The following is a 72,089-nucleotide window of genomic DNA, read 5'->3' as shown; positions in this document are numbered from 1 at the left end:
TTCGACATTAGCTGAATTTCCAACGGCGCCCTGCAGGTTGATGGCGCCGGTGGTGGACATTGTTAACCCGGGCCACGGCCGATCTGGTATGGAATTCTTTGGATGAATGCTCATATTTGTTTGGCAAACTTTTAAGCCGGATGCCCTTCCTGACACAACCCACTGCATTTTTCCGGGCTTGGGACCGGCCGACAGTTTGCACTGGCTTGTGAGCCCAATAGGGCTGCATTCCTTCTCCCTCTATGTATTCATCAGTTTTATTTTTCTTTGTTTGCATCATGCACAGTAGATGGTAACGCAGACGTGCATTTTTTTTTCACAGCAATTCCTCAGTTTCCTCAGAAAATGTCTGACATGCTTCAGTCAAAATACCCTAAGAATCGGGAATTACAGATAACTTTCATCGTCCTTTTTTTAACAGCTCTGTTGAAATGAATGGCTTTGGTACCAGCATGTTTTTGGGATGTGGGAGGAAACCGGAGTACCCGGAGAAAACAGACACAGGCACGGGGAGAACATGCAGTATTAATTAAATTGTGATGCGGCAATCTGGATAAAATCTGCGGGAATAGGCATTTTCCAAACATTTATTTCATTGTGCAATTTTACACTTGATGGGTACTCCATGGAGGCAAATATTTGCATAAACGGAATTATAAAACTCAGTTCTCCATAATATGGCCGCTTTAAAGTTTTCACTGTCCAATGTACTTTTTGGATGCAATAATTGTGGGAAAAGATCTTGCCGTGAAGTCGCACGGTTTGCTGATACCAAAACTTATTGACGACTCTAAATTGCCCGTACGCGCTACATGCCCTATAAATCAACTTCATGGAGAGAAATGTGAAAAGGCCAGTGAGTGTAAATGAATGTTTTCACTGAGGCATGATTAATGGCGGGGATAATCCACTATAAACCAAGATTTTTACAATTGTCTTGACATACTATATCAACAAACTGAGACCACCAGACCTTCATAGACCCTGACAGGGTACTTCTCAATAAACATTTCAGTCCTGTCTTTGTTATTTCATGGCGTCTTCAAAGTTACACTATTACTTCTTTATCTTTCTATATTGTGTTATTTTCTCTCTATACGCAGGCCAACGACAATGTTATGACCACTTGCACAATATAATGATTTCCAATACAAGGGCTGTATCAAATATTCCACCTTTATAAAAATAACAACTTAAATTTTGAGGGAGAGGTATTCATTTAACAATATTTATGGTTTTGGTTGTAGTTCGCACTTTTGAACTGTACAGCAGCATAATGAGAGGCGTGTCCAATATTTTGGCTCGCTCAATGTTAAGTTGGAGTCCAAAAGTCTGCGGTGATGAAACTACGGCTGAGGCGGAGATGGCAGCAAATATTGTTTGTTTACCGAATCCCTTGTTGCCAGTAAAGAACCAAATAATTGCAAGATGGTTTGCGTCGTGGGAACAAGTACAGAAGGAAGGCAATAAGAGCGTCTGTCAACAGATGCTCCCACCATTTAGTGGAAACCAGCCTTTGTTTGAGTTGTGTTCAAAAGTCGCTCTCCGTTACCAGTGTAAATTAATACTTTTTATTTGACACCCCCAAGAGTTGTTGGATGAGTAACATCTCGCTTACTATCCTTCGTTTATCCTGCTCATGGTAGCAGCAAAGCTAGAACGTATCCTGGCGCACAAAACGTCATCTAAAAACTGATCTACACTCTGGCCGGGTTGCCTGTCAATCACACAGTAAGTGGGAATTGATCCCACGCTGACTGCACATACAGTAAGTCAGCAGTATGTACCACGGCACTATCGATGACACACATACTGCTTCATTTACTCTGAATGCAAATTAATAACCATTTTATACCTATTGTGAAAGGTGTGGAGCGGTTTACTAAATCATTTTCATTGCCTCACTCTTTAGCTCAGTGATTCCCAATGACACATTAGTGTCCAATGAAAGATCATCAGTTGTGGTACGGGAATGATCAAATTTCATTTAATTGGTCCAAAAATGCATATTTATTACAAATAATGTATTTTTTCCCTTCTATTTATACCAGTGACAATTAAATCGTCTTCTTTCAGATGGCAGAAGGTACAATCAACCTGTGTATCCAGCTCCTGCCATTCGTACAGTAATAGCTTTGTGTTCAACTAAAAGGGCCCATATTTGACCCAAAGTAAATTAGTGACTAAATTGAGACGAGTGCATCATTATTTCAATATTGGACATTTTGTTTGGTGGTGTGCCATGACATGTTTCTCATGTAAAATATGTGTCTAGGCTCAATCAAGGTCAGGAAACAGTGCTTTAGCTCTCAGTCTCTTCACCCTTAACCAACCCCATAACCCGGTCAAACTAGCAGAGCACATTACAGGCTTTCTAAAAATAGCCCCATCACATAGTCATTTCCTTATTTTCTGGCTCTACTTCCCTTTCTAATCTGCCCATTTTTTTCATTTTCTATTCCTCCCTCTGGAGGAAAAATGTGAGTATATAGAAGACTTGTCAGCTCATTTATCAGATGGTAGCCCAGGTGGAGCTCTTTATGCTGCAGTATCAGGGATAAGTGGCTGAAACCAGGCCCCTGTTTGTCCGTCTCTGTCTTTTATTCTTTTCGAACACAGTTCCTTTTAGTCGTAAAAATACAACTCGGAGGACATAACGGTCTGAGCCGAGTAAGAATCCTTCATGTTGGAAGCTGAAGGGTGCAGACGGCATTGTGATGTGTATTAATGTTGAGCTCCAACTTCATAAAAGGCCTAGATCAAGGCTAACAAACCGGCAGCAATTTTGTGGAGAAGAAAATTTAGGGGGGCTGACGATCGGTTTTAGGGGGGCTAGGACAGTAACACTTTGCCATAAGCACATATTACCAAATATTTTTGGGTGGGCTTGACAAGTTTTAAAAAATAAAATACACCTCACGATGTCATAGCTTTCTAACGAGGTGAACGTGGTTTTGAAGGAATCCAACCAGCGGTGGATCTTTCACGCACGCGGAAAATAAAAAGTTTAAGACAACTACGAGCAAAGCCAGATTATCTTCACTCAGTCCTGCTCTACACAACAAAAGGAAACCTTAGCATCACTCTGGGTCGCATGGAGAAAAGCCATTCAACAATGCTTTGACCACAGATGTTTTCATAACTCTTCTCAATAAACTGAGGGCCGTTGATGTTATGCCGCTGGCAGTGGACGAACCTACGGACAACTGTGACACGGCTAAACTTTATGCGTTTTTTGACACTGACTTCATTCGATAGAACATCTTTGGCTTGTGACCAAACAACTGGGGAATTCCCCTGAAAAAGGCCATTGGGCCTCATTCACTAATGAATGCATATAAATGTTCTTACTCTGCGCACAAGTTGCGTGTATATGGAAAATGTTTTGTTGAAATACATAGGAATAAGTCCACAGCAAACAGGCATTTCATTCATGAAATTAGCATTGAAAGGAACAGAAAATATTTGAGCCATGACGATCGCAGTTACATGACAATCGATCAATTGACATCACATTGGGATCTGCAGAATCACAGAAAACTATATATACAAAATCAGATTATCGTAGGTATTAGAAATAACACTGAAGCTTTGGAAAAACTACCGAGCTGCTTGTTGAGTGACGACATCATACTGCACGGAGACAGCTGTGGCGGGTGACACAAACATACATGCAGATACGAACAAACACTTGAACGGAACGAGGGTAAAAGTGATGAAAAGTGTCCTTTTCATTGTTATTTAGGACATTAGTCAACTAGCAAATTCCTGGTTTGAGTTATCGTTAAAGTTATTGTTTTTATAAATGACTGTAGTTCCAATATGTTGCGCATTGTGGGTAACAGGTATTTGAATTTTTTTTCGAAATCTGATCCTGCATTATTTGTGTGTACGCATGGTCAGAGGAGGTTCTAAATTTGTTTGCAGGGTACGAACAAAAACAAGTATGAACAATCCTCAGATGTGTGCGTTCGCACGGTTAGTAAATGAGGCCCAATGCCTTATTGAAACATTGAACTCGATCTAAACCAAGTAAGCGAGGATAAGCAGAACGGAAAAGGAATGAATGAATGAATAAATATTGTAGTGTCGAGGAAGTTGATGCTGGAATCCCCAGCATGCTGAGTGGCTTTCTGTAAATAATTGATGAACTAATGGATTTTATTGTTGATGTTAGATGTGAATTATTCCCTAGTACTAGTAGTAGTAAACATTACGTGTGTTCATCCACCCCGTTTATTTTATAATTGTTCCCCAGCTGTTGGTTTATGACTTCAAGCACCGTGAGTTTCGTCTTGTGGTGAATGACCTTGCCTCGTTGTCGGTCACTTGTCCGGTCTAGTGGACGATGCGTGTCATTTCCCTTTGAAGTAAAGAATATCATCGTCAAAGCCACAGTGCCTCGAGGTCACCTGCACAACACATGCCATAGCTCAGATAAAACTCAACCTGCCACTGCGGCGAGTGGGAGAGGCATTGTTACTAGCCACTGCTGGAAATCAGTATTTGGCTAGTAGGCCGGTGTTAACGTAAAGCGCTCCCCACAATGTTAAAATATGTCTATTTGGATAGACGGATAACATACACGTCAGCCCATTCACAAGTAAACATAATGAAACGTCGTTCTCAGAGGGGTAAAATAGAGACAGTCAAGACTCTTCCAAATGCAAAAGAAAAATAATATGAAAGAAAGCAGAAGCCTACAGAGGCAGAAGAGGTTAATGATGTTAATCACCAAATGATGACTGACTCATTACAGGTATCATCAGAGTGCTTCTAATTATGTACAATAAACAGTGTTGAATTAATCAAAATGCACACACACCAGCCATCACACAAGCATATCCATATGTACCGTTCTCGACACACACAAAAGTACCAAACACCAAATTTGTCTCGTGTTTTGGAACTCAAGTTTATCATTCGACTCCACTACAGTTTTTTGCACAAAATCCCATTGAGAGCGTGTTAGACAACTGAAATAGAAAAGTGAAGGAATATGATCCTGGAATTAGCTTTGTGCAGTATCTTCATATCATTCTGATCCAGAAATTTTCAGGGCATACATTAATAGAAAACTCGGGAATGCAGTCACTGAAAAAAAGTCCAGTTTCTGTATATATAAATAATACAGTGGGGTCTTCACTTACGAGTGGGCCAAATTAGCTTTTTTTTTTTTTTTTGTCACTTGATCAAAAATTTGATTTACAAGTGAACTTCAGAAATGTCAGCGCTCAAAATAAGTGAAAAAAAAAGTTAGACAAAAGTTGAAGATGCATGTTCATCTACTTATGGAAAAGGACAAACTATAAAACACAAATACAAAATGCAAACACTCACAAGGAGCAGATGCTAAGACTGAACTAACAACCTTTAAATGACCAACCGGACTGTCTACAACTGCTGAAGTCACTCACTTGGCCATGTCCCTTAAAGGCACACATCAACACAGGTACTTCACAAAGCTATTTTATTCACATTCTCTTTTATTATGTTTTTGGGTGGCACGGCGAACGACTGGTTAGCACATCCATCTCACAGTTCTGAGGACCCGGGTTCAAATCAGGCATTTTCTGCGTGGACTTTGCATGTTCTCCCCGTGCCTGTGTGGGTTTTCTCCGGGTACTCCGGTTTCCTCCCACATCCCAAAAACACGCACGGTTGGTTCACTGCAGACTCTAAATTGTCCGTAGCTGTGAATGTGAGTGCGAATGGGTGTTTATTTATATGTGCCCTGTGACTGGATACATATATATATATATATATATGAAGAAAATGAATCAAGTTAAACATTTTTCTATAGAGAAATGATACAAAAGCGAATGACAAACAATATTTTATGGACAGATGGAACAAAATTTGAGCTTTTTAGCAATGCACACAGTTTGTTTACAAACGACACAATGAAGCCTTGAAGGAAAAGAACACCCTGGCAACAGTCAAGCATGGTGGAGGATCTATAATGCTGTGAGTCTGCTTTGCCACATCTGGTACTGGAGGCCTTGACTGTATCACAAGTATGAAATAAGAAAATTATCAAGAGATTTGAGAGGGAAATGTCTTTCCCAGTGTAAGAAAACTTTGTTTGAGGCAAAGATCATGGGGCCTCCACCAAGACAAAGACCCAAAGCACAACAAGGAAACAATTTACTATTTTAAAATTGCCAGCAATGAGCCTTGATCTCAATCCAATTGAAAATCTTTGGGGGGGAGCTGAAATCTGCCATTGTGGAAAAGAACCCTGTCAAGGTTCAAGAGGTTGAATAAATTGCCAAGGAAGAGTGGGAGAAGATAAAACCTGAGAAGTGCAAAAGGTTTATAGATGGATGCAAGAAACATTTGGAGGTTGCCATTGCTGCCAAAGGGTGTGCAACCAAATATTAAGGTTTTTTTTTTGTTGTTGTTTTTTTAAATTACAATCTCTAAATTGAAAAAAAACCTATTCTCTTTGTTATATTTCTTTGAAGCTCCGTTTAAAAGATCCCAATGATATACGTTTGGTACGTTTGGTCCATTTATTTCATTCAGTCTTTTTCCCTTTCATCACTTTAGTGGTTCAGAGCTGCATGATTTAGCGAACACTTTCATCTACTGGCTCAGACATGCAACAGCAAGAAAATAAAGGACAGGAAATACAAAAAAATCCATCCATCCATCCATTTTCTGAGCCGCTTCTCCTCACGAGGGTCGCATCCGTGCTGGAGCCTATCCCAGCTATCATCGGGCAGGAGGCGGGGTACACCCTGAACTGGTTGCCAGCCAATCGCAGGGCACATACAAACAAACAACCATTTGCACACACAGTCACAACTAGGGGCAATTTAGAGTTGTCAATTAACCTACCAAGCATGTTTTTGGGATGTGGGAGGAAACCGGAGTGCCTGGAGAAAACCCACGCAAGCACAGGGAGAACATGCAAACTCCACACAACACACACAACAAAATGCGTTTATATTGCATTTAAAAAAGTGTTTTTTAGTGTTACACTATAAACAATTTATTTATTCTTTCAAAGACCTAGAGACTAGCCAAAATGTGTTTAATATTCCTTTTTTCTCGGATGTAACACTAATATTGGTATTATGAGTTTAACTGAGCTGTTATAAAAGTCTGTCCTTTTCTGACGATAAACCAAACTCTTAAAAGCGTACAATGTATTGGATAGATAGATAAATGGGAAGATTTCTTATTTATTCTCTATTATCAAAACCATTCTCATTTCAGCAATAAAGTTGGGCATGGAAGAAAGTACTGCTGGACACCAGTTGCTTATTGCCATAGCCCATACTGCAGTTTTGTCATTAAGTAAGCTCATGATGAAAGGCAGCTTAACAAAATTGTGAACATATGTGGGAATTTGTTGATCAGAAACTAGAAAACACTGGTGTAAAAATTTACCACAGCTACCAAGTATAATAACGGAATAGCAGGATGATTGTGAAAACCAGACAGATTAGTACGAATCGGGAACCCTGACTCTGATCGAAATGTGAACCGAGAGCCCCGACTGGCAAAGTCAACAAATTTATCGCGTTCGTGACTTTGCAAATCGAGTGGTCGTGCTGACCCACAAGTGCTCACTGGTTGGACAAAGTTTGGCTAACGGTAGAAGGATGGACCACGAGGCAGACAAAGTTGAAACAATTACACAGGCTTTATTCTAACTGAAAGCGCACGCAAGCCTGACACACAATTTGCAAAAGTATGACAAACAAAAAACAGCTATGAAAAACGTTTGTCGCCAAAACCAAAACACTGAACTAATAATATAAACAAAGGACATGACGGAGCCACAGTGGAAGGAAGGAACAAAAACAAAATCTATCTGCACTAGATAGAATATGGGAACAAACAAACAAACAAAAAAACTGGTAGTATCTAATACTTAAACAGAATAACAAACTAAGTATAACTGGAAACACTTAATATCAGCAAATGGAAACAAAGTCACAGAAGTACTTAAACACGCACACACGTAGACTTAAGTACTCCTTGAACCGACGAGACTGAAACCTACTGGGACCAAGCAAAGTGACAAAAGGTACGGCAACAAGCATAACAGCAAATAATGCGATACTCCAGCACCTTCCTTCCACTGGAGCCGCACCGAAATACCAGCCAAGGGTGATTGCAGAAAGGTGCGGCTCGGGGACTCTGCCCGCCAATTAACCAGGCCAGACTGTGGGCAGAGAAAACATATTACCAGCAGGCCAAAACAAAGGAACGTGTCAGTCTTAACATGATTCAGTCTGTGTTTTATCCAGGGTGGAGGAGGGAAAAGGTCTAAAAGTTGGAAGAACTTCTAGAAACTTGAAGAGGCCTAAGGAGTTCACGCTTTATATTGTTGTGGCCAAAAGAAAGCTTATTAAAGAAGCATATTTTCATATAAAAGGAGCACAACCTTACATACAATATTATTTAGAGTTGATTACTTGATAATAACCTGTACTGTCTGCGATTGGCTGGCGACCAGTTCAGGGTGTACCTGATATACCTGATGTACCTGTAATAGTTTGTTCAACTATTGTTCAATCCTCCAGTGAGGATAAATGGTACAGAGAATGGATGGATGGGTGGATGGATGGATGGACCTGTAGTGCTAAACATTTGTGTAGTCTTAACAAACGCGGAACCTTTGTCAGTGCACTGTTTCCTGGTACATCGATGACACTGATGGACACGAAAGAGCTTGGTTAACCATATCTCTATGTGAGTAATGGCTAACACAATGGAGGAATTGGACTAAGGACTGTTGGGAGGCAAATTTAAGTTTAAAAAAAAAAAGTACCAGATGGAAGCCGGGATAAAAGCGTGGTTTTGTGCAGATTATGCAAAGAGGAGTTTGCGTACCATCGGAGCAACCCTCCGGTACCATCTACATGCAGAGCATGTCGGAACAAGCGCAGAAACAGCCAGAGCTGTTAGCGCAAGCACTCACGATATGAGTTCTAAGAGTTGTCCGCAAACCAAACTCGAACAAGTGACCGTATTCCGGATCAAAAGTAGTAAGTCAACATTCGAGAAAATCACAAATTCACTTGCAAAATGGATCGCTCTAGACTGAAGACCACTATTAGTAGTAGAAGACAAAGGATTAGAAAATGTGCTACAGATAGTTTTCAACTACCAGGCAAAAAGACTTTCTGGCTAAATTTAACAATTTTTACACCGAAAAGAAAGCAAAATTGGATGCATTGCAGACAGCTCAATATGTGGCTCTGACTGGTGATCATTGGACCTCTGTAAGTAATGCAAATTACGTCGGCATCACTGAACACATTCCTGATGTCACAGACGAGACATGGCATCTACAGTCTTTTGCCCTGGATGTGCAGAAGACAATCAGCAGACACTATGCTGAAAACTGTGGAGAGCATTTTCTCTCTTTGGCAGAGGAAAGGGGAATTCTACAAAATGTTACCAGAAATGGAACACAAACAACGATAGCTGCAGCAAGACACCTCCCATTCCATCACATGCTTTGTACTGCTCACATCTTTCAAAGAGCCATCACTGTTAGCCTTGCTGATCGTGGTTTTAGTGATGTATTTGCAAAATGTCGCAAGATAGTGGGTCACTTTGAACACAGCCCTGCTAATACAAAGGAACTACGCCAGGAGCAATCAAGACTGAGCAAAAAAAAATTAGCCACTCATACAGGATGTAGCCACAAGGTGGAATTCAACGCCAGAAATGATCTCTCGTCTACTGAAGAATCAAGAGGCTGTTTTTGCTGCTTTAGACAAACAGAAGCACAAGCTAGTCATATTAACTCCATCAGAGCTCCTACAACTCCAAAAGCTGGCAAAAGTTCTTGAGCCACGCAGGCAAACAAAGCTATTTTTAATGGCATTTATTGTTTCCTTAAAAGGTCTATATTTGACAGCTATTTTGTCTACACAGGAGCCAGCAAAAAAAAAAAAAGAAGAGCTTCTCAAGTCTCTTCAGACTCTGATTCAGACGAGGAAGCCCTGTGTAGCATGGCTCTGAATTTGTACATCCACCATCAGCGAAACAAACTGCCCACTCCAGGCGTAGTCCAGTCGAGCAGGGATTGACCCACATTTGTCTGTCCTGGCCCGCAAGTATCGGATTAGCCCTACCACTTCTGTTCCATGTAGGAGGCTGTTCTCACTTGCTGTTCTCACTTGCAGGTAATGTGACCAGGCTAGTTCCGTGGTGTCAAGTTCATTTTTGTCGTGGGCCAGATTGGAGTTACGGTTTCCCTTAGAAAGCCGTTACGACTGTGAAAACTGCACAAACCTTTAAAATCCTCATCATATTATTACATACTATACGGTCTACACAACAAAATTGATGGATAACTATTTTTGAAATCAGAAGTCAAGGATAATAGTTTGTTCAACTATTGTTCAAGTTACTGTTAAAAGGGGTTTGGCAAAAAAAAATGCTTGCAATATGTTAACATTCTTTATTACATAAAATTTTAGTAGAGATTTTAGCAAGAATCCTGGAAGACGACACACATGATTTGCTTTTGCGGGCCACGTAAAATGATGTGGTGGGCTGGATCTGGCCCCGAGGCCTTGAATTTGACACCTGTGGGCTACTTTGTCTTAGCAACTAGCTGAAAAAGACCATTGAAAGCATACAATGATCCAAAATGTATTGGTAAAATTAATAATTAAGATTCATTGGGAATTAAGAGGCCTATCTATTGACTGAATAATCAATTTATTAAGAGGTGTGTCCTATTATTTATTGTTCATGGAAATCCATAAATCCATTTATTTTATATACCACTTGACCTCATTTTGGTTACGGGTGAGATGACATTGAGCAAGGGGCGGGGTACACTGGTCGATAGCCGATTGCAGACGATGGAAAGTCATTTCATCCATCATCCATTCTCAACACCGCTTATCCTGGTTAGGGTCGCGGGGTGCTGGAGCCTATCCCAGCTGACTCCGGGCGAAGGGCGGACTACACCCTGAACTGGTCACCAGTCAGTCTCAGGGCACAAATAGACACGAACAACCATTCACACTCACATTCACACCGTCACTGAGTGGGAACTGAACCCACGCTGCCTGCACCAAAGTCAGGCGAGTGTACCACTACACCATCAGTGACAAGTGATTTCATATTAAAACATTAACATTGTCCGGATGTATACGTACGTGATTTTTATCATACAATAGCAATATCACTGTTTACTGCTCGCTGTTTAACTTATGCTAACAGATAATGATAACATCCATCCATCCATTTTCTGTACCATTTTCTGTACATTGTAAAATCAAGATTTGCACCACTAGTATAGATATATTTATTGTTTTGGTTGCTATACTGTTGTATCAATTTACTGTTGGCTTGAAAAAGGATTTTACCAAGCTATGTAAAGAAAAACGAAAACCTCTATTTATTTATTTACCAGTCGATCTACGGTCCTACCCTCACCTACGGTCACGAGCTGTGGGTCGTGATCGAAAGAACAAGATCGTGGATACAAGGGCTTTCCTCCTAAGGGTATCCGGGCTCTCCCTTAGAGATAGGGTGAGAAGCTCTGTCATCCGGGAGGGGCTGCGAGTAGAGCCGCTGCTCGTCCACATTGAGAGGAGCCAGATGAGGTGTGTCGGGTATGTGGTTAGGATGCTTCCCGGGCGCCTACCTGGTGAGGTGTTCGGGCACGTCCCACCGGGAGGAGAGCCTGGGGATTACCCAGATAACGCTGGAGAGACTATGTTTCTCGACTGGCCTGGGAACACCTCGGGATCCCCCCGGAAGAGCTGGACGAAGTGGCTGGGGAGAGGGAAGTCTGGCCTTCCCTGCTTAAGCTGCTACCCCCGCGACCCGACCTCGGCTAAGCGGACGATGGATGGATAGATAAAGCCAAACTAAAACATTGCCTAATAAAATTCAAATTTTTGCAATAGGTTAAAAATGGCCAGGCAAGTTTATAAGTGGATTTTAACCATACAATAATTTGTCATGCTCCCTCTGGAACAAACACTGGATCCTATTTTTCTTTTTCCTAATCTCTTCTTTCTCTCCTCCTCTGTCATTTTAGTATTTGACATGTTGCCGAGTGACCATAGATTTCATTTTCTTTACCTTTCTCAAGCTGCTTGTGCCTCTCGAAGTTCTCTGGCTCCTCCCACTTCGAAAACCGCTAGTCTCGATTTTAGGTAACTTTTTACAATCTGTGTCTGTGGCTATTATGGAATGTTTAAGATCCAAGTTGCTCTGCGATTGGTAGGCAACCAGCCAAGAGTGTACCCTATAACTCTCTGCTGAAAGTCGGCTGAGATAAACTGCAGTTATACGTGACCCTGATGAGGAGTATTGGGGTATAGAAAATGCATGGGTGGATGAAATCAGTGTTACTGAATCCAGACAACTGGGACTGCATCAAGATTTGGAAAATACTGTATCTGTTAAAACAGTAAAGTTTTGCAATATAATTTGATTTTGATTGGAATAAGCAATAAGTACATAAAGGCACTTTTCAATGTCTTACAATCAAACAAGTCTTGATATAAAGGCTAAGACAATATGGTCTACCAACATTCTAAACTACTAGATGAACAAGAGCTGCAATTGTGATGATTCTATCTATTATTTTTAACTATATCCACACCAATAATAAATATTTAAAGTTACACTACACAGTGTTCTTAAATTGTAACAAACAAGTTGGCTTGCTTCAGAAATGTTTAATTTGATTCAATTAACTTTTTTTTTTATCATAGGTGAGTAAGATACACTGTAATATTACTAAGATTTGTCTTTCTAAGGAACCTATTTATTGAAGAAAAGTCAGAAAAGGCACAACTGAGTCTTCACTTTATCTTGTCTACAACTGTAAATGACAATAAGCTACTCACTGTCCTGATCTGATTTACTCTGCAATACTTACAAAGTCCTTATCGGCCAATCATATCAGACCAAGAAGCTCTTAAAACTGTGTCACAGGGGAGGAAGTAGCAACGTGTTTTTAGCTGCTTGAGGTTAGATGTCTTTGGAGCTCCAACCATTGATACGCTCGGTGTACTCCTCTTTTATGAGCGCAGTTATCTGGGTCGGGGGGGCTTTTCATTGAAGCTTACAATGCCAAGATCAGATTCAAGAGGCATGGAGTCGAATTTTAATGTCTAAAGGTGAGTGATCACATTTCATGGACCACCTTTATTTGTCTGAGAGCAATCAGATAGCCCTCAAACAAAAAGGAAAAAGAAGCAAACCGTCCAGTAAATCTATACTCAGTGACCAAAAGTGAGTCTCCCTTATATCCACTTTCACTGATACATAAAGTGAATTAATAGCAGAGCCGTGCTCTTGTAGACAGTCTTCATCAGCGCCTTGTGAGGCCCCTTTGCTCCTTCTGATCTGTCAGATCCATAATGATTTCTATTCTCTATCCATCTTTCACGGTCATCTGTTAGCCATCAGAGCTGGGAAAACAGCCTCCAGGTAGCTCCAATCTTGCTAACGCGCAGCTAAAAAGAGACCGAGGCAAATTCTCATCTGCAGCTGGAAAGATTTCATGAATGACACAAATCAAATCCAAAGATTTGCATTTGTATTCCTTGTGTGGAGTTTCTGCCTGTGCTTGTATGGGTTTTCTTTGAGTACAAGTCCACACTCCCAAAACATGGTTGTAGCTAGCACATGCACACATAGCCACTAGGTGGTGCTTCAGCACCTGCCTTTTTTTCCCAAGATGAAAATTGCCCTTTTTGCTGTTGCTGCAGCTCATTATTTTCATATATATTTTTTCTTCAGTTGAGTTTTGCAAGTTATACATAGTGGGAAAAAGTTTAAAATTGTAGCTTTATTTATTTATCTTGTTCTCATTTTTTGGAAGTCACAAAAATCTGCCGTTTGAACAGGGGTGTGTTAACTTTTCATATCCACTGTAGCCTCCCTTCATCTCCTTAATAGTTAATGGTGGTATTATTGACTGTGTTGATTGTGTTAACAGAAATAAATACATAAACATAAACATACATGGGTTTTTTTTACATATAAATTGTATGAATAATATTACCCCCCCCCCCCCCCCCCCTGTGCTCTTTTCTTGGCTTGAGCATCTGGTTCCAAAAATGTCTGTGCAGTGTGCACGTGCGTGCGTAATAGGTTAATTGGAGATGCTTTATTTCCAAAGGGTGTGAATCTCTGTGTCGATGGTTGTTTGCCCAGCGATTGACTGGCGACCGTTGCAGTCTCCTTGGCCTTTTGCCCAAAGTTGGCAGGAATATGTTCCAGCTCATCCATGTCGCTGAACAGGCGAAGTGGGATCAAATGGATGGAGGGATAGATTGATCGATGAAATACGTTTTTGTTCTTGTTGTATGCTTTATCAAATTACGCATCGGATCTGATAGCTTGTTGTTTGTGTCTCCTGCCTGATTTATCTGCTAGCCTCGACTGCTTGATACTCAGTGGATTGACTCTTGTTCGCCATATTTCAGGCTCTTTGTTTTGTCTCCGTTCTTTTTTTTTTTTACATTCTATCATGATCTCAAAAGGCACCTTGAGTGATGCCTGTGGTCATCTTCCTTCATTTGCAACTTCTAAGGAATACAGTAGATGCAGTCTGAAAGCAAGTCGACATCCAACACAAGTATTTTCAGACTTACATGAGTCAACAGATAATACGTATAATACGATTAAATATGATTAATAAAGATCTCAAAATGACATGTTTCTAATTAAATCTGATGGATTAACAGCTGTTTTAAAAGTAGGACAGGTCATAAATTTAACACATAAGCTGGTGGGCTGTTTTTTATTTTTATTTTATTAATTAATTAATTGATTTATCTTCCATTTCATCAAACTCCTCAGCCATCAGAGACTTCTTCGGTCCCACGAGTCCAACTTTTCATAAACCGTAGGCTGTGGTGTTGATACTGTGCCACGGCAGCTCTTGGAATTGTTGCAGTTGATGCTGTTATACTCCAGTAAAGCGTCTTCAAACTTCAAAATGTTTGCATCCAGTTAACTTTAGCCAGCTAACGTACACACGCATGAGAGCTTGACCCGCCCCGATCCTTTAAGATTCCCCGCAAAAATATATGAAGGCAAGTAAAACTCATTTTAACCTAAAAACCACTGTAAAAAACATAAAAATGAAAACTAGACTCTTCAGCAATGTCCAGCACTGATCTGGTTCAGTGGTTGAGAACCAGTGCGTTAGGGCATATTTTATCCTTCCATCTAGCTATCTTCTACATTGCCTTATCCTGACTAGAGTCACGGGTGAGCTGGAACGCCTATCACAGTTGACTTTGGGCACGAGGTGGGTTACAGTCCGGATTGCTTGTCAGCCTATCACAGAGCATATAAAGACAAACAACAAATCACACCTCAATTTAAGAGTCTTCAATAAACCTAACATGACGTTTTTGGAATGTGAGACGTGTCCACCGTCCCACCCGGGGCATATTATTAAATTGAAATTCGTGTTTGTCTAGTCCAAAAAATCCCTCTATTATAATACATTGATTTACTGTATGTACCAAACCTTACTACCTTTCCATGACAACAGGTCCTCTAAAGGTGTTTCGAAATGTTCAAGATTAGTGTCAGCTTTTGAAACACTAAGTGGCAGTGTCATACATTCAAATATCAGTGGTAAAATCCATTACGCAGAGACACACTCCCACTGTTTCCAACTTGCCATTTTTTTTTTTTTTTTTTTTTTTTTTTTTTATCAACAATGACTCCGTTAAGACCTGCATTCTCATACAAGCTCTTTTTAAGATGATTTGTCGTCCATCGTCTCCACACAAGTATTTTGTTGTTCCTGTGTCTAAGATGCTGCAATCGGAATGAATTAAGTCACACAGACATGTGGTTGCTTCTGGCACGAAGTTGGCTCACCAGCTTTGGGTTTTCATTTTCAGTTTCCATCAAGCTGTCCTGTTACACGGACTTGCCAGGGTAATGATTATAAATCGGCGCTCCAGAATGAATGAGCTATCAGCCTTTATGTTGGCTGAGTGCCCCGAGGAGGCTGTCACCTGCAGTGAGCCTTTTTATTGCCCTCCTCGCTCCTGCATACCAAACAGGGCTCTCAGTACCTGAACGATGTCTGTATACATGTTGGAGGATTTACATCAAACCAGCAGGGTGATTATTGCAGTTAAAAAGCCTTCATTTAACAATTCGACAGTCAATAAAGACGGACATGTGTGACGTATACAGTAGCTAGCGTTGTGTCGTTCGCACGTGAACCGTTTGTTCAAACGAGCAAATCTTTGGAGGGAATGTACTGAATTGGATCACTTCAAGAAGTAATTCGGTTCTTTCTGAGTACAACTGAGCTCATTCGCGAGCGTGCCGGCCAGGAGTGGAACTGCAGCATTCTGTCACTTAGTCTTGAATCTTCAGCAAATGACTAATGGCGCAGCCAGCGTGTGGGTACGGAAGGGAATATACTAAACGTAACTTCAAATTTCAACGGCATGCATCACTCAGTGAAGCACACCCACTGATTTGTTCACTGGAATGAACAACATGTATCACTTAGGCTACATTCACACTGCAGGGCATGATGCCCAATCTTGAATTTTTGTTAAATCCGATCTTTGTATATAGTTCTTCCCTTTACAAAAAAACAAATGAGACTTCTAATCTGGTCGGAATGCGTCCGTTGACGTAACACGAATGCGTACAGAACGGGATGTTACTTTGTCTATCTGCGCATACAAGAGACGCCGTGTTTACGGAAGTAAATATGGCCCCGCGTATAGGTCTCAATATAAAGCAGTTTCAAGGCTTTTGTGCAACCGGAGCCAACATTTTCTTATATTTATGACGAGACCGCCACCAGAGGCTATATTTACTTCGGTAAAAACGACGCCTCGAGTTTGTGTGCATGCGCAACGTGAAGTCCTGTTTTGTGTGCATGCATGTCACTTCAGGTACCCATTCAATCCACATTAGAAGTCACATTTGTTTTTGTAATGAGAACGACTACAAAAACATTCGGCCTGGGTGATTTGTTCACTGTGAATGAACAACGTGTGAACGATTTTGCCTGGGGTAATTCTAACCGTTTTCGCTTCCTTGGCATTCGGTTCTCTTAACTAACAGCTAATGTTGAGTCAAACCTTCCATCCATCCATTCTCAAGACCATTTATCCTGTTCAGGGTTGTGGGGTGCTGGAGCCTATCCCAGTTGACTTCAGGCGAAAGGCATGCTACACCCTGAACTGGACACCAGTCAGTGGCAGGCCACATATAGACACGGACAACCATTCACACCGTCACTGAGTGGGACCTGAACCCACGCTGCCCACACTAAAGTCAGACGAGTGTACCACGACACCATCAGTGACTGAGTCAAACCTTGAACCATTAAAAAAAAAACAAAAAAAAACACAGATTTTGCTAAAGATTTAAAATCAATTTAAAATAATTGTTAAAAGCAAGTGCATTTACACATACACATACATATTAATATTATCCTCTTTCCTTCTTCTGCAATTGTTATTATTAGATATATTACATCTGCAATGTTTTTTTTTTGTTTAATGATAATAATGCATCAAACCTACACATATAGTTTTTTAAGATATTCTAAGACAACAAAGAACAGTAAGAGGGGGGTTAGCTGGTGTCCATGCCACGGCCAACTATGGGATGTCATCCATCGTGGCAGCAGAGTGCAGACAAGTCCCCAACTGAGGCCTCGGTGGACGCATCGGAGACTGCGAAAAAGTCTGAAGCCCTCCACCGAGACGATGAAGCGAAAGGAGGCGTCCGGCAGCCGAAAACCGAGGAGCCGTACAGATGTTTATGGCAGAGCTACGACCGAAGCCGTAAAGGAGCCAGTGCTGGAAGTGGACAGCATCCATGACAGAAAAATGAACTGATTTATAGGGAATCAATATGTGGAGTATTAGCATTGTAAGTAATGAAATATGCTGGCCTCTTGGACGCTGCTTTTGGAAAGCTGGGAAGCCCAAAAGATACCACTCTGGTGGTCCTTACTCAGATAACAGCGGGTGACAGATGATTAATGTAAAAGACAGCTGGGAGTCTGAAATTGGCTCATTGTTGCCAGCTAGTCTGCTGTGTAGGTTAAAACTGGGAAGACCTGCCAAAACTTGATAGTTTACGACTGTCAGCTGGTCCACCAGCCCACTGCCTAGCCAATGAACCAAGAGCGCCTCCTAGAGGGAGATAAATCCCATGACCACCTTCTAGGTACAGACGCAATTAGAAAGCAAGAAACTCTTATTAACCAGTTGTATTTTATCTTAAATGAGCGTCTGCCTCACAGTTCTGAGGACCGGGGTTCAATCCCCGACCCCACCTGTGTGGCGTTTGCAACCTCCACACAGGTGGGGCCGGGGATTGAACCCCGGACCTCAGAACTGTGAGGCAGACGCGCTAACCAGTTCTCCACCGTGCCACCTAAACAGAATACAATGATTTGCAAATCATGTTCGACCTCTATTTAATTGAATACAAAGACAAGATATTTAATGCTCAAACTGATCAACTTTATTGTTTTTAGCAAATAATCATTAACTTAGAATTTTATGGCTGCAACAGGTGCCAGCTGGGACGGCAAGCTGGGACGGTCATGTTTACCACTGTGTTACATCACCTTTTCTTTTAACAACATTCAGTAAACGTTTGGGAAATGAGGACACTAATTGTTGAAGCTTTGTAGGTGGAATTCTTTCCCATTGATGTACAGCTTGATGTACAGCTTCAGCTGTTCAACAGTCCGGGGTCTCCGTTGTCGTATTTTACACTTCATAATCCGGCACACCATTTCAATGGGAGACAGGTCTGGACTGCAGGCAGGCCAGTCTAGTACCCGCACTCTTTTACTACAAAGCCACGCTGTTATAACGCATGCAGAATGTGGTTTGTCATTGTCTTGCTGAAATAAGCAGGGGCGTCCATGAAAAAGATGTTGCTTGGATGGCAGCATATGTTTCTCCAAAACCTGTATGTACCATCCAGCCATCCATTTTCTGAGCCGCTTCTCCTCACTAGGGTCGCGGGCGTGCTGGAGCCTATCCCAGCTGTCATTGGGCAGGAGGCGGGGTACACCCTGAACTGGTTGCCAGCCAATCGCAGGGCACATAGAAAAAAACAACCATTCGCACTCACAATCATGCCTACGGGCAATTTAGAGTCTCCAATTAATGCATGTTTTTGGGATGTGGGAGGAAACCGGAGTGCCTGGAGAAAACCCACGCAGGCACGGGGAGAACATGCAAACTCCACACAGGCGGGGCCGGGGATTGAACCCGTGTCCTCAGAACTGTGAGGCTGACGCTCTAACCAGTCAGCCACCGTGCCGCCCTGTATGTACCATTCAGCATTAATGGTGCCTTCACATATGTGTAAGTTACCCATGCCATTGGCACTAACACAGCCCCATAGCATCACAGAAGCTGGCTTTTGAACTTTGCGTCCATAACGGTCCGAATGGTTCTTTTTCTCTGGCCCGGAGGACACATCCACAATTTCCTAAAACAATTTGAAATGTGGACTCGTCGGACCACTTTGCATCAGTCCATCTTAGATTAGCTCGGGCCCATAGAAGCCGGCAGCGTTTCTGTGTGTTGTTGATAAATGGCTTTTGCTTTGCATACTGTGTACTTTTGACCAATACAAGGTGGACAATGTCATAGGGCTGACCGACACTCTGAAATAGTGTTTTAATGCAGTAACCTTAGACACATTAACAACTTTTAGATGTCTAGAAAGGCTTTTTGCCAAGTACCATTTTGATTATTTATACTCTGTCTGCCTGTGTGATCTACACCAGCACTCTGTTGTTTTACAAGATGGAATTTAAAAGGCTTGTTGGACATCAATGTCTGCTTTGTGCTTCAATTTCCATTTAAAGAGAAGGAGATCAACAATGTTATAGAGGATAAACACACACGCGCACACACAAGCTCTTATTGAAAACATAAAAGCTTTATAATGAAGATTGTAATGTTGAAATGGAGTTCAATCCCCGGCCCCGCCTGTGTGGAGTTTGCATATTCTTCCCGTGCCTGCATGGGTTTTCTCCGGGCACTACGGTTTCCTCCCACATCCCAAAAACATGCATGCTAACTTAATTGACAACTCTAAATTGCCCGTAGGTTTGAATGTACGAATGGTTGTTTGTTTGTATGTGCCCTGCGATTGGCTGGCAACCAGTTCAGGGTGTACCCCGCCTCCTGCCCGATGATAGCTGGGATAGGCTCCGGCACGCCCGCGACCCTAGTGAGGAGAAGCGGCTCAGAAAATGGATGGATGGATGGATGGATGGATGGATAGATGGATAATATTATGCTTCCTGACTGCGTTCAGAGGCTCAGGTCATTTTGAACTGAGAGGAACATCTATGTTTATGAAAACAAAAACCAGAACAAAGGTGAAACAGAGATGTAGCTCACTAAAAGGAGCTAACTTGCGGAACAATTTTGATTGTTAATTGAAGCTGTGGAACTTACTTGAAATTTTCAAAAATATGTATGAAGGCAAGATTATAAACAAAAATAAAACAATGGGAGAGACACATTTAACAGTATAAAATTATTGCAAAATTATGGATAAAATCATGTCTTTATAGGTCTATTGATGTGTGCGGGTTTATGTATGTATCTATATATTGTGTATAGGTGTAAATATGTGCATATCTATGTACAGTAAATCATAATACGGGTGGACATGTACCATATATGGATGCTTGCATGCATTTGGTTTGTTGCTTGTGTGTGAAAATGATGGCATGAATTTTTAGTAGTTATTGTTAAAATCAAGACCAGGCTGATTTGAACAATATCTTACCTTTTTTAGTTTGTTTCTCTCATTTTTCTAATGTTCTCTTTTGCATTATGGTGGCACTGACATTATGTTAAAAAGTTTGACAATATAAGACTGGCTTCAGTCCACACTTTTTGGTCTCTGTTTGGTTAATATGCAAGATTTGCTATTTAATACTGATCTGTTGAATATAACCATATAACCAAATAAACGAAGCTAAAATACAGCTCTTCATTTGGATCTCATTAGGTTGTGCGGATGTACCTAAAGAAGTGGAGTGCACGTATCTGAATTTTGGTATTTGTACAAAAATAGAACAGCTGTTATTTAGTCACAATATGTTGGTACTGAATGGAATAATACTGTATACTTTTTGGGGAAATAAGACCATGCCCTTCGTGGATTATCAGTTCCAAGAGTTTAGCTATTTAGGAAGAATGAAAAATCCTGATGCTTTATTTGCTATCTGATCTCGCTGGAAGGAGACAGCCGGGCAAAACTTGAGCTGAAATAATATATACCCCAAGAGATCTAGTGGATCAGGCCGAATCAGGTCACGCATTTAAAAAAAAAAAAATGACAGACCACATTGTTAATATTTCTGTACAGTAGTAGAGTTACCATAAAAAAATTGTTAACAATGATTTGTTGAAAGATTTCATTTTTTAAATTCTCCCTAAAATGTCATTGTGGTAATATTATGGGCACATGGTCCCATCCTGTTTCTGGGTTTTACGATGGCCCATTTCCAAGCAGAGAATACTGGTGCAGCCGGGCCATTAAATATGGATCCTCTCCCCTGAGTGTGTCGCTGCTGCAGGAATGTGTGGGAGAGATGAGAACAGTAGAAAAGAAGAAGGAGAGCAACAATTAAGTAGGTTAAGTCTCTCTAAGCCATTGTTTGCAACTTTTGGTTACTGGTAAACTACAGTTGGATTTCCTAGTTGTCATTATTTATGTTTAAGTACGGCATGAACTGCAATATCTAATGTTTACACATGAGCAGAGGTGAGTAAAGTAGCCAAATATTGTACTCAAATAGGAGCAGTATTACTTTAGAATCATATGACTCAAGTAAAAATAAAAACTAGTCATCCCAAAATTTACTTGAGTAAGAGTAGGAAAGTACTCAATGAAAAAATAAAGAGTAACTTGTGAATAACTTCTGATTTTCTTTTTAAATCAGAGCATAAACATCATTCATCCATTCATTTTCAACACCGCTTATCCTGGTGAGGGTCACGGGGCGCTGGAGCCTATCCCAGCTGACTTTGGGTGATAGGCGGACTTGACCCTGAACTGGTTGCCAGTCAGTCGCAGGGCACATATAGATGTGGACAACCATTCACACCGTCACTGAGTGGGAACTGAACCCACACTGCCCACACCAAAGTCAGGTAAGTGCACCACTACACCATCAGTGACTGCCTAAACACCAAGTAAAATAAATGAAATATGAAATAAATAATGTATGGGAGCCGACATTTCAGTTTGAAACTGCCCAAAAACCAACAGCAGATGCATTGGGCCTTACAGAAACATTATTTTCTATATTCACTTAAATGACTTCATGAAGAAGCTGTTTGCTGACCAGACTGAGTGATTGCGTGTGCGTGTGTGACACCATATGCTAAATGATAAGGATCATTTTGCCATATCACTGCCAAAACAGCAATAAAAATATCTGCAACTTACCGCAAGGTGTTTTCTCAAGTTACAAGTGGGCTGAAATAGTTTGGGCAGTCAAAATTTAAGAGCTGCATGACAAAGCTGTTGTTTTTCAGAGTCTGGAAAGTCAACACACTCGTGCGGCTGTTCCCCCCCGCCCCCACCAAATGAGTCATTTTGTTTGGCTCGCGAAGGTTACATGCGCGGTCATGTGACTGCCGAGTGTCGTCTGATTGGCGCAACGGGTACTCTATGCGGAAGTCAAAGATGGAGTCTAAAAATAGACGCAGGAATGGATAAATAAAAGTAGCGAAGGGGATGTCGATCATTGTAACGGAGTAAAAGTATCGATCCTTCTTCACATAAATACTGAAGTAAAAGTAAAAAGTACCGTGCATTTAAAGTACTTACTAGTACAGTTTATGTAAAATGTTATTTGAGTAAATGTAACGGAGTAAATGTAGCGCGTTACTACCCACCTCTGTATACGACTAGTGGCCTCATAGCCACTGACTCAGCTTATATGCATAATCATGAGAATAGAATAGAATAGAAAGTCTTGATTATCATTGTCATTGTATGGGAAGATACAAAAAATACAGATACTTTCAGTACAAACTACACGAGACATCTGTAAAATCTAGTTTGGTTGAGGTACAGTAGCTTTGTATAATATTTCTATGTTATTCTATTCATAACATGGATTTTCAATTAACATGGTTCGCAAGATCATATAAAGCGGCTGAAATAAGTATTTAACACGTCACCATTTTTCTCATTAAATATATTTCCAAAGGTGCTTTTGACATGAAAATTTCACCAGATGTTGGGAACAACCCAGGTAATACATACATACAAAGAAAGTAGAAAAAATGACACAGGGAAAAAGTATTGAACATGCCAACTGGTATTTATTTAATACTTTTTACAAAAGCCATCCATCCATCCATTTTCAACACCACTTATCCTGGTTAGGGTGGCAGGGCGCTAGAGCCTCTCCCAGCTGACTTCAGGCGAAAAGCGGACTACACCCTGAACTGGTCGCCAGTCAGTCAGTCGCAGGGAACCTATAGACACAGACAACCATTCGCACTCACATTCACACCGTCACTGAGTGGGAACTGAACCCACGCTGCCTGCACCAAAGTCAGGAGAGTATACCACAACACCATCAGTTACCTTTTACAAAAGCCTTTGTTTGCAATGACAGCTTCAAGACTCCTCGTGTATGGATAGACCAGTCGCATGCATTGCTATGTTTTGATTTTTGGCCCATTCCACCACATAAGCAGTCTTTAAATCTTGAAGGTTCCGTGGGCTTCTTTTATGGACCTTGAGTTTCCATTCTTTCCATAGATTTTTGATTGGATTCAAGTCAGGCGATTGGCTGGCCCATTCTTGCAGCTTTATTTTTTTTTCTCTTTGAAACCAATTGAGAGTTTCCTTGGCAGTATGTTTTGGATCATTATTCTGCTGAAATGTCCACCCTCGTTTCATTTTCATCATCCTCGTAGATGAGAGCAGATTTTTTGTCAAAAATCTCTCAGTAGATTTCCCCATTCATCCTTCCTTCAATAATGTGAAGTTTACCAGTACCATTAGCTGAAAAGCAGCCCCACACCATCACGTTCCCACCTCTGAACTTTACTCTTGGTGTGGTGTTTTTAGGGTGATGTGCAGTGCCATTTCTCCCCCAAACATGGTGTGCATTATGGCATCCAAACACTTATATTATATCCCCCCACTATTCAACTGGTTTGTCCAATGTTGTTCAGCAAACTTTTAAGTTTTTGCGTGGTGAGCGTGTGTACAGGCCATGGTGGCGGACTGCATTACTCACTGTTTTCCTTGTGACAACAGTACCTGCTAATTCCAGGTCTTTTTGAAGCTCTCCACAGGTGGTCCTTGGCTCTTGGAAAACTCTTCTGATTATTCTTTGCACTCCTCTATCAGAAATCCTGTGAGGAGCACCTGATCGAGGCAAATTCATGGTGGTATGATTGGCTTTCCACTTGCGTATTATGCCCCCAACCGTGCTCACTGGAACTTTCAGAAGCTTTGATATGCGCCTGTAACCAATGCCATCGTTATGTTTTGCAACAATTAGTTTGCGATGGTCTTGAGACAGATCTCTCCTCTTACCCATCATGAGATGTGTCTTGACTCACACCTTGGCGATGAGACCTTTTTGTAGGTCATCAATTAGGACTGAATCAGCTGTTATTAATTTGCACTGACAATGTGGCTGGATTGGTGTTTGTTTATTGATAGATTTTAGCTGTTTTCTTTTGTGCTGTGCCTTTTTGCACCTCCCTTTCTTCATGTGTTCATACTTTTTACCTGTGTCATTTCACATTTTTTCACACAACTTAATTTCTGAGGTTATTTGTTATAATTTCTTTGTATGTATGGAGTACTTGGATTGTTCAGGTCAATAGCACCTCTGGAAGTATATTGAGTGAGAAAAATGGTGACGTGTTAAATACTTATTTCAGCTGCTGTATTAGTAACTGTCTTGTGTTCCTTACCCAAGAATGACAAAGCAGCCTACCCAGGTTTCTAGTTGTTATGCCAACACATAACTTTAAAGTGATTGCTTTGACTCCATGAGTGTGTAACTAAGGGTACACATAGTTTTAAATACGCATCATATTGACAAGTAACTTTAGTTCAAACACATAGTTGCTATAACACGTCACGCATAGCCTTGACAGAGACAACATGAGAGTAAGTGTTGTGACCTCTACTTGAGTGGGGCCTCACACTCGTGAGAGGTTGCTGTATGGCAGCCTGTTATTACTGCTTTTGTTTTCTTTTTGGTTTGCTCCCAAAATAAAGACAATGAAAGACAAGCTATTTTCTCAATAAATTATTTCTCCATTTCAGAAATCCCGCTCCAACAATTATACTGCACATCTTCAATTTCTTTCCCTTGAGATTGTTGGAAAGACAGCAACACAGCAGAGCTTTATTTATGTTTATTTATTTATGCATTTATTTATTTTAACAACAGTGTAGATGTGCATATTGCCATGTGTGTTGTCAAAAGGGCAACAAATGGAAAAGCCAGGCACTACACATAGAAAGAAAAGGCATAGGAATGAAATTAGCCCACTTGCAGGGAAACAAAGGAGTCAAACCTGTAACACAATTTGTGAATAGAAAGATAATATAACAATTGTCTTGAATAGTATCCAAGTAATTCATTGGAAAAACAAAGTGGCCATCGAATGTTAAGCAAGTGCAAGGAATTACCCCGTAGCATACTTGGATGACATGTGACAGAGAATTCATCAACCTCATAGCTTGGCTGCCTTTCCAGTTCTGTCTCAATAACAGGTACAGTACCTAATTGTTTGTTTCATGTGTCTTTCTGTCATGTGTCTTAGGCGCCATCAAAAATGCCAAACTAAATCATGTCAACAATACCTTTTTGAAGACAAAAACAAAGTGCAATATGAGCAGTATTAGATTGTGTGCCAGCTGGGTTCGGCTCCAGCTTCCCCACAAACAGGATAAACGGTAGAAAACAGGGAAGATACTGTAGCTAGATATCAAGATGTCCACAACTTTCAGTTTTAGTTGCGTGAGTTTATTAGGAGTCTTCCACAAGTCAAAATCAACACATGACCTGTTGAATGAATATGTTTACCCACAGTGCACTGAGGAGCAGCTGATAATGAGCTTTGTCTCCCGAATGAAGAGAGGGCAGGAGGCAATGTTGTTTGATTTGCATCACAGATGCTGGAACTTTCTGTACTACACGTAAAGTCTTACTTTGGGAAGAGAAAGCTATTTTGAGGCAATGGTGGTCATTAATTCTAAAACCAAGTCCCCAGAAATGATTTCCTTCATCGTACTGAATAATTTGTTGAAATTGTGTTGATATCCAATGAAAAACATCCATTTTCTACAGTAGTAGGCCTAATTGGTCATCAGAAACGAGACAGAGCCTTTTTTCCTAAAAAGTATGTCTAAAATTATTGTAAGCTACTCTAACATTATGAACAATTTGAGGACCAACATTGTGCTTAAATATTGGGGTAAAAAGTGTACTTAAATAAGGATTCAGTTAAACTGTATTGCAGATAAAAGTTAAATAAAAAAAAAAAATTACCTAAAAGGTTAAAAACATACAGTCGTTCAAGATTAAATGCAAATATATTGTACTAGGCGGCATGGTAGAAATTGCCCGTAGGTGTGACTGTGAGTGTGAATGGTTGTTTGTTTCTATGTGCCCTGCGATTGGCTGGCAACCAGTTCAGGGTGTACCCCGCCTCCTGCCCGATGATAGCTGGGATAGGCTCCAGCACACCCGCGACCCTAGTGAGGAAAAGCGTCTCAGAAAATGGATGGATGGGTGGATGTATTGTACTAAAAAGTCAAATACAACTAAACTATACTTGGGCAGTAATTCTTTTGCCAAACACAAGAGGGAGCCCGCATACCACGAGTGGTACTAGTACCCCACTTTGAGAATCACTGATCTAAAGAATTAATGCTACATGCGCTTTACTATTTCTTTGTATGTTTTGTGACATCGGAAAGTGGTGTGCACGTCCCTGTCCTGTCCTGGCAGTGATTAAAGAGGTGCACAATACTGTATGTTTTGTGGTAAGCCTTTTCTGCTAGATGAATGAAGTGATTGTGTTGCCTTGGTCTACTGTGACCAAACAAGCATTCAGCCCCCTTTTCCTGTACTCTGTGTACAGACATAGAATGAATAAAATGCTGGGCCAGTGTCCAACAAGGGCAAAAGGTGTTCTAGGTGAATGGAATGCTTCCAGTATGTGTTAAATGAGATTTCCTCGGAATAGAAGTAAAGCAGCAAATGTCAAAGAGGTAACCTTTGCTTCGCTATAGGACTGACGCAGTACACAGCACAACAGATTTAATGAACTACAAGGCATTCTATCTCTGTGTTACCGTATCTGTGAACATTTGTATAGCTTCAACTCAAAAGCGTTCATGTTCAAATGAAATGGGTAGTGTAGGCCTAATTAAGCTTTGGAGAGCTGCAGTATTCTCTCAGTGATAATGAATCCCTGCCGTCCACTCGCGCTCATGCAGTTTAAACGCATTCCTGCTGTAGGCCTAAATCTGACAGAAGCAATTAATTGTTAGGATTCACAGCATATAAGAAGCAAGGTATTTTGCGCTACAGCAGGTAGTCAAATGATAAAAAAAAAAAAGAACAAACAAGATACAGCGGAGGGAGGTAGTGAGAAGTAACAGAAACGATCCCATTGCATCCTTTACTCTCCTGAGAAGCTGTGACAGTGCGAGGAAGACGAGTCCTCGGCTGTCATTGGCAGAAATTCAGCAGTTCATTAGTCAAATAATTAGACTGAGGTGAAGGAGCTTGAAAGTAATCTATTTGACCAAGTCATGAACCATCAACATAAGATATTACTTCATGTTCATATAATGTTTTTGCATTATTAAGGACACTTAACAGCGTGGATGATGGCACAAGGTAAGGGCGCCAGATAGGGCAGTGGTGTAGGTTTTGATCCCTTTGCGTCTTTCTGCCTGGTGATTGCCTGCCTACTCTCACTGCTGAATAATGTAACAAATGGTGAGTGGTGTGCGTGGGAAAGAGGGATGGCCTCTACTTAAAATAGACTCTAGACCACTGCAAAAGAAGAGTACTTCAGAGACAGGAATACTACAGTACTGCACAATAGCTGCAGTGCAAGGATAGTTAGAGCAATAGTATGTAATCATTTAACTTTGAAATAACATCTGCAAAATCATTTTGCTGGTGCATTCATTGGCTTTTAATAGATAATACATGCTTGTGATCCATTAACGTCTACTTATAACAATGGTGTACCAGCCTGGACACCCCCCATAAGGTGTGTCCACGAGCATTAGTCCCAACGTTACATTTTGCATGTATTTGTGGTGCGTGGGCAAACTTAATCACATGAAAAACTGTGCATCTAATACATTGCTTTTAGCTTCTGTCCATTTTTCCATTTCCAGCGTCAAGGCGGCACGGTGGGCGACTGGTTAGCAGATCTGCCTCACAGTTCTGAGGATCGAGGTTCAAATCCCGGCCCTGCCTGTGTAGAGTTCGCATGTTCTCCTCGTGCCACCATGTTCTCCGGGCACTCCGGTTTCCTCCCACATCCCAAAAACATGCATGGTAGTTTGATTAAAGATTCTAAACTACCCGGAGGTGTGAATGTGTGCGCGAATGGTTGTTTGTTTCTATGCGCCCTGCGATTGGCTGGCGAACCGTTCAGGGTGTAATCTTCTCGCCCGAAGATTGCTGGGATAGGCTCCAGCACGCCCGCGCCCGGCGTGCGGATAAGCAACAACAACAAACCCCAACCTCAGAACTGTTAGTTAACTAGTCGGCCGCCCCATTGTGAACAGAGTAACAATGCATGACCTCGTACAATCAAGATCTTAGCCACTATTTACACCTTTCTTCATGCCGTGTCATTATCTACGGACGTTGAAAAAAGTAGCACATCGATTTCGACGAAGGTAAGCCTTGGAATATCTGTTTTTCAAATGTAGGGAGTGAGAGTAAAAAGTCATCAGTAAAACAGACACTCGACTGAAGTACAGAGAGCTGAAAAATCTACTCAAGTGCAGAACCTGCCACCACTGCAGATGCATGGGCTGTATTAGAATTACTCATTTAGATAGATAGATAGATAGATAGATAGATAGATAGATAGATAGATAGATAGATAGATAGATAGATAGATAGATAGATAGATAGATAGAGAGTGTAAGAGCAAAGTGCTTTTGCAGCTGCAGACTAACGCGCATGCTTGTGTCAATTCGCGTTAAAAGAGACACCGGTATGCTTAAAGGCTTCCTGAAAATTGGTTCACACACACACAAAGCGTCAGCTCATATGCAGTGGTATGAACAGCCAGAGAGGCACAGGAGCGGTCACTTGAAGTGACGACTTGAAGTAAAACTTGAGCACAGACAGTGACGAGATGTTGGCGTCTCCGAGGATGCAGCGGCGAGTCTGCAGACCCGTACGACGGCACACGCTTCAAAGCGCGCACTCATCAGATTTCCGTGCATGCGGTGCGGGTACGTGCGCTGTGTGAGGTAACCGCACTGTTACTATTTTTAGAAGCAACGTTGCGGTGGTGAAATCCGTCAAAGTGGGGTTTGGCATTGACTGCCATGTGCCTCGCGGCTCCCCGCACGTCTCGCGCGCACCTGATCATCATGGGACTGGGTGCCGCTGACGTGGTTTCATTTCATCTCGTGGTTTCTCGCCTCTTGCCGTGAGAAAGAACACCGGTGGATGGCAAACTTTTGCGCCGTGGAATCTGCACGACTTCGTGGCAACAAGTCGGAGTGAAATGACGACTTTTCAATGACACATCACGGAACGCGGGAGGTGCAAGCCGTTTTCTCACCTGTCAAGTATAAAAACACATTTTCTTATGGGAATTAAGCACTCGTCCCGTTGCGTGCTCCTCAGGAGAAAAATGGCGGATTCCGAGAGCATTGAGGTAAGTCACTAAGTGGCTTTTTTCCCCCCATTTCTTTTTCTTGTGTAAGGACTCTTGACGCACACATTTGTCCTGATCAGGAGGTCCTGCCTCCGGCTGGAAAGTTGCATCTCGAGCAATATGTGGTATCTAGTATTTATTTTTATTTTTTTTAACAAAACCTCCAATAGACAAGTGCTGTCCATCCTTCACAGGAGCTGCATCGTCCGGTCTACATCGTGCTCGTCTTGCTGTCTGGGATTTGTAGGGGTCCACAGGGGTTTCAGCATGAGGAACATGGTACAGCTCCCAAAAAGTCATCAATGCACTGCTCTCGCTTTTTATTTATTTTTTTTTGACACATTGAGCTGCTGGTCATTAAAAAAAAAAAATACAAAAAAAAAACGCCACACCTCGCAGGATCTTTAAAAATAATATTTACCATTGGACACACATGTACCAATGCAATGTATCGGACATTCAGCCCTTACACAAATAATCATATACATCAGATTTTATTGACACTATCAGAGAGCTGTTCTTTTATTAGAAAGATATTAGAAACTTCACATATCTAATGGGATTTATAACAATTACTGTACAGTTGCTTAATGTTGCACCTCTATTCAATGGACCTCCTATAGCGCTGTCCAAGGTACTGCGGTACCCTTGCAGATGGATCACTGGATAATTTGAAAGAGCTTGCTTCGAACATCCTGTATCTATCTATCTATCCTCTGACTATGTATGCAAGCCAAAAGGTCAATAAATGTAGCACAGGTTATTGTAAACCGCTACACCGCTTTAAAAAGGAAGTATATATGGCTCTTTTGTGGGGGGAGGGAATGTCTTTTTTTTTAAATTGACTTATGCTTGTATGATTGCTTTGATTATACAATCCCAATTCCAATGAAGTAGGGAAGTTGTGTTAAACATAAATAAAAACAGAATACAATCATTTGCAAATCATGTTCAACCTATATTTAATTGAATACACGACAAAGACAAGATATTTAATGTTCAAACTGATCAACTTTATTGTTTTTAGCAAATAATCATTAACTTAGAATTTGTTGAAGCTTTGTAGGTGGAATTCTTTAACATTCTTGCTTGATGTACAGCTTCAGCTGTTCAACAGTCCGGGGTCTCCGTTGTCGTATTTTACGCTTCATAATGCGCCACACATTTTCAATGGGAGACAGGTCTGGACTGTAGGCAGGCCAGTCTAGTACCCGCACTCTTTTACTACAAAGCCACGCTGTTGTAACACATGCAGAATGTGGTTTGTCATTGTCTTGCTGAAATAAGCAGGGGCGTCCATGAAAAAGACGTTGCTTGGATGGCAGCATATGTTTCTGCAAAACCTGTGTGTACCTTTCAGCATTAATGGTGTCTTCACAGATGTGTAAGTTACCCATGCCATTGGCACTAACACAGCCCCACACCATCACAGATGCTGGCTTTTGAACTTTTCGTCCATAACAGTCCGGATGGTTCTTTTCCTCTTTGGCCTGGAGGACACGACGTCCACAATTTCCAAAACCAATTTGAAATTTGGACTCGTCAGATCACAGAACACTTTTCCACTTTGCATCAGTCCATCTTAGATGATCTCGGGCCCAGAGAAGCCGGCGGCGTTTCTGGGTGTTGTTGATAAATGGCTTTTGCTTTGCATAGTAGAGTTTCAAGTTGCAATTGCGGATGTAGCGCCGAACTGTATTTACTGTTTAACGTGTTGCAGCCATAAAATTCTAAGTACATGATTATTTGCTATAATATTTATATTTATTTATTTATATTTATAATATTTGATACAGTGGAACCTCATAAGTTGAACGGTGAATACAATTCAGTGTATCTGTAAATGGTGGTGCCCTGTGGTTGACCAGTACAGGGTTTATCCCGCCTCTCTTATTAAAGTCAGCTGACATAGGCTCCAACTCACCCGCAACCCCAATAACGACAAGCTGTGTAGAAAATGGATGTGAATAGTGAAGTTTGGACAGCTGCGACAGAGCGCAAAAACTGGCGTACATATCTTGACTGACAGAAACAATCGTGGTGGGGATAGATACATGAGGTTCATTGACATATTTCAGTTGCCAGCGGTTATCACTTGCTCATTCTGTCTTTAATAAGGGTACTCGCTCACGTTGTTTGTTGCCACACCAGTAAAGGGCAGTGACAATGCTCCAGTCACTCATGGAACAGTACGCCTTCTTCGCAGAGATGTCGCCATGCGAGGCTGTCATTGTGCCGCATTTAAAGGGAATGAGAGGAACCGCTTTAATAAGCGGCAAGTCAAGTCGGCTGTTTTCCCTCCCACAGTGGCATAGACCGCCCTTTTTCTCAACACACTGACTTGTGCGCGTCTGCGAAATTACCAAAACCTGGTCTAACCCCCCTCCCTGCTGTGCCGGATTTATGCCAGTCACGAAAAAAAGAGCCCATCCACAGTCTCTGACCTCGCAGCCTTTATGAAGTCAAAATAAAACAAAGTATGCGCTGCTTTTATTTTCATGTGCACGTGTGTCTGCAGTGCAAGCAAACGAGCAATGACTTGTCTTAAGTGTTCCCAAATTAGATATTGTTGCCGTATTTAGTAACTTTTCTGACCATTCTAGCAACTACCCCCCTGTGGCACAGTGGAGTTTTTAAGCTGCCACTGTGGTTCTTTGTATTCTGATGGATTTTTATTGAAAATTTCAGTCGGACAGAACAAAGTTTAAAGGGGAGTGACAGAAATAAACAAAGTGGAGAGAGAGTGAAAGAGACAAAGAGACAAAGAGACAAAGAGAAGACAACAAAAGACAGGACAAGGAAATTGACATTGTCTCGCATGCACAATAACGTTCAGAAGTGACCTGTAATTGCTGCACCTGCACTGCCGGGCCTAAGGACCCCAGCCCACCCAGTCGATAGGCGGAGTCAGGCCTAGGGGCCCACCAGAGAGTGGCCCAGTGGATGGGACACCACCCACACTGAGGGACCCAGGGTGGTGCACCGGCCCCACCGAGGCACCTCAAAACCGGCCGGGCACCAAACCCCCCCTCGTTCACAAATGAAAACACTACTCTTGCCCCATCAACCTCTCTGCTCCCTCCGCCGCCCCCAAAAAGTGCAAAATGCTTGGTAGGCAAATGCGCACTGACACATTTGGGTACGATGTGCTTTTAATATTCACAGTGCTTGGTGCTCATGCAATCCTGTGCACCACTTATTGAATGTGCACCCCTGCTTATAGAACAACAAACCTATAGCTATTGTCCATTTCCCATATGTGGGTTCAAATTCTGACCAATTGTAGGCAGTTTGTTAAAAAGCCCTTAATTCAGTGGCAGATGGATGTTGACATGCCCAGGTGAGGCAGTTTCTTCACCAGAATCTCTGGAATAATTGTATTAAAGGCAGAGCTGAAGTCTATGAAGAACATCCTGGTGTACTTCCCCCAGTTCTGTGGCTCGGTGCAGTGTGCAGTGCTATGCTGATAGTGCCCTCGGTGGAGCAGTTTGCTCTGTGAGCAAACTAGCGGGGGCCGAAAGATGTGGGCATGGAGGACCTGATGCGAAACTAGTCTCTCAAAACACTTCATTGACACCTGCCTGGGCGTAACAGAGCTCCAGTTATTGAGGCTGACCACTGCTGGCGTTTTGGGGACAGGGACAAAAATGTATGACTTTACACATAAAGGGATGATGATTTGTGACAGGGACAGGTTGAAGATTCTAGTGAAGAAACCAGTAACTTCATCGGCACAGACTCAGAATACCCTCCAAGGTACTCCATCAGGGCCAGTTTCTTTCTTGGGGTTCACTTTCCTCAGCGCCTGTCTCACTGCATGATCCTGAATACCAGTGTGCTGTTTGTGGGGTTGTGTTCTTGCTAATGAATTTGTTGAGTGCCAGCGAGCCTCGAAGCGGGCAAAGAAACCGTTGAGTTCTTCAGCCAGCGTGGCATAGGTTTTTACAAATGCTTGGTTACTGCCTTTGTAATTGGTGATGTGGTTGATGCCCTGTTATTATCAGTTTTCAATAGATCTTTGGAACTGTGTGAAGTCCAATCCTGCTTCAAACACCATTATTCCAGACCCCAAGAAACCTGCAATCTTTGGTCTGAATGACTACACGGCCATTTCCCTGACATCTGTCTGTCACAAAGTCCTTTGAAAGCCTCCTGCTGCACCACCTAAAGAGTGTCACAGTAGCCCTGCTGGACTGCATGCAGTTTGCCTACCGAGCAAATAGGTTGGTGGATAACGCATTCGACATGGGGCTGCAATTCCTGGAACACCTCGACGGCATAGAGACCTACGCGAGGATCATGTCTGTGGGTTTCGACTCTACGTTAAACACCATTATCCCTGAGTTCCTGTCCTCCAAGCTCCTCTAGATCAGCGTCCGCCAGCCATCTATCAGAGGATTTTAAGCAGCCTGACGGGAGGACACAGCAGGTGAGACTGGGGGAAACTACTTAATTCACACACACCATCATCACCAAGGCCCCTTTCTCAGCTGCTCTTTTATCTCCACATAAACGACTGCACCTCAAATCACCCAGCTGTCAAACTCCTGAAATTTGCAGACGACACTACTGTTATCGGCCTCATCAAAGACAATGTCGAGTCTGCAAATCAACAGGAAGCGGAGGAGTTGGTAGTCTGGTGCACCCAACACAACCTGGAGCTGAACACGCTCATGACTGTAAAGAGGATCCTGGACTTCAGTAAACATCCTTCGCCACAGCTGCCCCTCACACTGTCCAACTACCCTGTGTCAACCGTCGAGACTTTCAAGTTCCTGGGAATTACAGTCTCTCAGGACCCTGAAGTAGGAGGCCAACATCAACTCCATGCTGAAAAAGGCCCAGCAGAAGACTACTTCCCGCGGCTGCTGAGGTAGCAAGGCCTGCCACAGGAGCTGTTGAGGCAGTTCCACACAGCGGTCATTTAATCAGTCCTGTGTTCTTCCATCACAGTCTGGTTTGGTGCTGCTACAAAGAAAAACAAAATCCGACTGCAACGGACAGTTAGGACTGTTGAAAAGATTATTGGTACACCCCTTCCCACTTTTGAGGACTTGCATGGTGCAAGAAGTAAGACAAAGGCAGATAAAATTCTCCTGAACCACCCTCCTCCCACCCACACACGCACACACACATCCTGGTTGAACTTTTCCAGCTCCTTCCCTCATGTAGGCGCTATGGAACAATGCACACTAAAGCCCGCAGACATTACAATAGCTTCTTCCCTCTTTCCATTAACTTCTTAAACAGTTAACTTACAATTCCATTGTGACATGTAACATGTTTGTCATGATCTGTGCCCTGCAGTTGCCTTTTTGGAGCTTGGGTGGCGCTTTGTGCCTCGCTTTCCTCTCTCTCTCTCTCTCTCTCTCTCTCTGTCTTTCCAGCAATCACCGCCTCCTTGCCCGCGCACCTGTTCCCAATAAGTATTCATCACTGCCTGCATTTAAGCCTGCCTGACCCAGAGATCCGGTGTCAGAGTATTCCCACTCATTCGTGGTACACAGGCTGACTCTCGAGACTACTCTTCCTGTTTGTAAGTTGATTACCTGGCTATCCGCACTAGTACTTATTCTCTTGTGTCCTTCTCCGCTTCCAGCATTCCTCCCGTGTCTCCCGCTTCGCTGCCCACTCCAACCACGCCGTCAAGCTCGTCAAGCTCGTCCACCTGCCCACGCTCCCACCTCCTGTCAGTTCCTTGCTCCTTCGGATTACCCTCACGCGTTGGACATACTAACCTCAAGCTACTTCTAAATAAACCATTCTCCTCTATCCCCTCCGCCTCAGTCTGCTTTTGGGTCCAGTCCAATACCATACGATTATATATCGTGACAATGTTGCCAATTTTGCCAATCTTTGTTGGGACATTTTTACATTATTTCCATACTCATTGTTGTAGCTTCGTCACTCTGCATTATTTGCATAACTGTTGTTCATCATTACTCGCCACTTACATGCTTGAGGATGCCTGTGTGGAGTTTGCATGTTCTCCCCGTGCCTGCGTGGGTTTTTCCCACGTAATCCGGTTTCCTCCCACATCCCAAAAACATGCACAGTAGGTTAATTGTCCTAAATTGTCCATAGGTATGAATGTGAGTGCGAATGGTTGTTTGTTTATATATGCTGCGATTGGCTGGCAACCAGTTCAGGGTGTACCCCGCCTCCTGCCCGCAGTTAGCTGGGATAGGCTCCAGCATACCCGCGACCCTGGTGAGGATAAGCGGTGTAGAAAATGGATGGATGATTGATTGATTTTTACATTGCAAGAGGAGCGCAATCCTGCCATCCTTCAGAGGATAAGAGAAACAGATAATGGGCAGTACAAGTGCTGAGAGGCAAGTACTTCCATGTCGTGGCAGTAGGATAAATTGGCACACATGTAATAAGCAGCTACTATTAACGTATTGATTTTGCATGATTTATGAACCCCTCATATTTATCTTACTAAGGTCAACCTTTTCATACATTGTTGTCTGTCTTCCCATCTGTACCCTTTAAATTTGGAGTTGCTGGGACCTTACTGAATTGAATACATTTCAAATTGGCAAGCTTGGCATGACTAAACATTGATGGTGCATTATGAATGTCAACAAACCACATATATAATGAGCAACCCATTCATGCAGTTCCTACAGCACTTGTCTTCATTGGCGTTGCAGGTAACTGGAGCCTATCCCAGCTCAGGCATGAGGCAGGTTGCCATTCAAGTTCAGGGCACATAAAGACAAACAACCATTCAGCCCATTGAGTCACATTCACACCTACAGTATGCACTAGGTATAGGCTTCAGTTAACCTAAGAAAACTGTGAATGAGATGTGGAAGGAAAACATAACGATGCCAAAAGAGATTCAAACACGTTTCTTCCAGCTTTGAGGTAACCAATGGACATGCAAACCACAATTTCACCATGTTGAATGAAAGCAATCCCTTATCTTTAATTTTGGGGTTTTGTCTCTGGACCCTTTTGTGCTGAAAATGTACAGCTTATGTTACTGGTATCAATTAAGGTCAGAAGAGGTGTCAATACTAGAATGACTTACCTATTCACTGAATCCGTATCTTCATCATTGGCTCTGTTGCATTCACTTACAAATGCACAGTCAGATACAGCCTTCCCAGCAGGCCTTAGAGAAGATAATGAGGGCATTGTGAGTATACCTTCTATATAGAACAACAATTTATTGCCTTGTGCTGACAGACAGGCTGACTTCCAGGTGGAGATCAGAGTATGCCCCAGAACTGTCGAACTGTTTGGACTGACTCAACTGCCACATGGAGCAGCCAACTGTCAGTTGAGCTTAGGAAAGGATATGACATGATTAATCTAAAACAATAACAGTCAATTCTTACCAGATCCACACTGTTTATTTTAATGTTATAAGTATTTTGTAAGTATTTGAAAGTGCATTCCTAAAATCGTAAAGCGGCATCTTTTGGGAGTAATTTTGATCTACTGTTTCTATAACAGCAACAGCCAGTCCGCATCATTGCATCACAGTCGGCTCAGCCAACCTCTTTGCCAAAGCCTGTGCCTTCCGTCCAGCCCACCCCAAGACCTCTTCTCCCACCACACACACCACATGCTGCTAGCCTTCCCAGCTGCCCTGGACGGGGCAAGATGGGAAAGCTGTGTAATCCTGAAGAGATGACCTCAAAAGACTACTACTTTGACTCTTATGCCCACTTTGGTATCCACGAGGTACGTTGATACATCCTACTGTAGCACACAATAGACTGATCAGTTGTCCCTCTGCTGCAGTGTTAGACAGTAGAATGTACACGTACACATGGAGCTTGTGAAAGGTGAAACCGCAAGAAAATGGTCTCTTTGGGAACTTTTTACTTTTGTCTAATTAAAACTACTCAACTCACTTTAACATTGTTGCTTGGCACCAAGATGCCACAAGTGGGTGGCAAAGCAGGACTTTTATTGCTTTGGTCTGAACACAAAGACAAAAACAAAAATAAGTGAGTTTTTAGGTTCCCCGCAAAATCCGCAAATACAGTATGGCATTCTTTGGTTCACTGTATACTGGAATCAGAGGAGCGCAGACCTCTGTTAAGGCAAACACACCCTAAACTTCTGTTTTGGTTTGCAGGGCAATACTTTTTCACTCTTGTTCTGTAGGTTGTAGTTATGCATATTGAAAACTCAGTTTGCTTATCGCTCACTACCGCGTTACCACTACAGCACTGCCACCACTACTGATAGTGAACACTATTCAGAATCTACCACGGCACTGACCGCTTAACTTGAAAATGTAACGCCATAAATGCATCCGATCTTCAAACAAATGGTCGTGAGAAGCCACTGCAGAAAAGCATGAACATAAACCTAACAAAAATGTAAAATGACATGTAACAGAACCAATACAAACAATTACAAATGACTCAGAACATCCATTTCATCCAGCTGTAACTCACATTACTAAAACAAAATACCCCACTTGATATCACATCATTATTACGCCTATCAAAATCCTTGTTTTCCTTCTAATGGAAATAAATGCTAGCCTTTTCCTGCAGCGATCAGTGGAATTCATTAGAAGAGACTTCAGAAATTATTCAAGGCGGTACTAAAAGTGGATGTGAACTGAGTCTGACCTGTGATGTCGCTGCTTTTTTTTCTAATGATTTAGGAGCAAAGTCAAATACATTTATGTCCTTTCTGACCACACCTCACAATATGAGATGAAGAGAAAAGGCAGAAATGGGTAGATTGAGCCCAAAGGCTCATGGGAGTTTCCCTGAAACACGTTTTTATTGATTTGTATTGTAAAACCTTAGATACAATACAAAAACACAAAGTGCATATACAGTGGGTACGGAAAGTATCCAGACCTCCTTAAATTTTTCACTCTTTGTTTGATTGCAGCCATTTGCTAAAATAAATTAAGTTATTTTTTTCCACATTAATGTACACACAGCACCCTGTATTGACAGGGGAAAAAACGGAATTTTTGAATTTTTTGCAGATTTATTAAAAAAAAATATATATCACATAGCCATAAGTATTCAGACCCTTTGCTCAGTATTTAATAGAAGCACCCCTTTGAGCTAATACAACCATGAGTCTTTTTGGGAATGATGCAAGTTTTTCACACCTGGATTTGGGGATCGTCTGCCATTCCTCCTTGCAGATCCTCTCCAGTTCTGTCAGGTTGCATGTTGAACGTTGGGGGCAGCCATTTTCAGGGCTTTCCAGAGATGCTCAATTGGGTTTAAGTAGGGGCTCTGGCTGGGCCATTCAAGAACAGTCACGGAGTTGTTCTGAAGCCACTCCTTCGATATTTTAGCTGTGTGCTTAGGGTCATTGTCTTTTTGAAGGTTTTCGCCCAGGATATTCCTGTACTTGGCCGCATTCATCTTTTCTTCTTTTGCAACCAGTCTCCCTTTCCCTACAGCTGAAAAACACACCCACAGTATGATGCTGCCACCACCATGCTTCACTGTTGGGAGTCTATTGGACAGGTGATGAGCAGTGCCTGGTTTTCTCCACACGTCACTTTGAATTAAGGCCAACAATTTCTATCTTGGTCTCATCAGACCAGAGAATCTTATTTCTAACCATCTTGGAGTCCTTCAGGTGTTTTTTTTTTTAGCAAACTCCATGCCAGCTCTCATGTGTCTTGCACTGATGAGAGGCTTCCGTTGAGCTACTCTGCCATAAAGCCCCGACCGGTGGAGGTCCAGTGATGGTTGACTTTGAAGAACCTTCTCCCATCTCCCGACTGTATCTCTGGACCTCAGCCACAGTGATCTTTGGGTTCCTCTTTACCTCTCTCACCAAGGCTCTTCTCCCCGATTGCTCAGTTTGGCAAGACGGCGAGCTCTAGGAAGGGTTCTGGTTATCCCAAACGTCTTCCATTTCAGGATTATGGAGGCCACTGTGCTCTTAGGAACCTTAAGTGTAGCAGAATTCTTTTTGTTACCTTGGTCAGATCTGTGCCTTGCCACAATTCTGTCTCTGAGCTCTTCGGGCAGTTCCTTTGACCTCATGATTCTCATTTGCTCTGACATGCACTGTGAGCTGTAAGGTCTTAGATAGACAGTGGTGTGGCTTTCCTAATCAAGTCCAATCAGTATACTCAAATACAGCTGGACTCCAATGAAGGTGTAGAACCATCTCAAGGATGATCAGAAGAAATGGACAGCACCCGAGTTAAATATATGAGTGTCACAGGAAAGGGTCTGAATACATATGGCTGTGTGATATTTCAGTTTTTTTTTTTTTAAATAAATCGGCAAACATTTCAACAATTACGTTTTTTTTCTGTCAATATGGGGTGCTGTGTGTAAATTAATGAGGAAAAAAATGAACTTAAATGATTTTAACAAATGGCTGCAATATAATAAAGAGTGAAACATTTAAGGGGGTCTGAAAACTTTCCGTACTCACTGCATCACAGCAAATCCACAAACACAGTTGTCAGACTGTATATTTTGAATTCAGGGAAACAAATTGCCACTTTCCCAAGAGGTTATCCTCAACAGCATCTTTCCGACCATGTTTTGTTGTACATTTAAACCAGGAGATGCTGAAGGATGAAGTAAGGACGCTTACCTACCGTAATTCCATGTACCACAACAAGCACGTGTTCAAGGACAAAATAGTTCTGGATGTTGGAAGCGGCACTGGGATCTTATCCATGTTTGCAGCCAAAGCCGGAGCAAAGCATGTGTATGGGGTAGGTCCCGCATATTTCTATATACAATGGCGCTTTATAGTGGCAAAGCATCAGGCTCTAAATCCATGTACGGTATATGGCTCTGTGCGTGACATGTCCCCTGTATCTCTGGACATATATTTGAACCACTGCACCATGGGTCAGGCTTGCTATAATCTTAGAGGAATCTGATGTATCACAGGAAGGTGATAAAAGTGTTATGGCCTCTCAGGGCTGTACACATGCCGTGGAGTCACGATTTAAGAGCCCTCTCTGTCACCGCAAACCAGGGGCACAAGTAATTGTTAGTCAGGTCATGTCTGAGGATACACACCACTAGCTCAGGATAACCACATGGATCCGATTTTGGGACCGGGCCAGAGAGTATATATTTGCTTTAGGGGAGGAATGATTAACTTAGAATTGTCAAGAGAGTTGTAAGGTACTGGTTGACATTATGTATTTGCGTGTGTATTTGCCTTTCTCCTTCTGCCTTGTCTCTTGTTTTCTCTCTCTCGCTTGCTCGCTCTCCGTCGAGCAGCGTTTACTGTACGTTTCTGCTTCAGGTCACGAGTGTGTCACTGACGCCCATCTGGCTGCACTCAAACACACCCAAAAATGGAACTATGACTTGAGGGATTGCATCTACTTTTGAAGACGACAGTCTGCACAAAAGACAAGGCCCATACCGCTCTACTCAAACATTAATGAAGCATTGTATGAAAGATGGGCCATTGAGGTGAAAAAGCTGGGCTAATGGCCAACAGAACCATATCCTATCATTGATATTCAGGAGTGCAAATAAATCACTTGTGGATTCCATATGTCCACTAGATGCACAATATAATTCTGATCCCATAAGGTCACATGTGCTTTACATTTGAATCTTGTCGTGAAATGATAACATATTATTTACTTTTAAACTTTTAACCAACGATTAGTCGAGGAAACCAAAGCAGAAACAAACTTGTTTCGGGATAGGGCTAAATCCGTATATGGTGGCATCTACTGGGTGCATTGCAGAACAAATGTGTCATGATAGTAGCAGGCCAGTTCTGTTTCATTGTGAATGACATAAGAAATTAAGAATAGATGGACAAGGATCTACCAAAAAAGGAACTGACTCACAAACAACAAAAAGAGAAATGCATTCTTCAACCAGCATTATCTCCAGATTTGCACCCAAATGTAATGCTTGGCATGCACGTGCTGCCCTTCTGTAAGGTTAAATGGAAATCCGTTTAGTTATAGTTTTTGTATAATACTCCTAGCAAACCAAAAATTGTTTAGTTTTTTCTGTCACTGTCAGAGCGGTATTAATATAATATGTATTATGTGAGGCGGCACGGTGGCCGACTGGTTAGAGCGTCAGCCTCACAGTTCTGAGGACCCGGGTTCAATTGGAGACTCTAAATTACCCGTAGGCATGACTGTGAGTGCGAATGGTTGTTTGTTCCTATGTGCCCTGCGATTGGCTGGCAACCAGTTCAAGGTGTACCCCGCCTCCTGCCCGATGACAGCTGGGATAGGCTCCAGCACGCCCGCGACCCTAGTGAGGAGAAGCGGCTCAGAAAATGGATGGATGGATGGATGTACTATGTGATGGTTTTGGCAGTGGTGTAACACTGCACTGAAAGGTGTTTCTAATATGTATCAAATATTTCATCTTTATTTTCTAATACTCAATATACTACAGTATTTATGTGTTGTTGTGATACTTAATATGATTGTATATCACAATATGAAAAGGCCAAAACAATCCAAACGAAATATTGGACACAGTGTGGTTGTTTACTACTAGATTTAACTACTCTGTAAAAATAAAATCCATCGATTCATTTTCCGTAGCGCTTATCCTCACTGGGGTCGCAGATTCTGGGCGAGAGGTGGGGTACACCCTGAATTGGTCGCCAGCCAAACACAGGCCATGTAAAAATAAAATATTAATTAATTTGTACACAAAATGTCTTAAAATCTTGTATACACTGAGTAAATCAAAACATCCTTTTAAGCTGAGGTAATAAAAATACAGTATATCTTTGGCAGTGTCAATCCAAAATCTGCCATCAAAAACTGCACTGATTCACTAAGCTGTTTAGAAGCTGATCAGTCAATTGTATTATAAATATGCCACAAAACCACTGATTCAAATCTCAGTTGTTAACAGATAAATGTTGCAATTTTAGAATGAAGTAAAAAAAAAAAAGAAAAATTTCTGCTTTACGTTGATTGTCTGTCTTGAATTATTGCGGAGAATCACATTTGGGAACACTTCAAAGCGGAGGTTTGATCTTTCTTTCGAAATAAACTATCTAAGAGGACATCTCTATTGCGGTCTGCTTCACAGATACTTACGCTTATCAGTTTCGTTCCTTCCAACAAAAGACGGCATTCTTCCATGTATTCATTCCAAAAGGCTTTCATTGAGTCCAAGCTCGATGACTTTCAATACAATATATCAAGACTTCATACATCTATTTCCTCTTCTGATGTCTTCTTCATGTCAACCAGATGGCTCTCCTGTCGTATGATGGCAGCACTTCCCAAATTACCCCGGAGAGATGAAAGATAATGTGCAGTTAAATTTTTTTGTTTTTTTGTTTTTTTTTGTTTTTTCAGTGAACAGTTGAGTATGTAACTTCATGCTTCCTAATCCTGCAAGAACTGTGAATTGAAATAATGTCTCTTTTCTAAATGACAGACAGGCCTCTTTGAAAAAGTCTTTTTTTTTTTTCTTTTCTTGTCTCCCCCAGGTTGAATGTTCCAGTATTTCGGAATACTCAGAAAGGATCATCAAGTCCAACCACCTTGACAGCGGTAAAAGCTACTCTCCATTACGATGATAATGGACAATCTATGTCTATGTCAGACAGCTTAATTGGTACCGGTGTATAACTGAAACTTCAATACAAGAGTTAAATGGTTGTATGGCTGTGTAGAATAGATGTTGATTCCCAACCAGGGTGCTGTGAGAGATCCTTAGGTGTGTCACAGAAAATGATCCAATTCATGTCATTTTCCCAGTAATTATCTACAGTATCTATACCAGGCAGCAATGTACATTTAGAGGCAAAACAAATAAATGCTCTTCCATTAGATGGCAGAAGGTAAGAGAAACGTGTATCCACATTTTGCAGTTCCTTCGACAGAATAAGTCATGGCTTCCTTCGAGTATACCAGCTATGTGTTCAATTAAACAGGCCCAGATTTCACACCGAGTAAGTCAGCTCGTGATTAGCTTGAGACAAGATCATCATTATTTCGGCATTCATACTTTTTGTGACATTTTTATTTGGTGGTAAACCATGAGATTTTTCTAATGTAAAATGTGTACCCTGTCTCAAAACTGGGAAACACTGCTGTAGACAACCACAGTGTAGTTCATTGGTTTTGTCATGCGATATGCAGTTAGATACAAAAGGGAAGTGGTTGCATGTGTTGTAGTTAGTGGTGAAATTGGTACATGTCACACATTCATCAATGTTGAAGAAAGATGTAAATTCTTTGGACCATACTGATATCTCAAGTACTGTGACCCGTGTTTACCACATACACATGAAAAAAAAAATCCAGTACCTATGGAATCCAATTTATCCCAGTAGGATATATCTCAGCATGATGCAATGCAGTTCTACATCACTGCAATCACTAAATCACTATTCGACAACCTAAAAAATAAATGCATTTAATGAATGTTAAATGAATTACTTCTCTGACAGTGTGGATGTCATGCTGAGAACCTAGCAATATTCTAATTTTAAGAGCAGAATCTTTTAATAGCGCTCTTATATATATAAGATATATATAATATCCCTTAATGGGACAAACCAAAAGTCACAACAACAACAAGGTGCATGCTTGGAAAACTAAATAGCGCAAAACATGCTGAATGGCAATTTTATGGCACACAGACTTTTAATTTTGTTGAACGTGGTGTATATTGAGCCAATGAATAGTTTTATCAGGACAAAAATAATCTTTTTAAAATGGGCAGGTCTGGGTGAATCATAATCTTTAGTATAATCAAAATAAATTAATAGTGTTTTAGAAAAAGAGCTCTTTGATGACTGTGTTGTTATGGTTGCAGCCCATAGAGATGGGAGAAAGTGAAGCACAAGAAGGATGGAGCCAAGCGTACTCATAGAATCTCACTGCTCAGCATTTTGGCTGAATTCAATTCCAAATCATATTTCCACAGTATGGACATGCACACGGGTTCTTGGTAATAGAAAAAGAGAACATCTCAGACAAAGAAAGCAATCACCTTGAAGCGTAGTGGGGTTCATCTGTCATTAATATGCGCCTTTGTATCAAGACGCCAAAAGTTCAAGCATAACAACCAAAAGCTAGAGTCAGCTACTCTCTACCAGACCAGAGCTTCACAAGATCTTTGGTGAAATTCCAGCTGGGCCACACATTTGCACAAGAACACCACACTGGTACGCATTTCATATAAGCGCTCTCTATCTTTGTGGTTTCATTTTTCCCCTTCTCACATGAATATGCAAACGTTTCCACATGAAGTCCTATATATCTCCTGTGCTGACAACTGCATGCATTCCTTTCAGAATAGTATATATAATATTTTCCATGAATATAATAATGGTTTCAAGATTTTTAGATAACGGAAAAAAAGAGAATTAACATGTTTACGAGATTTTATAATGTGTGTTTTAGTGATCACCATCATCAATGGAAAAGTGGAGGAGGTGGAGCTCCCGGTGGACAAGGTTGACATTATTATATCAGAGTGGATGGGCTATTGTCTCTTCTACGAATCCATGCTGAACACGGTCATCTTTGCCAGGGACAAGTGGCTGGTACACACTCTTCATGACATCAATTTAACTGAAATATTTTAGTTTTGGATATATTAGTTGGCGTATGGGTCACTGATGGTGGAGTGGTACACTCGCACACGCCCTTCCAGGTCTCACTATCATTGCCCATGTGAGCATTGAAGTCCCCAGCGGAACGATGGAGTCCCCAGCGGGTACTCTGAACTGCTGTTTGGTGCATAGGCACAAACAACAGTCAGGGCCCGTCCCCCCACAACCCGAAGGCGGAGGGAGGCTAGCCTCTCGTCCGCCGGGGTGAACCCCGATGTACAGGCGCTGAGCCGGGGGGGGGGCAATAAGTATACCCACCCTTGCTCAGCGCCTCTCACAGTGGGACTCTCGTCCACTCTGCAAGAGAGTCCAACCCCCCTTCAAGAGGACTGGTACCAGAGCCCATGCCGTGTGTGGAGGCAAGCCCGACAATGTCAAGGGAACATGCAAACTCCACGCAGGCAAGGTCGAATTTGCACCGCGGTCCTCAGAAATGTGAGGCGGATATCCTATCTAGTCGTCCACCGTGCCGTCTGTTACAAACATACTGTACATTTTAATTTTATCCAAAGAAAACTTTTAACTGTGTTCTGTGCAGGAAAAATCTCTGCACTAGATGATGAATGACTGCGAATCCAGGGACAGGTATTCCAAATTGCAGCTATAAGTGACCATTTCTGTGCTTTTTCTCCATTTGTCGAAAAGAAACCGGGTGGATTGATGTTTCCTGACCGTGCCTCTTTGTATGTGTTGGCCATCGAGGACAGGCAGTATAAAGACTTCAAAATACATTGTAAGTATGCGTGTGTTACAATTTGGTAAAACTTTATGTAGACAGTAACAGTTTTCATGATGTTTTCAAAAACAAATACAGTCTGATTGAAGTGTTGACTATGAATTAGTGATATTACAGATGTTTTATTTGCAATATGCCCAATTTATTTACTTTGGGCAAGAGTACAACCTGGATGGACTCGTCGCCAGTCAGTTTCAGGGCGCATACAGTATAGACATACATACTATTCGCAAATATGTCTGTGGAAAATTTAGAATACATATTCAATTAACCTAACATGCATGTTTTTGTAATGTGGAAGAAAGTCCGTGTAGCTGAAGAAAACCCATGCAAACACAGACAAAATATGCGTGGCAAAACAAACCTAGAATGTCTCATTTGCAAGGCAAATGTGCTACCATACTGCCACATCTTGCTTTTTTTGTTTTTTCTTTCAAATCAATTGTGTGGTGTACAGAAGAAAAAAAAAAAAACTCTGCCACTGTCCAAATACTTCTGGACTTTAATCTATGTGTATATAATTCAGCTGATTCAAAATGTACTTATCGCCATAGCTAGCATACTACCAAGTAAGCGAGTGGATACAAAGAAAAAAAACTTTGCACATCCCCATAATGTCAACTGGGTGCAGCTATTTCAGTCCGATGCATGATTTTTTTTTTTTTTTTTAAACTGGTCAACAAGTCTCTCAGTCCTGTATCATCTGAGTCCAAAATCACAAGGAGCGCTGAGGGTTAAGTTTGCTTCTGGATACAAAGCAATAGAATATTGCCAAAGCCATTGTTATACTGATCCATACATCATACAAGCAGATCACTTACCATAAATAATTTGAAGTTCTAATTAAGACCTTCTGCAACTAAACGACAACAGCTGTAAAACTCCAAGCTCCATGGAGGATCCTTTATTCAACTGCCAGTCAAAATTCATGTAATATGCTAGGTGATGATGTTTATCTTGATTTAATCATCTCAGCAAAATGAGTTCAGTAGTGTCTGGGATGTTTCAGATGGTAGCCATCTTTCCCCTGCTCAATAACCATCAACAAACAAATAAATTGAAAACAAATGTTCTTTTACTAACTCTCTAATATCATCCAATAAAAAAAGAATTATGTAGCTAAAATTAGTAAAGCAAAATACAGCCGACCCTTGGTATTCACGAGGGAAAGAAGACTTACACTGTAAAAATTCTTAACGCAAGGATTTGTATTGTTTTTGTTATGTTAAGATAGCCTTTTTTAAATTCATGATTGAAACAAATTCATCCATTCATCCATCCATCCGTCCATCCATTTTCTGAGCCGCTTCTCCTCACGCGGGTCGCGGCCGTGCTGGAGCCTATCCCAGCTGTCATCGGGCAGGAGGCGGGGTACACCCTGAACTGTTTTTTTTTTAAAATTATTATTATTTTTATTTTTTCTAAACAAGCAAATTTCATATGATGTCCTGTTTGGATTTCCAACACAATTTAATCGTAACGTCCTTGGAGAATTTCTATAATAAAATATAATTCCAGCTCAATATATTTCGAACTTGAGACAGGAGGTGGCACAAAAACGGATGGACGTACAATATAGGAAGATAACAAGCAAGCATGTTGACTTTTACTATTTCTGTATCGTTTTATGTAACGGCTATGATACGTGCTAATTTTATTCCATGCAATTTGCAGCGTGCGGCTAGTTGCGTGGAAGTGTCACTGGGTTAAGCCAGCCCGGAGCTTTGCTGGGACATCAGAATATTTTTACTCTTTGGATACTATTTATTTATTTAGTGCAGTGGAGTCGTGTAAATGTGAATTTCACACGTGGGCGAACTGAAACGAGTGGTGCACAAACTGCACTCGTCTTCGTCTGCGAGCAGATGGCCTCATTTGACCTTTGCACTGAGGTAGAAGGGGCCTTATGCAGCACTCGATCAAGATGCTGCGCTCATTTATTGCTACTCTGAGGAAAGCACTGTCTTATTATACGGAATAGAGTATCATTAATTTTAATATAGACCATTGTAGGTTCTGTGACCTGCAAATTTTCACCTACTCAAAATCATGTCCGCTCATGAGTTACAGTTGTTTGTTACTATGATTAATATATATAAGTGTATTTTGCATTCATGTAAGGATTGTGAAATCAGTTTTCCAAGAGGCTAATGTTGACAAAGTGGCTGACTTTTATGTGTCAAATTATACCAAATTGCTTCCAAACCCTGAGATCCAACTCAAGGAATTGGGAGCGCTACATTCTGAGAAACTCAGTGATGAGCAATCCAGCCTGTTGTGGTTTTCTCGCTGCACTCTATAGCTCAACAATGTTTATATCCCTTGGCTTTTCAACACACAATAAAAGAATCGCCAAGTATCTATTTGCATAATTTTGACATGTTTTAATGTTTAACATCCTTGAGTAATTATACTGTTTTCAAGGGTGGGAGAATGTGTATGGCTTCGACATGACTTGTATCCGTAATGTGGCAATGAAGGAGCCTCTGGTTGATATAGTGGACCCCAAACAGGTGGTGACCAACTCCTGCCTGGTCAAGGTAGGTAAAATTCTGATGTACTACCAATACAAAATGGCTTGTAGCTATCAATCTAATGAATTATCCATTCATTCATCCATTTTATATTCAGCCGTTTTATGGTCACCGAGGTAGGGGCTGGAGTCTATCCCAGCTGACTTAGCAAAAGGTGAACTGTGCTCTCAATTGGCCCCCACTTTGTTAATGGGACACTGAAAATGACCAAATGTACTCACCAAAATAAGGAGCGATGTTATTTCGGCATACTTATTAAACCCAATGTATTGATGCATAGTACATAGCAGCGCAGCCCTATGGGGGGCACAAGCCAGTGCAAACTGTCGGCCGGTCCCAAGCCCGGATAAATGCAGAGGCTTGCGTCAGGAAGGGCATCCGGCTTAAAACTTTGCCGAACAAATATGAGCGTTCATCCAAAGAATTCCATACCGGATCGGTCGTGGCCCGGGTTAACAACATCCACCACCGGCGCCGTCAACCTGCAGGGCGCCGCTGGAAATTCAGCTACCGTGGGTCGAAGTCGAAGAAAAAGAAGAGGTGGAAAGCGGGTTCTTCGGCAGAAAGAGAAGAGGAACGCACAGAGCCTAGAACTGAATGTGTGGACTTTGAATGTTGGCACTATGACAGCAAAATCTCGGGGGTTGGTTGACATGATGATTCCAAGGTGATCAGAGAGGCAGGCAGGTGAGTACTTGGTGTATCTTCTGGCAGGAAAGGAGAGAAGGAGAATTAGTGGTGGAACCTCACAGTACAGGAAATCATAACAGGAAAAAGGTTAGCTAAGAAGAAGTGGGACACCGAGAGGACGGAGGAGAGGCGAAAGGAATACATTGAGATGCAACATAGGGCAAAGGTAGAGGTGGCAAAGGCCAAACAAGAGGCATATGTTGACATGTATGCCAGGTTGGACACTAAAGAAGGAGAAAAGGGTCTATACAGGTTGGCCAGACAGAGGGATAGAGATGGAAAGGATGTGCAGCAGGTTAGGGTGCTTAAGGATAGAGATGGAAATATGTTGACTCGTGCCAGTCGTGTGCTTGATAGATGGAAAGAAAGTATTGACGAGTTGATGAATGAGGAAAATGAGAGAGAAGGGAGAGTAGAAGAGGCAAGAGTGGTGGACCAGGAAGTGGCAATGATTGGTAAGGGGGAAGTTAGAAAGGCATTAAAGAGGACAAAAAATGGAAAGGCAGTGGGTCCTGATGACATTCCTGTGGAGGTATGGAAGCATCTAGGAGAGGTGGCTGTGGAGTTTTTGACCAGCGTGTTCAATAGAATTCTAGCACGTGAGAAGATGCCTGAGGAAAAGTGTGCTGGTGCCCATTTTTAAGAACAAGGGTGATGTGCAGAGCTGTGGGAACTATAGAGGAATAAAGTTGATGAAGTTATGGGAAAGAGTAGCGGAGGCTAGACTCAGGATAGAAGTGAGTATTTGCGGGCAACAGTATGGTTTTACACTGATACAGCTAGAAAATAAAATTTTCCTATAAAATAAACCTCGCCACACCAACAGTTCTGGCTTTCCAAAGATTATAAAGTGCAGTTTTGTCAAATATTGACAGGTACATCTCAACAAATTAGAATCTGGTAGAAACGTTGTACAGGCTGTTGACCAGCTGTTAACTGGCTCAGACTAACATATGTCTAACTAACATATGTCTTCAAACGGACATAAGTTCATCCAATGAGGTTGATGGGTCATGAAAAAAATGAACACCTCTGGTACTCCTTTGAGAACCAGACCAAAATTGTTACGTGCACCCACGTTATACTGCAGTTCATGATTATTTGCTAAAAACAATCAAGTGGATCAGTTTGAACATTAAATATCTTGTCTTTGTAGTGTATTCAATTAAATATAGGTTGAACATGATTTGTAAATCATTGTATTCTGTTTTCATTGATGTTTAACACATTGTCCCAACTTCATTGGCATTGGGGTTGAAGGAGAAAACAATGCATGTGCTGCTACTTATCAAAAACATCAGGAACATTCGACGCTAATATTGCTTTGTTTTTAGTAGCAGTAAATACAATTCATTACAGCACACATCATCTGGCACCAAAAACCAATAGCAGGCTTGCAGTCAATATATCTTTGTAATGAAAGTGCAACAAACCAGTTTGACACTTGCTGACATGATACTGGCGTCAAAGTTTGGGATGAACTGCAGTCCTCTCTGGAACTCGACCAGTTTTACAAATAACAGTAAATCATACCAGCACATTGAATTTGGAATAGGTACTAGCTCATGCTGGTTAACTGGAGAGTCCGATGGCCAACAGATCCCTGACCCTGCCAGGATCACTGACTATTGGGCTTTTAGCAAGAACTGTTAGAAAATAGTTATATAAGTAGCAGTCCATTTGTGTCCCCCAATATACAATCTACACTAATATTGCTAAAAGGATACACATATGGCACCTTTTCAGTGCAATGCAGTCACTACTGGTGTAGTGGTTCATGTACAACTCAGCGACAGTGTCAATGTTTGTCTGTCTCTATTGTGCCCTGCGATTGACTGGTGAGCCGTCCAGGGCGTAGTCTCCGCTTCCTGTTGACCCTGAACAGGATAAGCAGTGTAGACAATGGCTCGATGAGCTATGAAGTGTTGTTTATATACGATCTTAAGGGTACAGTGGTATAATAACTTTTAAATATAATATAGTATATAATATATATTAGAACAAATATGTTGCTAACTGGCGGCACGGTGGCCGACTGGTTAGAGCGTCAGCCTCACAGTTCTGAGGTGCGGGGTTCAATCCCCGTCCCCGCCTGTGTGGTGTTTGCATGTTCTCCCCGTGCCTGCGTGGGTTTTCTCCGGGCACTCCGGTTTCCTCCCACATCCCAAAAACATGCATTAATTGGAAACTCTAAATTGCCCGTAGGCATGACTGTGAGTGCGAATGGTTGTTTGTTTCTATGTGCCCTGCGATTCGCTGGCAACCAGTTCAGGGTGTACCCCGCCTCCTGCCCGATGACAGCTGGGATAGGCTCCAGCACGCCCGTGACCCTAGTGAGGAGAAGCGGCTCAGAAAATGGATGGATGGATGTTGCTAACTTGATTATTTTTATTTTTTTTTACCAGAATAAGCAGACCAGTTGACCCCTTACACGCTTATAACAAATAGTGGATGGGTATAGGGATGTATGATGAATTGGGTGTGAGTTTAGCGTGTATGTGAGAGATCCGTCTCTTTCTGCTCACAGGAGGTGGACATCTACACGGTGAAAACTGAAGACCTCTCTTTCACATCAGCGTTCTGCCTGCAGATCCAGAGAAACGACTACATTCATGCACTGGTCACCTATTTCAACATCGAATTCACCAAATGTCACAAAAAGACCGGTTTCTCCACAGGTAATGTAGCTCAGCCTTACCTAATTTAATGACATTGATTGTTGGAATGACATTGTTGAAAATAAAAATAAATTCATCAATGTCGGTCAGTTTTCCAGTGCACAATAATAGAAGACGGTTTCCTCTCTCCCCCCCCCCCAAACAAAAAGATAACACTGCAGGGTAGATGCAATAAATGTCTCCCATCTGCAGCACTCTAGCTGAACTACAATTTAATTATGAGACCCCAGACATTTTTAGGTCGTTTCTCAGACTCATTGGATTTTATCTAATCTTTAGAAGAACATGGGCGCAATTATACCGACCAGCCACTTGCACAATTACAGTTATATCCAATTCAAGCGCTTTATTTCATTATTTTCTTTTTTTTTTTGCAAAAGTAATACTAATAAGCTTTGACTGACCCTGGCAAAAAGGGTTTAGTTTAAATCTTTGTGTGCCGTTTCATTTGCAGTTTGCAGTAGTAGTATCAAACTGCACTACACTATATTGAAACTGAGAAGTGTTTCTAATATTAGTTTACTTCATTTAGCTTCACAGGAGAGACAGACTGCTTTTTAGTATTGTGCACTGCAACTATACATCACTAAAAACTACAACCGCAATAATAAGCTTTGTAAAGTTTGTTGCTAAGCTCTTTGAATTAAATTGTCGCTGCGTGATAAAGGCTTGCCTGGTCGTGTGGTATGAGACTGACCCCTAGTGGCGATAGGATAACATGCAGCTGGTAGAAACTGCAGCTCCTGTTCATTTTACGTTGACGAAAAATATTGCACCAATGCAAATTACTCACCATAACTACAATGCAATAGTGGCTCTCTATTTCTAAAAAGAAAAAAGGTAACTTTTCCAGTGCACTTTTTGAAGTGTCCTTCACTACATAAGAATCTCAACTAACAACTTGCTATGTAGTAGATGGAAAGCCCACACTCTCCCCCTGACCAAGGAGAAGCTGAGATTTACAGGAGAGAAAGAGCTGACCAAAGACCCAATTGGCAAATATCACAAGCAAATAACTGTTTTTACAGTCCAGAGAAAATATATATTCGCACAACACAGCAGGCTGAACATTGTGATTCAAGTGCACTTCGTATTTTGAATGTCAGCCAAGCTATTGTCAGGGGTGGTCAGCGCACTAGACCATGTTCTGAATTGTTTTGGCACTGTGATACAAACAAAACAAACACATGCACTCACATTTAAAAAAAAAAAATTATAAAATAAACACAGTAATCAAAAAGAAGCAAGAGCAGTGCTCAATAAGTGTAGATGTCAATGTCAATGAGTCTTCTTCTCCGTGCCATACAAAGCTGTTCCAGTGAAGAATTGAACTCAGATCTTCTGACTGTGAGGCAGACATGCTAACCACTATGCCGATGCCACCTTGAAATCCATCCTTGGCACAGTTGGATGAGTTTGGTGAAAGAAAACCTTAGCAAGATCTAATTTTGTGTGCACGCCCGCGCGTGCGACTTCGTCCCAGCTCCCGATGCCGCGTACACCCACTGGAAGCAGACAGTGTTCTACCTGGAGGACTACTTGACTGTGCGAAGAGGAGAGGAAATCACTGGCAGCATTGCACTGAAGCCGAATGACAAAAATATAGTAAGTAAGAACCACAGCAGAACAATAGTGAGACAGTCTAGATATTTGAACACATGTAACATTAGAACAGTCAAATCGTGTTATTATTTGTGGATTGGGGGGGGGGCATATGCCCGTGAGGACATGTAATAACCAAGAAAACAAGATGAGAGAGGAAAGAAAAGGGCAGGACATGATGTGGGGAAATGAGCAAGGCAGTGCTACTAACGAGTGGTGTGGCGGGATTCTTTTTTAGTGTCTAAACACCTGTAAGAACCTGTGAGTTGATATGTGAGTAGAACCTGGGTTGTTATTAGTGGTCCCAGCACACGTAATTAAAGTAGATAGCGTGTCTGTCGAACTTATTCATGAATGAACACCATATCACATGCATGTTAGTCAGCTGGTGTACGGAGTTGCTGAGCCTGCACATTGATGAAGGCCAACCCCTCCACCCACAACGGGGGGGGCACGGGCACCGGACCACCGCCTCCACCCTCCCACCGAGCGAGCCCCACCGCCGCCACCAAATTGAAATTGTGACCACACATTCACTTCAGTATTCTCACGTAAAACATTTGCTTGTCTTTTTTTCTCTCTGTCTGCAGCGGGACTTGGACTTCACCTTTGAACTGGATTTTAAAGGACAACTGTGCGAGGCAGCCATAGTCCACGACTACAAGATGCGTTAGGTTTTTGCGGAAATTGCGGATATGGACACCTGAGGAGAAGAGGAAGCCAAAATACCCTTCCTGGACCACAGACACACAGAAGAAGGTGCGACGAGGACAGAAGGATGGGGCAGAGGAAGAGAAGTGGCCCCATTCACAACTCGGTAGGGATGCTGTCAGCAAGGAAGCCATGGGCACAGACTGTTAAACAACTTTGAATGTAAAATTGGAAAAAAAAAATAATAATAAATTCTAACTTGTTCTGAGTTAGATTCTTGCTGTACATGTTGGTGAAATGGAGTGCTGTATCTGTGTCGTTTGTTTTTCACCATAACTTGGACCTCAGTGGGTAGGTGGCTGTACGTCAATTTAATCATGTATTGTCTATGTTTTGTTTGTGGCATATTTTTATTTGGTTGTGTTTGACCTTGTGCAGGCAATCAGATAAGCCATTTAGTTTGTAGTTGTATCAGTTAATGTTCAGTAATAGTAAAAAAAAATATATATATATATTTATATATATATATTCTTCTGACCACCACAGCCAAGGACAAACCTGCTGCAGGAACTATACAAATAGCAGGACTACTTTGTATGTGTGCATTTTGTGAAAGGTAATGTGTTAAACAGTTGGTGTACTAATACCTCACATGATGGACAGTGTCAAAGGTGAAAGTGTTGCAAAAGTCCATATTATGTTCCCTATGTTGTAAGTTTGAACAGGCAGTGTTTGGTATTGTTTGACCAGCTACTTCAGTAACTACTAGTGTAGAATCTAATGTGATTCAGCACAAGAGCTGTATGATGCAGAGCAGTTCTACACCACTGCAAACTACAACTACAATAATAAACATATCACAAAATCAGCTTCATCATTGTAAAGGCCTTAATACTGCTCTTGTACTGAAACTCCTATTACAGTGACTGGTGAGTCTTCCCCCCCCCCCTTGCTTAATGCCTTGACCAAGTTCCCAAGTGTTCCTGATTCTACTTGTCAATGCTGCATTTACATTTTTTACATTTTACCTGTAAAAAAAAAATAATAATAATTCAATTTGTTTCACGTGTGCGTTGAATTAATTTATAATGGTACACTTTAGTAAGCCATGAATAACATTTTAGAGTTATACTACTGCTTTCACAAAATGTGAACCTGACAATTATAACAATTGAATTGTACACATTGGACACAAAAGAGTAGGACTTGTGCTTTTAATTGGTAAGAGCGCAAATGTAGCTCAGATGTACCATCTGAAGACCTTTTAATGGAAGCCTCAAAAGGCCTGATGAAAATAAAATACATAATCTAGAAGGCATGTGACTAATGATACTGACAATAATTAATTAGCTCTTTTATGAATGTGAAAAGCTCTTTAACTCTGTGTATATTTCACAGACTGTTACCAATATGTACATACTGTAGTATACATTGTTAAAAGTAATCCCTTAAGGCTTATAATAATTTTCAGGTAAAAACAAATCTCTTAGGAACACTTCGGAAAATGTGTCCAAACCCCTCGCAACCCCCCAATACACAAATATTATAACAAGCATGTTTTTAACGCATCTTCTATTTATTTATTTATGTTTCATTTCAAATATGATGTTTCATATCTTATTATGATGTTTAAAAAGGAAATAAACTGCTATGTGTAAAATAATCCACTGGTTGATCCTGTGAAAATGTATTGAAAGAACTGTCAACCTTTACAAATAACACCCAACTGTTTATTTTTGTTACATTAATTACATCTCCGTGTGTGTTCATAAAAGTGATTTGCAAGACAGTGGTGGTAGCGAAGCACTAATAGTAAGTAAATTAGATGAACAATAGTATCTGAACTCCAAAATCACATACGAACGTCATACTTGGTATTACATTAAAGAATGAGTGGTATAATGTGTATAAAATACTTGGCAAGTAGATTAGGTGCATCTGATGTAAATACACATTTTCTTAACAATTAAACAAATTTGGTCCTCTGAGGAAAAGTGACATGTATCCCTCCAAAATACTTGACAGAATAGAAACTATAAAGTACAACATAAGATGGAAAACACAACAACAATTGTGTATTCAAATAATATAATGGATTAGCAGCAAATACTACACTTTCACATGATAACATTCAAATGAACCCAGTGAACAACACATTCAACTATGCAGTGGACAGAACTGTCACGAGACACCAATAACTTAAAAACACACGTGACCTCAAGACAACTTAACGCTACTTCAAATTTGACAGATATTTATGTCATGTTGTATTGCAAATGATAATGGAATTGTGTGAAAAATCCACTTTGGATTAACACATAAATACACAATTAAAAGGCTACCCGTGAAAAGTCAATATTTAAAAGGTTCTGATTTAACTCTGTGTGTCTTTCTTCTTTCATGATAATACTCCTGGATAATAATTTGGTGTGCTCCAAGGAGAGATAGTTTTGTTGACTTGAAGAATAAGGGCGAGTGATAGTGTGCAAATCTGTATTGTGTGCGTTATCTGTTAGCAGCAGGATTTCTTCTTCTCCAAAGAGCTGCTGACCAGCTGGACAGTCTTCTCTTTTTCTCGGTCCTCTTGCTCTTTCAGGGTTCTGAGAAATACAACCCAAGATGTCAGAACCTGTTCAGTACATGCAGACACGTTCTGACCACAACTGCGTCACTTGTTCCCCGTTGGCGTCATATTTGTGTAAGGCATGATTATAGTCTATATATTTAAGGGAGTAGTTAAGCTCAAGCATAGCGCAAGAGGACAAGAAAACAAAAATGTTTGATAATCTCCACAGCAAAATTCCCACTTCATTTCAGTACCTCCACATGTCACACTTTGTAAATGTGTTTTAGTGTTGTTGCAACAAAGAAAAAGTGCTCTTGCTTACCTAGCCAGATGAAGCATGGCCTCCATTACATTATGACCTGAGCATGCACTGCACTCAAAGAAAGTCATCTGACAGTCCTTAAAAACACACAAAAGATTATGCGTTTTTCTCAATGGTAGTGAAAAATACAATAACACTATAGGCGGTAACAGAAGTGTCTAAATAGGTGAGAATTCTGCTATTTCAGAAATAGAAAGGCAAGACAGACCTTAGCTAGCCTATCGCCCATTGCTATATGCACTTGTCTTTCAATTTCTAAGTCTGTTTTGTTTCCCAACAGCATTAAAGTTACGTCTTCGCCTGAGCCCTCCTACGAACAAAAGAAGGAGGGGGAATGTAGACAGACAATAAGAGTACATCAACATATTGTGGCTTTTACGGTATACCATGAGGGAAAATGGGCAAACATTAGGTTTTACCTTCACACTTGTCAGCCACTGTCTGACAGCCGTGAAGCTCTGCTCAACTGTTATGTCGTACATCAGAACCACACCGTCAGCTTTGCGGAAAAATTGCTTGGTGATGCTTCGATACCTGAACAGACAGGAAGAGGGAGGAGACAGTCGATTTAAAACGTTGGTGGGTGTTTTGCAGGAGAGAAAGGAAGAGGAAAAAAAAAAAAAAAACTTCAAAGCAGCTTCAAAATCACAAAATGACAAGCCTAGCTTTTTGATTAAAAACAAAGTCAAACCTCTGTCACCATAAAACATGAAAAGAAGGAAAGTCCATTTTGTGACTAGTGGCTTAATTACCTTTCCTGTCCCGCTGTATCCCAGACCTGCAGCGCCACCCGGGTCTTGTCCACCACTATTGTTTTCACACTGTAGTCAATACCTGCAAAGGTCTTGCATTATATTTGGTGCATTTCCAACTTTCTAATAGCGAAGCAAAGCAAATTTACACAAAATGATCACTGAATTGAATGTTCAAACTGTGCATAATGTTACACTGGCTTACGTGCCTACGCCACTACTGAATGTTAATGCTGGTCATTATGTAATACTTGGAGAAACAAGTATTTTTTTTTTTTTTGAGGTGGTACTAGGTGTAAAAAGAGAATCACTGATTTCGAGTTTTCAATTAACCTAGAAGCATGTGTCCGCGAAGAAGCCAGAGTAAACGCAACACCGGAAGGCTGCAGCTGAGATAGGAACCCTAAACGTCAGAACTGTGAGCTAACCACTCTTTCACCTTACTGCCCCATTCATTATCCAATAGCAATTATTTGTCTTTTTTCGTCATCAACATAATTTGTATTTTTTTTATGTGGACTTAAAACAAACAAAAAAAGAAAGATCAATAGCAAACATATTTATTTATTTATCTCTGCATATTAGATAACAGTATGTCCTACCCAGCTTCACAATTATAACCTTCACGGGGTGATTTAGCGCAAGGATTCATACCAACAGTGGCGGAAGTGTCGGGGTTGAAACAGTCATCACAAAAGCGTCGAAGGAGGGACGTCTTCCCGACACTGGAGTTCCCCACCAGAACGATTTTAAAGAGGCAGTCTGGCAGTGACGGACTGCTTTCCTCCTACACACGCAGAAGCAATGCTCATCAAATAAAAGAATGGGATTGCTGACTCCTCAGTGAAAAAGGGAGGCAATAGAAAGATGCTGATAAGCTTACATTTATGCTGGTCTCCTTGCCAACAGGTTGACCCCTTGGAGACATGGGACTTGGACTTATTTCCCTCGCTCCCTCTGACAGTTGGGGCTGAGCAGGGTAAATATCGCTCATCAACAAGTCTATATTCTCTTCATGAGCTGACACTTCCTCGCCTTCGTTAAATGGCTGAAGAGGGATTTGGGTCTGGCTACCATTTTGGAGCAAATGTGGGAGGTGATCCTCCTCGATCGAGATGATCCTCTGTAGGTAAGCTCTGGTCACCTCTGAACCACAAGAGTTGCTTGACACATGGGCAGGGTTCTGCCTTACATCCGCTTCCTCCTCTTCACTGCAGATACATTTTAAAGATGGGTAAAGATTCCATTAAAGCCAAATAAGATGCAAGACTTTGTTTTGCCAAAATGTTCCTATTATAAATGACATGCATAGTGGAACCTCTGAAGTCAAACACCAGAAAATTGGTCAGATTTGGAGTTCAATATACATTTTCTGGAACAAAAAAAAATACATTACATACTAGTGTTTTATATATATATATATATATATAACAGCAACTGGAAGTCAATCAAGTACTGTGGAACAGATCTGTGTTGGACTTTAGAGTTTCCAATGCACATACAGCATGATAAGCTTTTACCTTTTTGGGAAGTAAGTATGTGTCCCAGTATTATATAAGGGCCTTGGCTGTAATCCTGTATTCTTACAATTTTTAGGTTTCTGTAATTCCAAACATAAATTCATTATTTGTTTGTCTTTACTTTTAAAGACATACAGTACTTTAAAGAAATTTGGCACACAATCTAAATTCTTTTTCATACATGTCACAAACCTGAAAGAAAATGTCTTTTTCATCTCGTAAATGTTTATTCACTTCCCTGAAAGAAACAAAAAAAATGTATACAGTTATGAATCACATGTTTTTGTTAATACAATCAGTGATAAAATCAGTGATAAAAAAAAAAAGAAAGAAACCTGCACAACCCGAACTCACGAAAGCAGAGACAAAATGTTTTTGAGAAATGACAGTGGAAAAAAGTTTGAGAACTGGCCTACAGCTTGAATCAGTGACTCAGCAAAGAGTGTATTTGATAAAGGAAAATAAAACTGTCAACAAAAATAAATTACAGAAAATATTGTAATATATTATTTTGTATCCAGTTAAATTTCCAAGGCAAAAAGTTTGTTTTCCCAAACTAAGTTTTCAAAGGTCTTCAGTGTTGCTGAGGCAAATATACACACCTCATCAGGTCCAATTGTTTAAGAAGGCTTGCTCGCTCACGCTGTAGTCCCTCTGTCAGTCTGTATATCTCCCTGTTACAAACAACATTGCATGCATTGTCTCTTTAGTGCAACAGCAAAAACCAGGATGCTAAACCCAAGGTGCAAAAACGCTGAAGTGAAAGGGCTGGACTCTTGTCACTCACATCTCCTTCTCCTCATTGAGTTGTGTTGACTGCTCATGGAGCAGACTCAGCTGCTCCTGTGCCAAGAGCAGCTCTTGACTAGTGTGATCCAGATCCTTCACTAGTTCATCATTCGTCTTCTTCAACTTCACGTTCTCCACTTTGGTCACATGTTGCTCACTATGAAGCTCCTGACACTGATCTTCCAACTGCGAACGGACCGGTTGTGGCAGAAGAATCCATTTTAGTTGAATGAGCGAGGATTTTATGTGTATCATTCATGTATTTGACACCCACTACATCACTGACTATTGCAAATAATTATATAGTATTAGTAACGATAGAAAAGCTTTCTTCTCCAGAAGGTCCTCAAGCTAGTTCCGCTTCCTAAAATACACAACATACAACAGCAGAACCAAATAACTGACAGCTTGATGGCAATAAGATGCAAGTTTGTCAATCAACATCATAATCATTCTGAGTACCAGTACTTCTTAGTGTGCATGACTGCTTTTCATACAAAACAACTTGATGACATCACAGTTATAGAAAGATGACAAATTACCGTAATTTCTCATGTATAATGCGCATTTTCCTCCCCAAAAACATTGTCAAAAGTCAATAGTGCACATTATACATGGGTATAGGAGAAGATGCAGAAAGACTTTCCCATTATATACAGTATAAATGTATGCCGCCATCTCGAGGTTATGAAAAACTTTACATTTTCATTCCAATGTGCTACCATCCCCTAGAGGTTATGAAAAAGTTGTACACTTTCATTCTAGTATGCCACCTAGAGGTTATGAAAATGGTGTAGCCTACACTTTCATTCCAATATCACAGGGGTACATATGACTGACATAAGTTTACATACCCAGGCAGAATTGGTGAAACGTTTACGACTGATGACTGAACAACAAGCATCATTAATTACTTTATGGTTATGTTTTGTTTAATGATAATGATTTTCTGAAATAATTGACAGTTTAATTTGAATCCCATTGAAATAAATTTAAATGTGTTTCAGTTATTTTTTATGAAACATGGTTGAAGGGTTTTCCAGAATTTTGAGGTCAACTTTGGGGGTGCGCATTATACATAGGTGCGCATTATACACGAGAAATTACAGTATTTCCTATATACATTTTCAGCAGGGAGCTTATGTTGCATAACTCTAGAATAGTAGCAGCCACATTGGTTACTTTTGTTAATGTTTATGTGTATTGCCTCACATAGAAACAACACTGACACAACATAATTTAACTGCCTAGGAAATTATATTAAGGTTTTTCAAATTAAAGCCATTGGTTAGCCTTTGAACATATGGATAAAATTTGCAAAATTAACTGAACACTCTGCCAACTCCTCACTCACCCTCCTTTGCTTTAGAAAGAGCTGCTCCAAGTCTTTCTCCTTGGTGATAAGCTGTCTTTCAAGGTCTTGACTACGAGACACAAACCTCTTATAGTCCTTCAGAGATGAGAGAAGAAGTTGCGTTACAATCGCAAAGTTCAAGGACAACCGAGGAATGAGATGCAATGTTTGACAGTAAAACCCCCAATTAACCCCCAAGTTAAATAAAGACAGATTACAATGATTTGCAAATACTTTTCAATCTATATTCAAATGAATACACTACAAGGACAAAATATGTTAATGTTCACTCATTTTGAATTCGATGCCTGCAACACATTCCGAAAAAGCTGGAACAGGCGCAACAAAAGACTGGGAAAGTTGAGAAATGCTCAAAAAACACCTGTTTGGAACATTCCACAGGTGAACAGGTCAATTGAAAACAGGTGAGTGTCATGATTTGTTATAGAAGGGGCAACCACCGAAGGCTCAGTTGTTCACAAGTAAGGATAGGTTGAGGTTCACCACTTTTTGAACAACTGCGTGAGCAAATGATCCTACAGTTTAAGAGCGTTTCTCAACGTACAATTACAAGGAATTTAGGTATTTCATCATCTGCGGTCCATAATATCATCAAAAGATTCAGTGAATCTGGAGAAATCTCTGCATGTAAGCGGCTAGGCAGAAAACCAACATTGAATGCTCCTCTCCTTCTATCCCGCAAGTGGCACTGCATTCAAAAAACGTGTCAAGGATATTGGCTCGTGGGCTCAGGAACCCTTCAGAATACCACTGTTCGGTAACACATTTTGTTGCTACCATGCAAAGCGAAAGCCACACATCAACAACACCCAGAAACACCACCGGCTTCTCTGGGCCCAAGCCCATCTGAGATTGACTGACGCAAAATGGGAAAATGCGCTGTGGTCTGACGAGTCAATTGCAAATTGTTTTTGGAATTCCTGGATGTCGTGCACTCCGGGCCAAAGAGGAAAAGGATCATCCAGATTGCTATCAGCGCAAAGTTCAAAAGCCATCATCTGTGATGGGATGGGGCTGTGCTAGTGCAGTGTTCTAAAACATACGGCACATCAGGGGGGCCAATCTGGCCCTCGCCATTATTCTGCCCGTCAGACAAGTTTTAGTTCATTTATATATCCATCCATCCACTTTCTACACTGCTTATCCTCACTAGGGTCGCGGGTGTGCTGGCGCCTATCCAAGCTGACTTTGGGCGAGAGGCGGGGTCCACCCTGAACTGGTCGCCAGTCAATCACAGGGCACACGTAAACAAACAACCATTCACATTCACACATACAGACAATTTAGAGCCTTCAATCTACCGACCATGCATGCATGTTCTTGGAATGTGGGAGGAGACCGGAGTACCTGGAGAAAACGCATGCAGGCACGGACAGAACATGCAAACTCCACACAGGGAGGCCGGAATTTGAACCCACGACCTCGAAGCTGTGAGGCAGATGTGCTAACTAGTCGGCTTCCGTGCCACCTTTCATTCATATGTATAGACACTTATTTTAAAACTCATGCTTTTATTCTGACACACGCACCGTAAAAGCGGAAGTGCTGTGAGTCGCGTGACGTAACGTGCGCGAAGTTGGGAGTTAAAAATAAATAATTTAAATAATTATAATAATCGACATGGCGGAGCTTGCCTCCAATCATATGCAGTCAGCGAGTGAGACTTTGTGCGCAGCAATTGTGTCAGTTGAGTATATCAGTTTGAACATTAAATATCTTATCTTTGCAGTGTATTCAATTGAGTATAGGTTGAAAAGGATTTGTAAATCATCGTATTCTCTTTTCATTTACGTTTTATACAACATCCCAACTTCATTGCAATTGTTTTTTTGCTTTACCTGCAGCACAAGCCGTTCCCTTTCATTCTTTATTTGCTGCTCCATTTCCTCATAGAGGCGATGGATCTCATCATCATGTGTTGCTGCTTTTCTATAGGACATACATAGTTAGTGCCCTGTTTGCAACACAAATAAAGTTAGTTAACTTTACACAATTAAAGTTGTTTTATGCACAATTTATCTGGATGTTAATATTTTTACAACTGTTGCTTTTGAGAATACGTCTTGATTTTGGCAGGATTTAGCTGTGCAGCCAAGGAAATGTTTTAGCAAAGGATTATTATTATTTATTTATGGATTTTTTTTAATTGAAACAATTCATTAGCCGAATGTTGTTTTGATCAAGAAAATCCACAGGAATATGATATCGCCTGACCGTTTCAGCGCACTCTCCATTTCTCTCTTTTCCTGGTTAGCCACAATTATCTGGGATGTTACCCTTGCCAGGAAGTCCTCAAAATTGGATAAAAGATGTGGTTCATCTTGGCGTAGCTGGGCCCACAAACTGCGTACCGCTGCAGGACTAACGACACAGAGGGTTACATGTAAACGTGCATCGTAAAGGAAGTGCACCATTGCTGGGATAGAAATGTACATTACTTATGTATGACATGGAGTTTTCATCAGATGCAATAAGTTACATTGAAGCAACTCAGACAAATTATAGTCGCCTAGTTAATTCGCAGTTCCAACTTTGGGAGGCTACAATGATCTTAGCCTTGAGAAACTGGAACAAATCACATAATTATTCATAATTGAAGAAATAGTCTTTGTGGCATCATTAACAATTAATAGCCACAATCATGTAAACATAGCAGGAAATTGGTCAATGGACAAAGGGAGGGCATAAATAACTGAAACAATGAAACATTCCTCTGAAACATAAAGTTGTCTGTCTTTTTCTTCCTTGTTATCGTAATAAATGTCAAATGTTTGGTCAGGATCAATAAAGGTTAGTGCTGCCCAAAAGGATAGTATATGAAATGTCACGTCACATCTCTAACCTCAAATCTGGTGGGCAAGATGTGCATCACCTGGCATCACCTGATTTATGAATCTGTTTTTTTGAGCTGCCCGTGAAAAGTGAATCGAAAATATTGCAGTCCCAGTCTGGATCACAGGACAGTATAGTTAAAGTCCAAACAGCCAACTAAAGTATTTACCACTGACAAATACAACACTAAAGTTCTGATATTGAAAACAGATATCCCAAAATAGATTTCAAGTAGGGTTAGTTTTAGTAAGATTTTACCACAGTTGTTGCGGTAAGACTCAAAAACTAATGTACTGTAGTTGGAAGAAAACAGGCACAGCTTCTTCCTATGTTCCTGGAAATTAGACCTGTTATGAATGTAATATTGTGATTAATCGGTGGTGTGATTTCCTGCCTACATTTTATGAGGAACACATTGGAAGAGGAAATATGCATGCCACGGCATTCATAAAGAATGGAAACATTGAAATCTGTATGCACAGCTCACTGCGGTCCAAACTTTTGGGCCTCTATTTGGAGATCTAAAGCACAAAATCTAAAATGCACCGATACTGTGAATAATAAAAATCATACAAAAACTGCAAGTAAACTTGGGTTTGCAGAACAAATGGCGTCCTAATTGGTGCACCACACTACATGTTTTTCTTATGAAAAGCCATGTGTCATTGTAATGGCAACTAAAACAGAGTTACATAAATGATGGTTTTCCACTGCAGAAACGTTATTTTAGTTGCGTTGAGTGGAATGGGAAGTGTGTTCAATTGATGAACAGCGACCTGTGGACATTTTTACAATATGTAGCGTAGAAAAGCCTTTGGGAATCACGAGAAAACTGCAGAGTCGCTGACATCGAACATATGCTCATTTTGATCAGCACAGCAATGAGAACAAAGGCGCAGAAATGAGGACCAGGCAAAGTGTTCAACAATTTGAGATTGCCCAAATAAGTGACTCACACAGTACTCACTCTTCAAAGACATTGTTGGCTCCAAGGCTCTCCATCAGCATGGAAAAATGCTTCTCCTCCTCATCCTCTGAAGTTGGCAAGATCTCGTCCCACCGGCTGTGGTAGAGAACCTCTGGAGGCTTCGTACAGGGGCGGTTATCCCCCATGCCTTCCTTTAAAGAAATATTCCTGCCGTACAAAAATTCACCTAGAAAACAGTTGAGTTACGAAATAGAAGACACGTCGCAGTGTCTTCTTCAATACGAACATACGAGTGAACATACTAAAGCCAGTGGAGAACTCATCAAGGGTAAGAAATCCATTGCTGTCAGAATCAAGGGTGTCAAAGACTTTCTCCAACTCGTCCGCAGTGAGAGGGAGCTCGCCAAGCAGCCTCTGTTTTACATCCACACAAACAGCTGTTAGTGACATGGACACAGCCTCAACGACAATGACAACAGGGTAGCTTCAACAACTATAATAATAATAATGCGAATGGATATATATAACGCCTTTGAAGGAACACAATGGCACTTAAACACAGTTTAATTAGTTTTAAGCACAGCAATGTTTGTGATGTGTGATTAACCATAGTTACATACACGTGTATGAGGCAACCTCACACTGTGAACCAGCTGGAATCTTCCCAGAAGCGAGACAGTAGGGTCCTCAATGATTGACCAGAGCAGCTGACCGGAAACAGGGCTAATATATCCGTTTTAGATCAAATCAAAGCTTTTCCAACACTTTACAAGTGTGGCAAATGCATACTCCAATAATTACTGCACTTTATCATATTAAAATAGATTGATGGTTTTAATCTGAGGGAGAGGAAATTATAAAGGCATGGAAAAGAATAAATAGTTCATAACATTTGACATTAAGATGATATACAATGGAGGAAAAACAAATGTTGATATACCCTTAGCATGAATAATTGATGAATAATGTGTTGACGTTTGAAGAAGTTAGTAAAAAAAGTATAAGAAGTTTTTAAAAGAGTGCCCTATATTAAACCAACTATTTTGTATGCCATTTAAAGGCAGGATACACCCTGGACTGGTCGTCATTCAATCGCTGGGCACATACTATAGACAAATAACCATTCACACTCACGCCGATAGGGAAATTTAGGGTATCCAATTAACCTAATATGCATGCTATTTTAATGTGGGGGGAAAGCTAGAAAAAAAGTAGTGCAAAACAGACTTTTGACATGGGAGGGAGAGGGGACTAAAGGTCAAATCCAGTTGAAGTCATGCAAACAATACCTCACAGTGACAGTAATGCTGGACCATTTATAGAAGGAGAGAAAACACAGCCACACCTCTGTAGGCAGTGTGGTATTACGATATGTTTACATTGCTGCAACTGTTGGCAGAGGCCACCCATTTTATCCAGGGTGGGGATAAGGTAAATGTAGGATGAATATCACACTCTCAGCTGCTCTCGAATAAGTGTGCTATAGGGAAGAACACATCCATTACGCCAGGCAATTGGCATCTATGCCATAATTTGATGCAGCGACAATGAGTGTCTGAAAGAAAGTCGGAAAGTATAACGAATGCACAATATGATTAGACATGCAAACACCAAAGGCAAGAAAAGTGTGACCAAAAAAAAAAAGACGTGGGGGGTTAGAATGTTTTTGATTTTAACATGAACTAACCAATCTGGAAGACTCTGAAGAGTACAATAAGGCAAAAAAAAAAAGAATAAAGTAAAAAAATAATTCTTCACGCAGAAAAACCCATCTACACCGCTCAAGTACATGTCGATGTACAAATTTAAGATTAAAATGACAATTTTGTTCAGGCCTCCAACTTGAGCCAGGCCCATCTCCAGCTGCACTGATGCCTGCTTCAAGCTGTGCCACATGAATAGCATCCTCCTCTTTAAGCACTCTCATTCTGGAAAAGACTTGACTCAAATCTTTGTCTGTTTCACTTCACTTTTCACTACTACCAACTTCAAAGGCTAATCCCAAATGCATCCTCCAGGAAAATATTAAGTACAATATTGTTCGGATTTTATTTGCCATTTCTGAATTTGAAGTTAGTGCATTCTGTGTTGTGACATGATCCCTAACATCATGTGTGTGTGTGTGTGTGTGTGTGTGTGTGTGCAATCAAAACAAAATGTGCAAGTTACTGCACGGTGTTTTCTCAAGTTACAAGTGAGCTGAAATATCCGCGTTTGGGCAGACAGTGCCAGACAAATACTACAATATATGAAAGCTGTTGTTTTTGTTCATCTAAATGTAAACACGAGTAGCACCCCGTTGCCTTCATCGTGACGACGACCTTCCCAACATGGCCGCCACGTAGGCACGATAATCAGCTGGCCTGGCCTATCTAGTGTTAATACCTATGCCCGGGAATACAATAGAAGACGACGTGTGAGGTCATGTCACTTTCTTGTGTCGTTTGATTGGTGAACTAGACCTAAACGGAAGTTGAAGTAGTAGTCTTGGACACAAAATAGTTGATAAATAAGCAATAATTGATCAATAAAAGTAGCGAGCGACATTGTAATGGAGTAAAAGTATCGTTACTTCTTAACAGCAGAAGCGGCGGAAGTGTTTTTTCTGGTCATGTTTTTTTTCTAATACATGCATGTATTCTAACTAACAGAACCAAGTGGTGCTCAAAAGCCTCAACAGGCCGTGATATCAAAGCTCCACTATGTGCGTTTGGGTTCACGAGTGCGTCATCAATGGATTGGCAACATCCGAGGGCCAAGTAAATCTGCACAATAATGTGAGTGGAGAGCTCGGATCACAAAGCATCCATGTTGCTGTCTTTATCCTGTCCTTCCCACCTTCCCCTTTCATTCTTTAATATGCAGCTTTGAATAAAGTGCACGTGTTCCCTTCATGTCTAATTCAGAATCATTGATGAGAGAATAGATTGTCTTTGCATTGTAAATTCAGATTAAATAAAACATGCCCAAAAAAACAAACAGAGCATCGATACTTTATTCAGATGTGGAAAAAAGAAGTAATTACAGTTAGGGTTGCCCAGGATAGATTCAGAAATTATAGTTTTCAAATGTAATACTGGTACCACAAAAAGAAATAATAATTTGGAGCGCCTCACCTGCATGTCACGTTGGGTGATGAAGCCTTTTTTCTCGATGTCACAGACCTGGAAGAACTCACGCGTTTTCTCCAGGACAGTGTTTTGACCAACATGCTCACTCTCTCGCTTCGGCCACTCACTCTCACATTTGAGGGGCTCGTGGCTGCTTCCGTGCCCTCGCTGTGCTTTCCTGGACCCGGCATTGGTGTCGGTGAGGGCGGAGGGGACAATTAACGCCGCCATGGTCGATGCGCTAGAAGCAGGTTGCCGTGATGCGAGCACCTCAGTCGTACTTCACATGAGCCAGGTGCGCAGGAGACAAGAGCTCAGAAGAAGTCGCGCTTACAGGCTACAGAGCATCAGAGGCTTTCAGTGATGTAACGCACCATGTCGTTAATTTGACACTGAAAGCTAGAAAAGAAACACAAAGAGATGATTTAATTTCATTGGATGTATTGTACTTACCTGCAAAATAATTATTATTTCCGAAATAAAGTAGGTTCAACAAAGAGGTGGAGTTCTATGAAAACATTAAATATAGCCTCACAATTTTTGCTAATAAAGTTGTTTGCTTGCTTTCAAAATATGTTTAGGGTCATTATTCATCGCCACTGTGAACCACGGTCCTATTTTGAAAGCTTTGTAGCATTTGGCTCAATACAAGTAGAGAGTAAAGATCGATTCACCTCAGCACAATTCATCGTGTCGCTTCTGTCAGAGGTCACATCGTTCATTAATAGCAGCAACACCCACAAACAAGCACCAACTAAAAGTGGCTACAGTGATGGCCTGGGAAAGCATCATGTGTTTGTGCTCTCCATGTTATATAAAAACACAAAAATTAAAAAATGTTTTTAAAACCCTCAGATTGGGGAATGTAGCCCTATTCTGAGGCTAATTTGACAAGTAATCCCAAAACTGTAAGAAACTGGTGGTAGGTAAAATGGGGAGCTTCCTGTCTGTCTGGGTTTCATGCTGGCTAAAAAAATAAATAAATAAATAAAATAAAAAATAAATCAAAATCAAAGTGCACTAGTTCGGAAGACTGCCTGCACGTCAACTGGATCAGTCAATTCATAAACATTGCACGGCAACGTAGACACACACGGATCACCGACATTAGGCACACCTGCACAAACTAATAAGAAAAAACACATGAGCTATGTCAAAAATTCTACCTTTACCAAGATAATGCGTCGTCATTGATACTCTCAACGTCGTATTGATTGGATATTAGTAATAGCAATTGCTTCAGTATGATACATAACACTACCGCAACCTACAACCACAAAACAATAATAATAATTTCAAAAAATAAATGAGTAACATACATAAACAGGCCCTTTAAATGATCACGTTAACATTATTCACGTGACAAGTGAGATTTGTTTTTTTACGTGGCACTTCATATTACTGTTACTCAGTGTCCGTGCTAATTCGACAACTGGTCCACATCAGCAAGGCGCTCAAGCTTTAACATTCTGCAGCTTCTTCACGAGCGCTCACAAAAGAAAAGTTGCAAAGTCACCACATGCAACGGACCCAGCGCGAGTCTACAAGAGGAAACAAGAAGGGGAAGTCCACGTTCGCTTCCTCGCTAGACCACATTGTCTCATTTTGAATAGGGTGTTCTATTCGCTGGAGGAAAGGTTGTATTCATAAGAGGTTTTTCAGGGTGTTGACATATGACCAGCGGCTTCTAAAACGCAAACACTTCAGATGGGCTGTGCCAGAAGCCTGCAGTTTTTATTGAATAGGATTAAAACTCGGTGGACTATTTAACCATTGACTCAAATTCTTTCCACAATTCTTGAAATGAAAGGTGATAAGGGGCAGACACAAACTAATCTGATTTTCTGAATCTTAACTCAGCCTGAGCATCATAACATTAAGGAGTATTTAGAGTCTTTTCTTTTTTGTTTTAATTAGGAAGAAATTACATTTAAAAACTAGCTCTAGGCTTGAACGTTCTTGTTTGGCACGGATAATTGTTGCATAGTGAAAAAAAGGTTTAGAACACAGAGGGTACCAACTACCTGTGCATCTTACAAGAATATGATGTTTTTCCTCGTTGTTGTCCCCATTTTACAAGAGCGCTGGTGACGCCATGAGTTTGTGGCTGAACAAGTTGTCACAACAGTATTAATATGGCCTTTAGCATCCATTGTTTGTATGTTATTATTATCTTTGTTCATGCCACTAAAAATAGCACGTTTTTGTCTAGTAATTTTTTGCAACTATAATTTAAAAAAAAAAAAAAAAAAAAGGCTCCCATGGTGCATTGGATTAGCAAGTAAACAGGAACCAGACGCCTTATTTTTTTTTTTATTTTTTAACATGAATTAAAAACGTGTATATAAAAGCTAAAAGATGTCAGCATTTTGTTAAAAGTCACTTCCTCGTCACGCAAAACCTCCTGGCAGCAGGTCTCGTTGGCATTGCAGTCGTGCGTGCATACATTTTTACACTGCACGCTAGCGTCGATAAACAGCTTTCTATGGTAGCAGTCACAAACTCAAATTCGGTGTGTTTAAGATCATCAACAACTCACAAGTACGTACGTACCAGATAATGGAAACAGTCGACCCTCTTTGGATTCATTCCTGTCGCCTTTGAGCACAGAAAAGCGTCAAAAGTGTGACAGCTGCGCCAGTGGTGGAATTTTGACTGACTGCGCGCCGGATGCGCAAACAACAAAAGAGGCGGGGGGCACCTATCGACGGGGAACTACAGTTACCTGGCCCGTCACCAAAAAAAAAAAAATAATAATAATACATTGAAATAAAAACAAGTCATTCATAGTTCTGTGCGTGAAGACAACGTGTGAACACTGTTGTTATGAACTACCTATGCAAAATAAATCTCTTGTTATTCAGTGGACACTTTCATTTGGAACAGCATCAAAGTCTGCATAATTCAAACACAAGGGCTCTGTCGACATTTAAAACTTTATCGATACAACACTGATTATTGTTTCGCCTCAGTCAGAAACTCTGACTGCGTCATAATTGTTGTTATTTATGTGCTCATTGGCGACTGCAGTTCAGGACGCAGTACCAGTAATATCCTGCAGATGGCAGTGTTTATCTTTATTTCTGATGTGTAATGCTCACAAAGTAAGAGTATTGGCCGGGTGGTTGCAGGTAGTACAGAATACAGTATGTGGCCTGCAATTGGCTGGTGACCAGGTCAGGGTGGGGCCCACCTCTTGCCCCAAGTCAGCTCAACCGTGGCCATGAAGACAAGCAATGTAGAAAATGGATGGATGGTACTGATTAAAAAGCCAGAATTGGTATCAATACATTTGTCTCTTGACAGTAATACAGTGAACCCCGGAATGTTTGCAGTTCGGCATTGGGGAAATTGTGTTTTATGCCATGTCTAATGTAATAATATTGCTTTGCTACCATCTTTTGGCATCTTGAGCCAAGGAACTTGGTCTAAATGAGGGGAGGAGCTTTATTTACTCAGATCCTAGCCTCAGCTTCTGAATGTTGGAAAAGACCCTTAACATGATTAATTGTGTGTGTGTATTTT

At 41.1% G+C, this 72,089-nt stretch overlaps 2 protein-coding genes across 7 annotated transcripts; one reads left to right on the top strand and one right to left on the bottom strand.

Moving 5' to 3' along the window:
- Positions 1-29,418: 29,418 nt before the first annotated feature.
- On the top strand, positions 29,419-55,238 carry LOC133477808 (protein arginine N-methyltransferase 8-B). Of its 6 annotated transcripts, none has more exons than XM_061772975.1 (11): positions 29,517-29,921; positions 35,309-35,457; positions 37,392-37,622; positions 40,456-40,611; positions 43,344-43,407; positions 45,268-45,410; positions 46,125-46,212; positions 48,640-48,755; positions 51,967-52,117; positions 53,601-53,722; positions 54,310-55,238. In XM_061772975.1, the coding sequence occupies exons 3-11, from the start codon at positions 37,542-37,544 to the stop codon at positions 54,391-54,393; spliced, it is 1,005 nt and encodes a 334-aa protein (XP_061628959.1). In that variant the 5' UTR covers positions 29,517-29,921; positions 35,309-35,457; positions 37,392-37,541; the 3' UTR covers positions 54,394-55,238. The 6 variants fall into 6 exon arrangements, with proteins under 6 accessions (XP_061628960.1, XP_061628959.1, XP_061628954.1 ...); XM_061772974.1 differs by lacking the exon at positions 29,517-29,921 and adding an exon at positions 31,238-34,350 and having other exon boundaries at positions 34,458-35,457; XM_061772976.1 differs by lacking the exons at positions 29,517-29,921; positions 35,309-35,457 and adding an exon at positions 29,419-29,508.
- A 353-nt stretch (positions 55,239-55,591) lies between these two features.
- Positions 55,592-71,254, bottom strand: cracr2aa (calcium release activated channel regulator 2Aa). Its single transcript, XM_061772969.1, has 18 exons — positions 71,118-71,254; positions 68,571-68,963; positions 65,757-65,868; positions 65,494-65,680; positions 63,909-64,055; positions 63,533-63,623; positions 61,674-61,769; positions 60,318-60,505; positions 60,133-60,204; positions 59,723-59,768; positions 59,531-59,610; positions 58,894-59,221; positions 58,665-58,797; positions 58,011-58,092; positions 57,678-57,792; positions 57,467-57,568; positions 57,259-57,335; positions 55,592-56,970 (listed from the first exon to the last, which is right to left on the bottom strand). The coding sequence occupies exons 2-18, from the start codon at positions 68,793-68,795 to the stop codon at positions 56,883-56,885; spliced, it is 2,169 nt and encodes a 722-aa protein (XP_061628953.1). The 5' UTR covers positions 68,796-68,963; positions 71,118-71,254; the 3' UTR covers positions 55,592-56,882.
- Between the last annotated feature and the right edge of the window lie 835 nt (positions 71,255-72,089).

This window comes from Phyllopteryx taeniolatus, chromosome 5 (genome assembly GCF_024500385.1).
Source record: "Phyllopteryx taeniolatus isolate TA_2022b chromosome 5, UOR_Ptae_1.2, whole genome shotgun sequence".
Lineage (NCBI taxonomy): Eukaryota > Metazoa > Chordata > Actinopteri > Syngnathiformes > Syngnathidae > Phyllopteryx > Phyllopteryx taeniolatus.
This window is presented reverse-complemented; position numbering and strand designations above follow the sequence as displayed.

Coding starts and splice junctions, on each gene's coding strand:
- cracr2aa (XM_061772969.1), bottom strand. CDS start 68,795: ATGGCGGCGTTAATTGTCCCCTCCGCCCTCACCGACACCAATGCCGGG. Junction 65,681..65,756: donor TGAGTTCTCCACTGGCTTTA/GTATGTTCACTC, acceptor ACTGTTTTCTAG/GTGAATTTTTGTACGGCAGG. Junction 59,611..59,722: donor AAAAAGACATTTTCTTTCAG/GTTTGTGACATG, acceptor TTGGAATTACAG/AAACCTAAAAATTGTAAGAA.
- LOC133477808 (XM_061772970.1), top strand. CDS start 29,853: ATGGGAATTAAGCACTCGTCCCGTTGCGTGCTCCTCAGGAGAAAAATG. Junction 29,922..37,391: donor CGGATTCCGAGAGCATTGAG/GTAAGTCACTAA, acceptor TTTCTATAACAG/CAACAGCCAGTCCGCATCAT. Junction 48,756..51,966: donor CCAACTCCTGCCTGGTCAAG/GTAGGTAAAATT, acceptor TTCTGCTCACAG/GAGGTGGACATCTACACGGT.